We start from the raw sequence: 72,089 nt of genomic DNA, 5'->3' as shown, positions 1-72,089 counted from the left end.
CAGTTTTAATACCAACACCGCATTCTACCAATGCTTCTTTGACTTCACTAGAGTCTACGGCGGACTCTATACCCTTAATTACAACAACTAGGCCCTTAGAACTCTTCAGTTGATAAGAATAATAGTTCTTGTTTTTATTCGAAAAAAATTTAACAACTTCTATAAAAATTTTTTCAGAGTAGGAATGTCAATGTCATCGAATGCAATATTAGCCGTGGCCAACGCGCAAAGGACAATAAATTTCGCAGAACCTTTCTCTCGAAAATTCGTAATGTCGACTCATCAGATGCTGTCATCGTTCATACCTCTGCACCATACAAAAAGTCGCCATGCACGATTTTGAAATCGTGGCGAGGGTAGTGCTCATAGCTCCAAACGCTCATAGAAGGCATCTTTGGTCTCATCGTCCTTCTCAGTACTCGGGGACAGAGTCTCTCTCCCACCACGAATCCCACACCGAATTTGCGGCCACTGTAGTAAATGTCACCAGGACCTTGTCCCGTCCATCCAATTTCTTGGACGGAGGTGAGGTCAGCCTTTATTTTCACGAGGGCATCAGCCAGTTGGGCAGCGGCTCCTTCCCAAAAGGGACCTGACATTACAGGTGAATGCGCTTAATTCGTTTGCCATAGTATCATCAAAAGGGGGGTCTCTCGTCCGAGGCTGTTTTTTACTGTTCATTGGAAGCGTTTTTTACGTGGCAGGTCCCAAACCTAGCGCACAACCCTGTGTAGGGGATATTTCACCCTCTTGCCTAAGCGTGCCTTCAAACTGGATATTCTTTGGCTACCCAGAGGATATTTGGCCAAATACCGGAAATCGTGAGCTGCATGAGCCATATGAAAAATAATCGTTTCTGGCCACTTCCAAGAGAACTTTCCCCACTTGCGTGAACACATGACTCAATCCTTCATATTTAATTCTGCTGGATTTATATTCAATTTATATTAGGATTTAAGATTTTATATTATATTTATGATTTATTCTGTTTCTGTTTTGTATTTTAACTGCATTTCCTAAATCTTCTATTCTTCTTCTTCTTAATTGGCGTAGAAACCGCTTAAGCGATTATAGCCGAGTTAACAACAGCGCGCCAGTCGTTTCTTCTTCTCGCTACGTGGCGCCAATTGGATATTCCAAGCGAAGCCAGGTCCTTCTCCACTTGGTCCTTCCAACGGAGTGGAGGTCTTCCTCTTCCTCTGCTTCCTGCGACTGCGTCGAATATTTTCAGAGCTGGAGTGTTTTCGTCCATCCGGACAACATGACCTAGCCAGCGTAGCCGCTGTCTTTTAATTCGCTGAACTATGTCGATGTCGTCGTATATCTCGTACAGCTCATCGTTCCATCGAATGCGGTATTCGCCGTGGCTAACGCGCAAAGGACCATAAATCTTTCGCAGAACTTTTCTCTCGAAAACTCGCAACGTCGACTCATCCGTTGTTGACATCGTCCAAGACTCTGCACCATACAGCAGGACGGGAATTATGAGTGACTTATAGAGTTTGGTTTTTGTTTGTCGAGAGAGGACTTTGCTTCTCAATTGCCTACTCAGTCCGAAGTAGCACCTGTTGGCAAGAGTTATCCTGCGTTGGATTTCTAGGCTGACATTGTTGGTGGTGTTTATGCTGGTTCCAAGATAGACGAAATTATCTACGACTTCAAAGTTATGACTGTCAACAGTGACGTGAGAGCCAAGTCGCGAATGCGACGACTGTTTGTTTGATGACAGGAGATATTTCGTCTTGCCCTCGTTCACTGCCAGACCCATTTTCTGTGCTTCCTTGTCCAGCCTGGAGAAAGCAGAACTAACGGCGCGGGTGTTGAGGCCGATGATATCAATATCATCGGCATACGCCAACAGCTGTACACTCTTATAGAAGATGGTACCTTCTCTATTTAGTTCTGCGGCTCGAACTATTTTCTCCAAAAGCAGGTTGAAAAAGTCGCACGATAGGGAATCGCCTTGTCTGAAACCTCGTTTGGTATCGAACGGCTCGGAGAGGTCCTTCCCGATCCTGACGGAGCTTTTGGTGTTACTCAACGTCAGTTTACAAAGCCGTATTAGTTTTGCGGGGATACCAAATTCAGACATCGCGGCATAAAGGCAGCTCCTTTTCGTGCTGTCGAAAGCAGCTTTGAAATCGACGAAGAGGTGGTGTGTGTCGATTCTCCTTTCACGGGTCTTTTCCAAGATTTGGCGCATGGTGAATATCTGGTCGGCTGTTGATTTGCCAGGTCTGAAGCCACACTGATAAGGTCCAATCAGTTTGTTGACGGTGGGCTTTAATCTTTCACACAATACGCTCGATAGAACCTTATATGCGATGTTGAGGAGGCTAATCCCACGGTAGTTGGCGCAGATTGTGGGGTCTCCTTTTTTATGGATTGGGCATAGCACACTTAAATTCCAATCGTTGTTCATGCTTTCGTCCGACCATATTTTACAAAGAAGCTGATGCATGCACCTTATCAGTTCTTCGCCGCCGTGTTTGAATAGCTCGGCCGGCAATCCGTCGGCCCCTGCCGCTTTGTTGTTCTTCAGGCGGGCAATTGCTATTCGAACTTCTTCATGGTCGGGTAATGGAACGTCTGCTCCATCGTCATCGATTGGGGAATCGGGTTCTCCTTCTCCTGGTGTTGTGCGTTCACTGCCATTCAGCAGGCTGGAGAAGTGTTCCCTCCATAATTTAAGTTTGCTCTGAGCATCAGTGACTAGATCACCTTTGGGGGTTCTACAGGAATACGCTCCGGTCTTGAAACCTTCCGTAAGCCGCCGCATTTTTTCGTAGAATTTTCGAGCATTACCCCTGTCGGCCAGCTTATCAAGCTCTTCGTACTCACGCATTTCAGCCTCTTTTCTTCTTCTGTCTACAAATGCGTCTCGCTTCCCTCTTCAACTCTCGGTATCTATCCCATCCCGCACGTGTAGTGGTCGATCGTAACGTTGCGAGGTAGGCAGCCTGTTTTCTCTCGCTGCGACACGGCACTCCTCGTCGTACCAGCTGTTCTTTTGCACTTTCCGAAAACCAATGGTTTCGGTTGCAGCTGTACGTAAGGAGTTTGAAATGCCGTCCCACAGTTCCCTTTATACCGAGTTGTTGACGAGTGCTCTCAGAGAGCAGGAGTGCAAGCCGAGTAGAAAATCGTTCGGCTGTCTGTTGTGATTGCAGCTTCTCGACGTCGAACCTTCCTTGTGTTTGGTGGCGCGCGTTTTTTGCTGCACGAGTGCACGTCCGAGTCGATGTTAGGACCTCGGAGCGCACGCACTTCTAAAACACTGGAGACGTGTCTTCCGTCTATCACAACATGATCGATCTGGTTGGTAGTTTTCCGATCCGGAGACAGCCAGGTAGCTTGATGAATCTTCTTATGCTGGAATCTAGTACTACAGATAACCATATTTCGGGCCCCGGCGAAGTCGATCAGTCTCAACCCATTTGGGGATGTTTCGTCGTGGAGGCTGAATTTACCGACCGTAGTGCCAAAGATACCTTCTTTGCCCACCCTGGCGTTAAAGTCGCCAAGCACGATTTTGACATCGTGGTGGGGGCAGCTCTCATAAGCGCGCTCCAAGCGCTCATAGAAGGCATCTTTGGTCACATCGTTCTTCTCTTCCGTCGGGGCGTGGGCGCAAATTAGCTATATGTTGAAGAACCTCGCTTTGATGCGGATTGTGGCCAGACGCTCATTCACCGGAGTGAATTATAGTACTCGGCGACGGAGTCTCTCTCCCACCACGAATCCCACACCAAACTCGTCTCTGTCCTTGTCCCGTCCATCGCATTTCTTGGACGGCGGTGATGTCAGCCTTTATTTTCACGAGGACATCAACCAGCTGGGCAGCGGCACCTTCCCAATTAAGGGACCGGACATTCCAGGTGCATGCCCTAATATCGTTGTCCTTATTTCGTTTGCCATGGTCGTCATCAAAAGGGGGGTTTCTCATCCGAGGCCGTTGGTATTTTTTCATTGGGATATGCTTTTTACGTGGCGGGTGCCAAACCCAGCGCACAACCCTATGTAGGGGATGTTTCGCCTTCGAACGGATGTTCTTAGGCTACCCAGAGGAGGACTCAAGATTTAATTCGTAGATTGTAAGATGAACCTTTCCTCTTAAAGGTTCGTATTCAGCTCTTAAGTCATTGCTCAAGAAAAAAAATAAATTATTTCTTCAAGTAATTTTACGCATTGTGAATGATCCACATTATTATAAGAGCAAGAGAGAATAAACATTGCTATGTGTGTAAAATATATGTATACATGTGTATAGTAACATAAATATTTTCATCGCAATTTAAGGAATGTGGATGAAGATTGGTAGATTTTATACATAATTTCAAAATGAACTATACTTCATAATAATGATTTTAACTAATTTAGGATGAATTTAACGATTACTTTGAATTTTCTTCAAGAAACAATCGTTGATTCAATGTTTCTTCGCAAAACCAGGTTTTTAGGTTTAGGTTTTTTTTCGCATTTTATTGAAAAAATGTATTAAAAATTAGTACTAGATTTCTTTAGAGCAGCATAGCAGCACAAGAAATTTTAGGGCAAGAAATTTTCTTGACCATTTCTTAAGCGTTTTTTATATAAAGTTTTTACATTTCTTGAGAGCTGGATACTAAGCTTAACATAAACGGTTTGTCTTAAGTGAATTGAAGATATACTTCTTAGAATGTAAGATTGATTTTTCTATCTAGGCTTAAGCAAAAATATTGTATATAAGAACACAAAATAAAGAAAACTCAGTGCAGTTGCTCACGAGAATCTGGCGTACACATAGCTGGAAAGAGACAGCGCTCAACGGAGAGTGAACCTAAGGCTGGCTTGGGCTAGAGAGGAGATGAAAAAGGCCGGCCACACTTCGCCACTTGTAATTGGTGTAATGCCTCGGATCTAGCGAATGCCAGTCGCATTAAAAAACACATAGCTGGAAAGAGACAGCGCTCAACGGAGAGTGAACCTAAGGTGCCCTCGAAAAAGAGGAAGTGTAAAGAAGGAGCATTAGCCCGCCGACTCATAAGCTGCAGTAACCCGCTGGGACAATTGTCACAGGAGCGGTAGAAAATAGTGGAAATTAAACTATTGGAAACCCTCTTTTCGAGAACGTACGCCAAACCGAGTGCCACCATGGATGGCTTAGCGGTGTCATTATCTGAAAATGCAACGACGACTCGACGCTAACTTGTGTAAGAGAAGCGGTCACCACGCTTCCAAACCTGTTGGAGGGAGTGAAGCTGGAGGTGGTAGACCGCGGCAGTATTCCATCCCGAAACATGCTCTTCGAGTGCTACAAAGCAGAATCCGGACGTGCCAGCTAGAGACTGGAGGATATTAAACGTGAAGAAATCCATCAACTAAGATGGAGGCCATAGCTACATCCTCCAGAACAATAAGGCGGCCGGGGATCTGCTGTACGTGAGGTTCGGGAAGATGGCGTGGGGCGTGGAAAGCGTGCTCCTTCGCCTTAAAAAGCGCAAGCGGTGTGCTAGAAAGGAGTGTCGGTATAGAAAAGATCATGGCTACTTCACTTGACCTTACGCTGCGTCTCAAGCTCAAAATGAAGTCCCCTTGGTGGAACAAGGAGCTTGCGTCTTGCAGACGCAAAGTATGAGAATGCTTCAACTGGGCCAAGCTAGCAGAAAGCGAGGACTGTTGGAACGAATATAAAGATCTTCTAATGGACTACAAGAAGTTGGAGCGCAGGATAAAGCGACCCATACAAATCTCCCGGTAGAATGCACTCTGTCTACCCGTGCCATAGGTAAAGGCCATTTTTAGGGGATGCTTGAAGTTCAGCTATGTGCCACACTCAAGAAGAGAGGCTAGGATAGTTTTCATACTGAGGGCAGGTACAACTCAACCTACTCAAAAGAGTTTAGTCCTATAAGCTTAACTTCCTTTCGCTGAAAACGCTAGAAATCCTTCGACGGGCAGATTAAGCCGCAGCTCTTAGAAGCTTGTCCAAGGCGCAGCACGCATATATGAAGGGCAGACCAGTAGAGGCTGCATTCTATACACTGGTATTTAATATCGAAAGAGCTCTTGATTATAAGGCATACGCTCTTGGAGCATCCCTGCAGCGTTTAATAGCGTCTCTACCGAAACTATTCTCAACAGTGTGTAACGTGGCTTTTACCACCTTACAATAATTTACGTCAACTTCGCTCCACAGTACATTATGTACCCTCACCATACCACCATACGTACTAAACTTCACCGCATTGACTACGCACACAACTTACCTCACTACGATGATGAAAGCTGCTAGAGCTTTCCACCATACGTACTAACGCACCATACGCATACAACTTACCTCGCTACGGTGACGAAAGCTGCGCGATACTGCTATAAAAGCAAGTACTTTACACCAAATGCGATCATTTGCTCCAGCTCGCCGAACCGGACGGTCGCCCAGCATCGCGCAGGAAAATAGCAGTAAGCAGGGGGTAAGTGCATACCGTAGAAGTAGATATTTCGCAGGCATTGCGCAGAAAAGGCATCACACCGAAGTGCTCGCAATGACTCTGCCGTAGAAGTGTAGTGCATACCGTAGAGGGTTCTTCGCAGGCATTGCGCAGAAAAGGCATCACACTTCGGTGTGATGCCAGTGCTCGCAATAACTGCCATAGAATGGGGTACTTCGCAGGCATTGCGTAGAAAAGGCATCACGCTTTGGTGATGCCAGTGCTCGCAATGACTCTGCCGTAGAATGGGTACTTCGCAGGCATTGCGCAGAAAAGGCATCACGCTTCGGTGGTGCCAGTGCTCGCAATGACTGCCGTATACCATAGAATGAGGCACTTCGCAGGCATTGCGTAGAAAAGGCATCACGCCTTTGTGATGCCAGTGCTCGCAATGACTCTGCCGTTTTGTTAGGTTGGTATCGGTACGCGCAAAGGCTCGACCGTTACTATGAGGAGCACAGCTGCGCTGCTTCGAACAGCGTCAGTACCGCTGCTTACGTACCGTAGGGCACCGTTATTAAAAAAACTAACGTGACTAACAGGCGACACGTAAGTGGAGTACAGTGAGAGTTGATAGCTGGAGGCCAACGAAGACGGTTGGCGATTAATAAAATCTCTCCTACACAGAGGAGCCCGTCGTATACATCACCGTGCCAGTCACAACAAGCGTCAACGCCTGGCTCATAAATTCCGTTCATTTTCATCACCGTGCCAGCCTCAACAAGCGTCAACACCGGACTCATCGATCCCGTTCATTTTCATCACCGTGCCAGTCGCAACAAGCGTCAACGCCTGGCTCATCGATCCCGTTCATTTTCATCACCGTGCCAGTAGCAACAAGCGTCAACGCCTGGCTCATCACCGTGCCAGCCTCAACAAGCGTCAACGCCTGGCTCATCAATCCCGTTCGTTTTCATCTCGCTGGTCTGGCTGTCCGCATAAGGAGTGGGGGTGTGGATATAACTTTACTTAACTTTTTTGCTAAGGGTTCGTGGGTCCCAAGGCTGACCCTGGAGCGGCTGAGCATACCTCAGCTATGGACGAAACCCCATTACAATTGTCCAGTCAATAGTTGTTGATCCTGCTATACAACGATGGTTCAGGTGCCTTTTGACCTCTGGACAGATAAGGGCAGAATCGAACGACGCTAAAATGATCAAGGAAATCTCTTCAGGTACTCCTCAAGGTGAAGTGCTATTTCCACTTCTATGGACATTAGTGGTGAATAAACTGCTAAAGAACATGGAAGGCAAAGCCCCTAAAGTAGTGGCATATGCGGACGACATTGCCATCTTAATAACGGGAATGTGTCTACAGACTATTAGCAATATTATGACCATCACTCTGAATACAGTCCAGAACTGGGCATCACAAGCGGGTCTGGGGTTAAATCCGAAGAAAACGGATCTGCTGGTGTTCACAAAAAGCACAAAATTTCTCTATGGTGGTTCCGGTCTATAAATGGAACACAACTCCCTCTCAAGGACCGCACCAAGTTCCTTGGAGTAGTCTTGGGCAGCAAACTGTTTTGGAAGCACAACGTAGAAGAAAGTGTGAGGAAAGCCAGCAATGCGTAATATGCGTGTCGGCAGATCCTCGGAACAACCTGGAGGTACTCTCCCTGGAGGTACTCTCCCTCTCTAATGCTACAGTTAAACCAATTCTGTTCTACGGTGCAGTAGTATGTTGGACAAGAGCTTAAAGAACAACTCTAACGGCGGCTCTTGAACTGGCGCTAAGCCTGCCACCTATAGACTTCTTCGAAAAATCGACGGTACGACTACTGGCTTTATTGGTGGCTCGAAACCGGACGATGCAGGATTATATTGCCCAGAATTAGGCATAAGCCAAACTTTTAACTTGCCGGACCACTGCAGTATATTTCAAGCTCAGGTCTTTGCAATTGCGAAAGCAGCGGAGCTGGCCTTTAATGCACCTGCAGGCAATTCCAGAATCAACATCTATGTAGACAGCCAAACACCAATCAAGGCAGTGACCTCGTATCGGATATCGGCCAGAAAAATCTTGGGAAGCAGGGCAACAATGGAAAGTTTTTCCAGAAGTAAGCAACTTAACTTCTACTGAGTGCCAATGAAGTAGTGGACGAAATTGCCAAGAACACAACATTGGGAAACGCATGCATTGTCTATACGACGGTCTCGACAGAAGCATGATAAAGAAAATCAAAATACGACGGAACGAGCCACCTCGGTGTAAGACTGCAAAAATTATGCAAAATTCCTATTGGCAGATCGATAGAAGAGACTGTAGGAACATGGTCGGAATATTAACTGGTCACTGTGTAGTGGCGGCACACGCCCGCAAAATGGGGCTAACAGATCGAGAAGACTGGAAGCAATGTTTAGAGCAGGGCACCATTGAAACAATGGAACATCTCTACTTTTCTTGGACTTAGCAAGTGAACTCCATCTGGTATCGCAAAGGACCAAACTGTCTTACTTATGCAAGATTTTTTGCGACAAATCTGGCATTGAACCCAGCTTCATTCAGCACACGCCGAACTGTGAGAGGGTGTACGGTTATGTCCAAATCTTCAGTTATTGTAGCTGCAATTTTGGAAGATGCAGCTTTGTGATTTTTTTCACCATTCTTGTTATTAAGCAATAAAGCTTTCACTTAGCCTACACGGACGGCCAGTGCGAAGGCAATTTTTGTATGTGTTTGTTTCTTCGAAATGTTTTAAAATGATTTGCACGGTTGATCGCGGCCTCGAAACCATAGAGCACATTTCTTTTATGGATTTTTCACTAGTTATTAACTTCACGATGATCTTTCTCTCTTCCTCTGTGGTTTCTTTACCTTTACGACCCATTTTTACTTTTTTTTGCAAAATATAAACTATCGGTAAAATAATTTAACACATTCTCACATACTATCCATATATATTTTTTTTAACATAAACTTGGCGGCTACTTTCCCTCAGTAGATACAATCAGGGGTGTTGTGAAATCCAAGACAGAATTGCTTAGCTGTCAGAATTGCACACCAATTCGGATTTTCAATGGTGTCACAGAATCTGTTTCAATTTCCGTCTTTTCCAACATATGCAAAACCAATATTTGAATCAGCTGTTTACCAATGTGACAAAACTTCCAAATGAATACATTTGGAAGCAATCCTATTCAAGTTTTTAAAGAGTTCCGAATTAAAGAAAGATTTTAAGAGATAACATTTATCGGCACGATTCAGATTACTTTGGCGGTCGGGTCAAAAAAGCGAATTTCGATATACATACATCTATGGGGTATATACGGATAGGGAGCTTCTCCATAGGAGGAATATGCAAAAATAATGTTGCTAACACTTATATTTTTTCTAAATATTCCCGATTAAAAATTCAAAAATATGTATTTCACAATGTTTCACTAAATTTTTTCACATTTTTCACTTTGTACATTTAAATATACACTCTAAACATTGAAATAAGTTGATATATTTTAGCTAAATTTATTAATTAAAAAATCACTTAGCACACTCATCGTTGAAAAGGTTAGATTGTTTACAATTATGAGGAAAACGAGCGTTCCCACATCTTAAACACGAAATATGTAGGATTTACAAAGATTTTCGCATGATTCTTTTTTATATTAACTATAATAAAAAATACTTACCAACATTTTTCAAGCTATAATTGAGTTGTGAACACTTTTTACCTATACATATGAATATGTATACTATGTGATTTATATTTAATAAACACATAGGGGTTTCACATAGTCTCATGAAGTTATAAGTTATAACGATCTGAAAACATAGTTTTCAGGGTTGTATTTGCGTAAACTTTTTTAATTTGCAATCCAACAACTAATTATTAAAACTAGTATAAAAATTTATGATTTTACGATGCTTTATGACACGTTGGGAGTACCCCAACAAATAAGTAAAACTCTATTATAATATTATATTATAAAATTTGTATTATATCGTGGTGACTGAAGTACTTTCGCGTAGTACTCATTTCTGCGTTGGCAGCCTTCGGTCGAGTTTTCAAAAAATAACCCTGTTCGAGCCAACACCCAGGGTGACTGAAGTAGTTATGCGTAGTACTCCTCTCAGCGTTGACGGCCTTCGGTCGAGCTTTAAAAAAATAACCCTGGTCGAGCCAACACCCAGGCTGACTGAATTAGTTTTGCTTAGAACTTCGAAGTTTTGAAATTTTTGAACCTTAAAGTCGACTATCTCGTAAAATAGGCGTTTGCGATAACTATCGAATGAATAAAGACGCATTTGGGTGTTAAATTACGTTTATTACGTTGTGTAAATCTAATACCTTTAAATATCCGGATTTTTTTTCCAAAAACTCAATAATTAAGACATTTCGTGTTTTATACTTATGTTTTCCCATATAAAAATAAAGATAAAATAATTCGAAATAGTAAAATAACTTGATTTCTTAACTTATATTTCAAATCTGTCAGCGACTGTCTTCCTGCTTTGTTTCTGATAGCAAAAACGATAAAATTGGTTTCTGTGACACTTGAAACCGATACATATTCTATTTCGAATATCAAACCAATAATATCTGAATTCATGAAACCTACAATTTTTTTTATCGGTTTCAATTCTGATTCCGACAACTACCTCTGAATAATTCACCTTCGGTTTGTTTATGTTTTCTATCGGTCAAATATAAACAAACATCGCCGTAGGAAATTCATTACTGAAAAATCGAACACCGTGGATACATTATATTCATAAAAACTTACTACTTATAGAATATCTTTTTTAATTTTAGATAATATGTAGGTATATGTTTTGCTGGGCAATAGCGCCAAAACGAACCACAAAAGCTAATATATATATGTATGTACATATATACAATATATGCAGGTGGTTTTTGGACGACAAAAGCTAATACATACATATGTATGTATAAGTTAACACAAACAATATTCAATATACCAAAATGTATCGAAATGCATTACAACAATATGTACTTATATCATAATTAATTCCAACAATGTAGCAATATTCATTGCAACATTATCAAAGTTCAACAACTTGAAAAAATTATATTAAAACAAACATCCGCTCCAATTCTCAGAATCGATCGACACAAAGTATTAATAAATAAACTTCCATTTGAATTCCAGTAATCAATATAAACAAATTAACTGCAAGTGCTGATCAAGCAATATCAGCAAAACTCTGCCGCCAATAACAATTGCGCCGCTGCCATCGACCCACAGCTAGCTTAGAGTATTTGGAAGATATTTAGTTTTTTCACATTTTGGAAGTGAATAAATAAAGTTTGAATAAAATTTAATGTGTTTAAATTTATTCAAAATTAACTGGCGCCCGAGAAAGGACCAAAGTCAAAGAAGTCAAAGGATAAAACATCTTTTCACAACCACCACGGGACCAAACGGGAGAGATCCAGGCTACAAAGAAGGGCAGCCATGCAAAAAATAGCAATGTAAGTTAGATTTAAGTGAAAATAGAAACAAGTGAAAATTAAGTGTGACAATTTAAAATTTATAAAATCTGCTGCTATATTAAATCGCAAATTAAAATTATAAAGTAAATATTATCTGAAAATTTTTAAATTCTATATAAAAAATTAAATTATATAATGAAGTAAAGTGGAAATTATTGAAAAGAAACTTCTAATTGCATTTTGAAGCAATTAAAATCATAAATAATATATTTCTAAAAAGGGCGTAAAGCGTAATAAAATAATAACCACTACTTTTGGAAAAAATTAACTTTACCCAATTCTGCGAATCCTACCCAAATACCCTCCAGGATATTTACCAGCTACTGGTTTTCAAACCAAAAAATTATAATAAAACAAACTTATTCACACATAAATTAAAAAGAAAATTAAATTTAAAAAGAATGGCCAATCAAAACAATTTAATTAGGACACCTATTCTTAACATAGAAGAAAACTCACATCCATCAATTGAACAAAATCAAAGATAATTACGAGTTGTAAGTGAAGAATTTCCAAATTTGTTACAACAATCTCAAAGTCATTCGTTTGACTTTACCAATATAGAGTGTCAAGGAATTGATCCAGATCATTAAGGAGATTTGGGAGAATTAGATAAAGTACCCGAAATGACCACTATAGCACAAAGCTCTAACCAATCTGTAGAAGAATTCCATCAGGTTGTTTATAAGCATTTCTTTGATACTTAACAAAATAGGCTGTATGGAATTAGACAATGACAGTACAGTTAATGACCAAGTTGTACAGAGATAAGGCCCTCGATATCTTTATTCGCGGATTAAGTGGAGATCTTTCACGTCTTCTCGGCATGAAGGAGCCTACAGATTTACCAACTGCACTACACTTATGCTTAAAGTTAGAGAATCAAGTAGTACCAATCATGCATCCAATAGAGGACAACAAAATATATTCAGAAATCAATCCAATAGACCAATGACAGTACCACGCCATATTCAGGTCCCTAAATCAATAGTTAAATTTTTTTTATAATCCACACCCACAACTTTTGACGGAATATTTGGAAATGACAGCTTGAAGGAACTAGATGCAGTAATTGTCACGAAAAAGGAAAATTGTTCTTTAGAAATGGAATAAGTATCCCCATAAAAGAGGAGGTATTTGATTCAGTAAATGTTATAATACCTAGAATGGGTCATCTTACAAATTTTCATAGAAATCTTTAGAGAAATCTGTTTGCAGAACCCAATGACAAACTAACTTATACCACTAACGTTAAAGCCGAAAAACGCACAAATACAGACACACTATTCTAAATACTATCAGTACCCCAATGCTTTCAAAGACGAAGCCAACAAACAAGTTAAAGAACTTTTAGATAACAATATTATACGTCCATCTCGATCTCGGATTTTACAAAAATACTTAGACGCCTCAAACATAAAAAAATATATAATAGTAATCGAAAAATGGAAAATAAATAGTGTTACAATAGCGGACAGGTACCCAATACCAGATATCAACGGAGTACTCGCTCAGTTAGGTAATAATAAATTATTTTCCGTGTTAGACCTTAAGAGTGAATTTCATCAAATTCTTCTAAAAGAAAATGATATTGAGATAACAGCCTTTTCAATTAATAACAAAAAATATGAATTCACCAGACTCCCCTTTGGTCTTAAAAACACCCCTTCTATATTTCCACGTGCTCTTGATGACATTCTTTGAGACCACATAGGGAAAATTTGCTACATTTATATTGATGGCATCATCGCATTTAGTCAAGACGCTAAATCACAGTGTTAAAACCTTGATCTAATTTTCCAAACTTTGAACGCAGCAAACATCAAATACCAACTAGATAAATGCGAGTTCTTTAAAACTAAAATAGAATTTTTAAGATTAGTTATCTCAGACAAGGGTATTGAAACAAACCCAGCAAAGGTGGAAGTCATAGCTAATTACCCATGCCCAAAAACCCTCAAAGAACTCAGATCATTTCTTGGACTATCCGGTTATTATAGAAGGTTTATAATAGGGTATGCTGCAATAGCCAAACCGCTCACGGCACTATTCAGGGGAGAAGATGGAAGAATATAGGAAAAAAATACTTCTAAATATTGAGGCCAAGAAAGCATTTGAACAGCTAAGAAATGCGTTAATATCTGATGACGTAATACTGCAATATCCCAATTTCAATAAAGAATTTATATTAACTACAATCGCGTCTGGCCATGCGAGCTGTACTCTCTCAAGCTGGCAGGCCAATTGCGTTTATATCGAGAACTCTATCAAAAACTGAAGAAAGTTACGAAATCGCAAAAAAGGAAATGTTAGCTATATGTTGGGCAGTAAAGTCTTTCAAAGGCCACCTTTTTAGTGGTTTTAAATTAAAAAATTTATACAGATCACGAACCACACGATTGTAATCTTACCTAGATGAGTACAATAATTACTTCAATAACAGAAATGCAACATAGTGCTCAAAGCTCTTCTCATCTTCTCATTCCCAGCATTGAGGTATCAATAAATGCTTTTAAAAACCAAATTTTTATTTACAAAGAATATCCTCCTGACTATAAGTTTACCATTCCATTCCCTACATTCCATAGACATACCATTTTTCAACTAAAATATTCTGATGATAATTTAAAGGAAATATTGAGAAAGTACTTAAATCCTTCAGTAATAAACGGTATCTACACGACAGAAGATGTAACGGGACAGATTCAAATTTTATATCCAGAAAATTTTAGATCCTTCAAAATAAGATTCACTCAAATCAAAGTAGAAGACATAACAAATGAAACGGACCAAGACGAAATTATTTACGGACTCACAACAGAGCTCATATCAACGCTTAGGAAAATAAAATGTAATTACCGGAGAAATATTGTTTCCCGAAAATGAGACAAAGAATAGCTACACTGATAAAACAATGTCAAGTATACATTACCCAAACCCATACCCAAATCCAGCAATTACAAAAACCCCAATACCCGAGTTTCCTGGACATACACTTCATATAGACATATTCTCAACTAGAAAAAATTGGTTTTAACAGCCATAAATAAATTTTCAAAACTCGAACAAGCAAAAATAATCCAATCAAAGTCAATAGAAGATATAAAAATATCGTTACATAACATATTGTTTTATTATGGAGTACCTAAGTGTGTTATAGTAGATAACAGGAGGTCTCTTAATTCTGCAACTATTACTTTAATGATGAAAGGCCAACTAGGTATAGATACTTGTAAAACCCGCATTACAAAAATTCAGTAAATGGACAGGTTAAAAGATTTCACTCCACCCTTTCAGAAATTATGAGATGCTTAGAAACGAAACTGGTACATCGACTTTTGACTTTTTGTACAGAGCTGTCTACGAATACAACTACTCAATACATTCCGTAACAAAAAAAACGACCACTAGAAATATTTTTTGGCAGAAACGTGACCATAGACCCTGAGCAATACGAAAAAAGCAGATAGAATAACATACAAAAACTGAGACAAAAATAGACAACTGACCTAGAAAACCATAACAACGACCGCAAAATAATTAAAACTTACATACCAGGACAGACAATATTTGTTAAACAAAATGCCAGATTAGGATCTAAACTTTCACCACTATATAAAAAGGAAATTGTAAAAGAAAACAAACGCACAACAATTATCACAGAAAAGAGTAGAGTCGTTCACACAAGTAACATCAAGCATGACTGCATAATAATCTGAAAATGAGCTGAAATGTCAAATAACAAGAAAAAAAAAATATATATATATTAAGTACAAATAAAAAATAAATAAAAAAAATGATATTATTTAAAAAAAAAGTTTTTTTAACTTTTATGATTCACTTTTACAGAATTATCTTACTTTTATTATGGCTGCCAATAGCAATGGCAAATCTAGACGTTACGAACTATACGGACACGCATACCATTATACTCTATAAAGGAATAAGGAAATTACAGACATCATCTATAAAATTAATTCACTTAATAGATGTTCAACAAATAGAAATTGAACTGCTAAAAATCCAAGAGCATACTGTTAAAGATCTTTGGCTAAATGAGTTAAGCTTCCCGCCCTCACGCGCCACTACACCACATAACACACCACTCACAAGCAACACTGGCACCACACAACACCCCACTCACAAGCAACACTGGCACATACACCACACCTGAAGACAGCAGTTTTCCAACACACCACACATCCATTGGAAGCAGCAGAAAACCCCACACACACACCAATACACGCAGCTGCTAATCCATCACCGCCCAACGAGCAAAAAGCTTCGTCCTGGAAGTGAACGGCCCCTTTTCGATCACGATTTTCGATACGCAAGCATCGGCGGACGTTTTATACTTTTTCACATTCGGCACGCAGCAAAAAACCATCTTTTTCATCTGGCGATATTCGACACGCAGCAAAACATCCTTTTATATCTGGCGATCTTCGGCACGCAGCTCCACCAACTTTTTTTACATTTGGCGATCTTCGGTGCAGCAGTTCAATCACCATTTTCGAGTGTCTCATTTTTATAATTGTGTGAACTTAATAATACAGCCTCCACTGGTATCCGACCAGGGAGTCCATCAATTTCATTCCTTTTTTACAAACATACATACATTCTCACGCCTCCCCTGGTATTCGACCAGGGAGATTTTTTATTATAACATCGTTTTATCAAATAAAATTGTGATCCCTTTTTTTTTAAATAAACAATTGCGTTACGAAAGTCTTCTTTCAGTGATAAAGTAAGTGGTAAGATAGATAATCTTAAAACGAACTATCTCTTTCATACACTTACTCATGAAATAGTACAGTCATTAACTGCAATAAACACACTCACTTTCCAAAACCATCAAACTAGATCAATCAATTGTATCGGATAGAAAACAATTTCAATAACCTTATTACAAACAATAACGATCAGGTCATTATAATTCAATAATTACAGGAGGATGGAGTCATGTGAAGAAGTTCACGCAAGTGAGGAAAGTTCTCTGATCGCCATTCACTTGGGAGTGGCCAGAAACGATTCTTTTACGCATGGCTCATGCAGCTCACTACTTCCGGTCTTTGACCAAGTATCCTCTGGTTAGCCTAAGAACATCCGTTTAAAGGCGAGCTAAAGTGAGAAGGCGAAACCTCCCCTGCGTAGGGTTGTGCGCTGGGTTTGGGACCCGCCACGTAAAAAAACACCCCCAATGAAAGGAAGCAACAAACCTAGGATGAGAGACCCCACTTTTGATGACGACCATGGCAAACGAAATAAGGACTACGATTTGAGGGCATGCAGCTGGAATGTCCAGACCCTTAATTGGGAAGGTGCCGCTGCCCAGCTGGTTGATGTCCTCGCGAAAATAAAGGCTGACATCACCTCCGCCCACGAAACGCGATGGACTAGACAAGGACAGAGACGAGTAGGTCCTTGTGACATTTACTACAGTGGCCATATAAAGGAGCGCAAGTTTGGTGTTGGATTCGTGGTGTGAGAGAGACTCCGTCGCCGAGTACTATCATTCACTCCGGTGAATGAACGTCTAGCCACAATCCGCATTAAAGCGAGGTTCTTCAACATATCGCTGATTTGCGCCCACGCCCCGACGGAAGAGAAGGACGATGTGACCAAAGATGCCTTCTATGAGCGCTTGTATCGCGCTTATGAGAGCTGCCCCCGCTACGATGTCAAAATCGTGCTTGGCGACTTTAACGCAAAGGTGGGCAAAGAAGGTATCTTTGGCACTACGGTCGGTAAATTCAGCCTCCACGACGAAACATCCCCAAATGGGTTGAGGCTGATTGACTTCACCGGGGCCTGAAATATAGTTATCTGTAGTACTAGATTCCAGCATAAAAAGATTCATCAATCTACCTGGCTGTCTCCGGATAGAAAAACTACCAACCAGATCGATCATGTTGTGATAGATGGAAGCCACGTCTCCAGTGTTTTAGATGTGCGCACGCTCCGAGGTCCTAACATCGACTCCGACCACTATCTTGTTGCAACCAAGATTCGCACCCGCCTCTGTGCAGCAAAAAACGCACGCCAACAAACACAAGGAAGGTTCGACGTCGAGATGCTGCAATCACAACAGACAGCCGAGCGATTTTCTACTCGGCTTGCACTCCTGCTCTCTGAGAGCACTCGTCAACTACTCGGTGTAAGGGAACTGTGGGACGGCATTTTAAATTCCTTACGTACAGCTGCAACCGAAGCCATTGGTTTTCGGAAAGTGCAAAAGAACACTGGTACTACGAGGAGTGCCGTGTCGCAGCGGAGAGAAAACAGGCTGCCTACCTCGCAACGTTACGATCGACTCCCTTGAAAAGGGAAGCGAGACGCATTTGTAGACAGAAAAAGAAAGAGGCTGAAATGCTCACGCATTCGAAGAGCTTGATAAGCTGGCCGACAGGGGTAATGCCCGAAAATTCTACGAAAAAATGCGGCGGCTCACAGAAGGTTTCAAGACCGGAGCATACTCTTGTAGAACCCCCAAAGGTGATCTAGTGACGGATGCCCAGAGCATACTTAAATTATGGAGGGAACACTTCTCCAGCCTGCTGAATGGCAGTGAACGCACAACACCAGGAGAAGGAGAACCCGATTCCCCAATCGATGACGATGGAGCAGACGTTCTATTACCCGACCATGAAGAAGTTCGAATAGCAATTGTACGCCTGAAAAACAACAAAGCGGCGGGGGCCTATGGATTGCCGGCCGAGCTATTCAAACACGGCGACGAAGAACTGATAAGGAGCATGCATCAGCTTCTTTGTAAAATGTGGTCGGACGAAAGCATGCCCAACGATTGGAATTTAAGTGTGCAATGCCCAATCCATAAAAAAGGAGACCCCACAATCTGCGCCAACTACCGTGGGATTAGCCTCCTCAACATCGCATATAAGTTTCTATCGAGCGTATTGTGTGAAAGATTAAAGCCCACCGTCAACAAACTGATTGGACCTTATCAGTGTGGCTTCAGACCTGGAAAATCAACAACCGACCAGATATTCACCATGCGCCAAATCTTGGAAAAGACCCGTGAAAGAAGAATCGACACACATCACCTCTTCGTCGATTTCAAAGCTGCTTTCGACAGCACGAAAAGGAGCTACCTCTATGCTGCGATTTCTGAATTTGGTATCCCCGCAAAACTAATACGACTGTGTAAACTGACGTTGAGGATAGGGAAGGACCTCTCCGAGCCGTTCGATACCAAACAAGGTTTCAGACAAGGCGACTCCCTATCGTGCGACTTCTTCAGCCTGCTTCTGGAGAAAATAGTTCGAGCTGCAGAACTAAATAGAGAAGGTACCATCTTCTATAAGAGTGTACAGCTGCTGGCGTATGCCGATGATATTGATATCATTGTTATTGTCATAACTTTGAAGTTGTAGATAATTTCGTCTATTTAGGAACCAGCATTAACACCACCAACAATATCAGCCTGGAAATCCAACGCAGGATTGCTCGTGCCAACAGGTGCTACTTCGGACTGAGTAGGCAATTGAAAAGTAAAGTCCTCTCTCGACGAACAAAAGCTAAACTCTTTAAGTCGCTCATAATTCCCGTCCTGCTATATGGTGCAGAGGCTTGGGCGATGACAACAACCGATGAGTCGACGTTACGAGTTTTCGAGAGAAAAATTCTGCGAAAGATTTATGGTCCTTTGCGCATTGGCCACGGCGAATATCGCATTCGATGGAACGATGAGCTGTACGAGATATACGACGACATTGACATAGTTCAGCTGGCTAGGTCATGTTGTCCGGATGGACGAAAACACTCCAGCTCTGAAAGTATTCGACGAAGTACCCGCCGGGGGAAGCAGAGGAAGAGGAAGACCTCCACTCCGTTGGAAGGACCAAGTGAAGAAGGACCTGGCTTCGCTTGGAATATCCAATTGGCGCCACGTAGCGAAAAGAAGATACGACTGGCGCGCTGTTGTTAACTCGGCTATAATCGGGTAAGCGGTGTCTACGCCAATTAAGAAGAAGAAGAATTACAGAACAGAATTAACGACTTAACTACAATCTCAAATATGTTAAAAAATACAATCAGAAAAGATAATTTGTTTAATAATGAAATAGCAATAAGTCTGCAAAATCAAGTCAGACTGATAAAATAAATAATAAACGTTAAATATGCAATTCAATTGGAAAAACTTAACTGAAACAAATACGTTTCTTCTAAATGAAATAGAACTACATAAAGTCCATAAGATTTTTCTAAAAAATAATATAACAAATCTATCAGTAGAAGAAATGTTAGCACTCGCAGAAGTATCTGTATTACATAATAAAACGGCAATAGTTTATATTGAAAAAATTTCAGAATTAGAACCAACCACCTTTCAAAATTTTTTAATAAAACCAGTTGTAAAAAATAAATTAATAGTTCACTTAAAAACAAATGAAATATTCTTGTCCAATGATACCATTCTAAAAGTACCAAACAATTACAAAATATATAATAATATAAATATTTGTGAAAAACATAAAACTATTAACTTAAGAGAAGCAAATTGTATTTCTAAGTTAGTTGAGGGCAAGGAATCGCTGTGTAACTTCAGTAATGCAAACCATATCCAAGAAGTTGAAGAAATTGACAACAGCTTAATACTACTTAACAACTTTAACGGCAGCTTAATACAGAACAATACAACCCGTCACCTGAAAGGAACATTCCTCTTACAATATTGGAATGAAACGATTAATATAAAAAACAAAGAATTCAGCAATAGAGAGAAAACTATAATGAAACCTGGAACTCCACTCATCCAATTGACACCAATAGAATTGGAAAGCTTACAAATACTATCATTGGATTCCCTACAGACACTAAATATAAAAAATAGAAAACAAATAAATACAGATTCCTCTTTGAATCGCATCGCTGTAATTTCAATATCAGATGTTGTTATAGTAATAATTACAATACAAAAATTCTGCATAAAACCCAAGAAAAAAAATCCTACAAATAGAAAATGGGCAAACACAAAGCCAGAATAAAACAAATAATGCTTCTAGATCCATACAGCCTCAATTTAATAACACACCATATTTTTTAATGAGGACAAGGAGGAATTTGCGGAGGGAGAATTAACACAAACAATATTCAACATACCAAAATGTATCGAAATGCATGACAACAATAGGGGTATTCGCTTGCTCTTGCAAGATTGCAGATTGCAAAAATACTATACCGAAATATACAAGGGCGCGAGAGCACCCATTGCAGAATCTAGTGATATATGAACGGCTGATTCGGTCAATTTATTGTGAGTGACTATTTTGCATGGCTTTTGTGAATTTGTGCACCTTCTGCATAAATTTTTAGCAAAAAAAACTGTAACAAATCTTTATAATTTAAATAGAAATTACAAAATCTATTTAAAACTTACCTTCCTCAACAATTTAACGATATGTCTTTATGTAAAATGACAGCTAAAACAGGGTTGCAATTATATTTTTGCGTGACATTGCACGCAAATATACATGGATTTTGGTCTGACATATTTTACAGCCATTGCAAATAATTTTCTGCGGGTGTTTGTTGTTGTACCGGTGCCCCAAGAGGAAATATATGCAATTCTTGCACCGTGCAAGGGTTTTGCAAGAGCAAGCGAATACCCTTAATGTTTCAATTAATTCATTGCAACATTATCAAAGTTCAACAACTTGAAGAAATTATATTAAAACAAACATCCGCTCTAATTCTCAGAATCGATCGACACAAAGTATTAATAAATAAACTTCCATTTGAATTCCAACAATCGATCGATATAAACAAAATAAACTACAAGTGCTGATCAAGCAATATCAGCAAAACTCTGCCGCCAATAACTACTGCGCCGCTGCCATCGACCCACAGCTAGCTTAGAGTATTTGTAAGATATTTACCGTGCGATTCTGTACTGTGATAGAGTCTCAAGTCTCTAAATTTGAGATTTTAAGTTAGAGACAATTTTTGAGACTTGAGACGATTTTGCTATTCTGTAAGTGACAGTCACAAAATCTATTACATTTCATTATTGAGATATTGAGATATGTCGATAACAAATATTAAATTTTCTATAACGTAGTCAAAAAACATAATTACCAATAAAAATAAAAATATATGTTGACTTTGTTTCATAATATTTACAAAATTTATGTAAAATTGATTTATTTTTAACCTTTTCGTGTTTGAGTTGCTTACAAAATATAAAATAACGACAATCGATTAATATCTATGATGATCTCTATCCAGTATATTCAAAATGGCAGACAAGAGTGCTTTTTAGTTTTGTGACCTGCTAACTATCAGGTCTCAAATTTGAGGCAATATTTGGAAACTAACTAGAGACTGTTTAGTGAATAGTAACTAGTCACAAATTGAGACTTTACCTCAAAATGTCTCAAATAGAGACTAGAGACTGGTTACAGAACCCCACTATTAGTTTAGTCACATTTTGGAAGTGAATAAATAAAGTTTGAATAAAATTTAATTTGTTTGAATTTATTAAAAATTAACTTATATCAAGGTGCTTTTTGTTTGGAGGATTCTTGTGTATTTGGTTATGTTTTAGTGGGGAAATTGCAACAAAATGGAAGTTAAAGACAAAATTGTCATCTCCATGCATTAAAAAAAAAGCTTTTACATCTTAATAATTGTTAAAATGTCTCAAATGAAAAAGTTTCACGTTCGCGAGTATATTTTGACGTCTAACAAATTTTGCTTTCCGAAGGATGAGAAGCAATTTAAAGAGTGGGTGGAAAACCTAAGGATCCCACCACCAGAGGATTTACCCGCCCACAATGCATTCGTTTGCATGAAGCACTTCGAGCCAAGTGCAGTGGTGTGAGGAAATTGAAGATCACCATCAACATTGGTGAGTACTGTTTATTAATAATATAGTATATCAATAAAGAGAGAACCCCGTTAACCATGCTTTGCTGTGGCTAAGGTATACATTAATTATTAACTATTCAATACAGTAAAATTGTATTTGTGAATAAAAACGGAAACGTTATCCCCGGTGTAAGAAATAACCCGTGGATAAGTAATCCAATTTGGAAAAAATTTATACAATTTTTTTTCGATATGTTATTGGGCACAAATAAAACATAAAATATATTACCACATATTAATTTTTTTTGTTAGTTTTAGATTCATTTATTTTCAAAGTTGTTAGTTGATAATACTTTTGATATTGAAATGATCATTCTTAATTTTTAACAATAATATTTATAGTTTTTTAATAATAAACATTTTCAAATTCAATTTAAATCTGCAAGAGGACCATTTCTCCATCAAAATTTCCAGTCAAAATTGTTGCTACAATAATACTTCCTGCAATCGTTTTGATTATTAAAAGTTAGAGGTGAATTGAAATTGCACTGAATAATAATAGTTGAATAATTCTCAACGGATGATTATATGATATCATTCTTGGGTATACCTCGGTAATTTTCGTTTTCATTTTCATCAACAACAGTATAGAATGATTTAAAATACATCCACTTGCCTGAGGACAACCGTTAATTGTTAATTAATTTCGTCAACTTCTACAGTTTAGCCATCATACTCTCACAAGTTTTCAATCAAGTTTTTTTTGTGATGCCGAAACCGTCTTGTTCAGTAGCAACACATGTACATATATGCAAATTGTTAAAGTAAAAAAAAATATTTAAATGATTTTTACAAATAAGAATTTTGACCAATGCTTATGATTTGAAATATAATTCTTGTATAGAATAACATAAAAAGATAAAAATAATCGTATGTCCGTCCACTGGTTCTAAGCTACCTCCCCACCAATCTTCAGCCGTTCTTAAAGTTAAGTAGTGTAACTAACAGGACTTTCTTTTATATACATACATATATATAAACTTTTAATAAGTTTTTGTAAAAAAAAAAATATTTTTTGGGGGCTATGATCTTTTATTGGATTATGCTTAAGAACTAAACTTCACAATTAATTACACTTAACTCTAACCCTACGTTTGCCGCTGCGCTTCCCACAGGTTACCACTATACGTGTCACACTTTCAGCGATTTAGTTGGTGCCGTATTCTATTGCTTTGTATCATATGATATTAACCCTGCCAACCACGGGTAGCCGCTTGTGACACCAACGCATATTTTCGGGTTATTTTTTGTTTACCTAAATGCGATGAAAAAAAGTTTGTTTCATTTCTTGATTTATTTGAATGAGTGCGAAGGAGAAAACATAATTGTCAATAGTGACAATAAAAAATCCCAAAAAGGGTAATAAAAAAACGATTGCAAGACGCATGTCGTTCGTGATCGTACCATCGTAAAGGAGGCTCGTACAACAAGAAGGTAAGTAAATGAATTTTATGTGATTTTTTAACAATATTTTGAAAATAAATACTTCATTTATTTTTATAGCATTTGAAAACAGAACTGAATTGGAAGTAGCAGCAGCAGCTAAATCATCAGAAGCAGCAAATATCAATTGTTAAGTAAGTATATGAAAAAAGTGTGTGTACTTTGAAATTGGACTGCGCAGTCCAATAAAATACGCAAAAATAAATATGTACATATGTATTTTATGCGTTTAAGGCGGCCTGCACAATCCAATATAATATGTGAAAACAAATGTTTGTTTTATATTTTAAATGATCAAATAATATTTATTTTTTCTTTCAGATGTTATTATTATTTTTATTTAATTATTCTTTCTTTTCAGATTTTATCACTACTTTTATTTAATTAATCTTTGCTTTCAGAGTAAATTCTCTTTGTATTTAATATATTTTATTCTTTCAGATAATATTAATTTTTTTTTCAGATATTATTATCATTTTATACAACTAATATTTCTTTTTCTTTTAGATATTACAAATTCAATGTAATTATTATTTATTTTCAGGTATTAATAACCTTTATTTTATTTCAAGTATTTGTCTTGTATTGTCTTTTTTCGGATATTAATTATTTTTTTGAATTAAATATATTTTTATTTATAAATAAAGTATAATAAATTTTATGTAAAAATGTAAAAAATAAAATAAAATAAAAATTTTTAAAATTAAAAAGTTTTGTTTGAAATTTTAAGAAATTTTTAAAGTAGGAATCAAAAAATGCAACCCTGCATCAGCTGTTTAAAATGCAACCCTCCATCAGCCGTCGATTGGGGATATTAGAGCAGGACAGATATACTTTTTTATATGACACTGCTGAATGAGCGCAACAAAGATGTATGTATGATCACATGTATACGTACGTGTGTGGGTAGAATATTCGCTCGGCCTATGGTAAACTACACATGTTTACCCGCATGTTTACCCACAGGCTTACCCACTGATTATCTGGGTTTTTACCCGCTCATGGTTGGCAGGAAATGCATCGTATGATACTTTTTAAATGTGTGGGGTGCTAAGTAGTCCCCCCTTAAAATTCAAACGTCCTCGTTTGAATCTTTAAGTGTATTGAAAATTTGGTGGAGTCCTTCTATTACCGGTTGTGATAGTTTATTGGGTTCATCTTCTTTTTGTTTTATCAAAAGAATTTTCCCGAAAACTAGGAGATGACTATTAAAATGACGATTAGAGTGATGTTGGTTCCATGTTTGACTTTATTTGCTGCCTCTAACAGACTTACTTCTTTTGTATTGTTGAAGTTGAGCTGTTTCAGCAACTCCAGCGAGAGGAATTTCTCTATGTTGAGTGGTGCGGATGGCGGTTGTAGGATGGCTGGTAATGGTTTACTTTTTGTTCTTTCTGCGTTATAGAATTTTTTTCCGTTGATAACAATAGTTACGTTGGTATACAAAATGATGAATGTCTCATTTAAAAATGTAGATTCGTTGTTTATTGAAATTTCTCCATTGTATTTGTTTAGTAGTAGTACTATTCCAGGACCCATTTCCTCTATAGTTGGAATATGCTGGTTGTTGATCTCCGTGCAGTTTGGTAAACGACTTTTTAAAAGATTATTTATACATGAATCATTACTTAAATCTACTACATTATTACTTAAACATATTTGCAGAGAACTATATTTTTTACAAAATTTTTTTTTCCATAAATTCTCTTTTCACAACTTAGAATTGTATTGAAATTTATATTATTAATTCTCCCATTACTTTTTACTGCTTTAGTATCTAAAGTTTTACAAATTTGGTTATCTACGGTTGGGAGGCTCACAATATAAATCATAATTTTGCCATTAGTTGAAATTTTTATTTCGCAAAATTCGAGTGCTTAGTCTAGATTTACGTATAAGATATCATTGTGATAAGATAAACGAATTTATTATGTTGCCTTTTGCCCAAAGTAAAAAACTTCTTCTTTAATTATTTATAATTTGTATTTAACTGTAAAAATTATTCTATTTCTAAACTCTTTTCATTTTGTATAGTTTTAATTCTATTATTTGTAATATTTGTTATCTCGCTAATTTTGACTATTTTATTTATTTTATTTGAAATTATTTCGTAGTCTTTATGATCTGGACTTCCTGCAATTCATTTCCATGCTCTACTCAGGAAATTTATTGATCTTTTTATTTTTTCTCTACTTTTAGATTGTTCAGTTTGGCTCTTATCTGTGTTATTATGTGGAATATGAAGGGGTAGTTAGGGTTTTTGCGGATAATTTCGGTTCCAATATTTTTCTATGTCAATTTCGTGTATTATCCTAAATGTTCCTGTTTGTAATCTAGCCGTTCCCTTTTCTATTGTTATGAGTTGGGAGTTTGAGTAATCGAGGATCTTTACTTCCGCCAGGCATAGCGGTAGTAATACTCTGGAAAAGAATGTCAGTACATATGTACATATTTAGGTACGTATTCTACCTTTGTGAATTATTTGCCCTTTTTCAGTTAACACGGTACTATTTCTATCTTCCTTAACTATTTCCTTACTATAGGGTTTGCTTAGCTTAGTTCCTAATCTCCTATTTTTTTTAACAAATATTATTTGTCCTGGTAGATATGATTTTATTTCCTTCTTATTTTTATTATGGTATTCGATATACTTTCTTTGTTTATGAGCTATTTTTATACCCTGAACAGGAAGGAATCGCCGGAGACCCTATAAAGTATATACATATATAAATGATCAGTATGTCGAGCTGAGTCGATTTAGCCATGTCTGTCTGACTGTCTGTCTGTATATATACGAACTAGTCCCTCAGTTTTTAAGATATCGTTTTGAAATTTTGCAAACGTCATTTTCTCTTCAAGAAGCTGCTCATTTGTCGGAACGGCCGATATCGGACCTCTATAACAAATAGCTGCCATACAAACTTAACGATCGGAATCAAATGCTTGTACACAACTTTCACATTTGACAAGATATATTCACGAAATTTGGTACATAATATTTTCTAAAGCAACAATCTAATCTCCGAAGAAAGATCGGGTAATTATAGCATATAGCTGCCATACAAACTGAACGATCGGAATCAAGTTCTTGTATGGACAACTTTCACATTTGACAAGATATATTCACGAAATTTGGTATATATTATTTTCTAAAGCAACAATGTAATCTCCGAAGAAATTGTTCAGATGGGTTGACTAGAGCATACAGCTGCCATACAAACTGAACACCTAGTTACTAACAGAAATGCACCTGTGAAGGGTATTTAGCTTCGGGGCAACCGAAGTTTACGTTTTTTCTTGTTTCTAAGTCGCTTTGTCTAGTTCTTTCTATGTCCTCGAGGGTAAGTGTAACATTTCTATGAAAAAACATAAGTGTTGTGGAATGAACTGAATGATTATACTCAGATACTGCTATTTCTAAAAGTTCTTCAAAATTTTTGTGTCCACCGTTTTCTTTTATGCAGCGAATTATTTCGATTAATGTAGAGTGGAACCTTTCCACTTGTCCGTTAGCTTGGCTTTTGTATGGAGGAGTAGTGTAAACTTCTATTCTTAACTATTCTTTCATCTTAAATTTCAAAGAGGCTGAGTTTAAAGATGGCCCATTGTCAATAACTATTAATTTTGCTACTCCGAAGAAAAATATAATGTCTCTTAGAGGTCATATAAAATATTAAAAAGTGTTTTGCCGGTTACTGAGTGTATTGTATTATTATATTGTTGGCCCGCTTTAATAACGGCTTCAAAGTTACTAATTAAACTATATTCCTGTTTTAAACATCTTGAAATTTCTATTAATGTCGAATGCACCCTTTCTATTTGCCCATTACTAGTGCTATGACGTAGTGTATATTAATAAATTTGTATATTGAGTCGTTCCATTAAGGATTTGAATTGAATTGTGCTTAAACCTGGTTCATTATCTATAACTATACTTTTTGTATCTAAGAATGGTTGTAAAAGTTCTAGAATTTTTTCTTCTAAATTCGATTTGTCTTCAATATATTTTATTATCAAAAATTTGGAATAAGAATCAATGCACGTAAGACATTTTAATTTCTGTGCGAAAAAAATGTCGATGTGAAATTGTTCTCCCTCTTTTTGTGGTATAGCAGCTTTCCCTATTGGAATGTGTTTTGGATGTCTTTCATATTTATTTGTGTTGCATATGCTGCAGTTTTTTGCATATTGTTTAAATTGCTTTATCATTAAAGGCCAATAATATTGTTGTTTTTTTTTTGTGCCAAATTTTCTCTATAATTTCTATGCGCTTTATTAAGGGCTTGTTCAATTATTACCTCTTTCATCATCTTTATTAGAAATATCATTTGGGAATTGTGATATTTTCCCATTTTCTCTTTTAAAATGTTTGGTTAATGGTTTAGCAATTGTTGCGTAGTTTTCAATAAATTTCCTGTAATATCTGATTATTCCTAGAAATCCTCTAAGTTGCCGTAGCGTGTTGGGATTTGAATAATCCTTTATTGTTTCTATCTGTTTGGGATCTGTGTTTATTACTTTGTGGGGAACAATGTATCCTAAAAATTCAACCTCCGCTGCTAAAAACGTTGACTTTTCCATGGAAATTTTCATATGAGCTTTTTCAAGTATTTGTACTACTATATATTTTAAATGAAATAATGGGTTGTCAAAAAGGTCTTGCGGTATTTTTATTGAATTTTCTTTTTTTTATTGAAATTGAAATGAATTTTTGATGACTCATGCCCAGCTCTTGACCGATGCTACGGCTGCTACTATGCCGGTCTCTTTCGACCAATTCAGCGATTTTATCGCAATTTTCGACGACAGGCCTTCCGGAGCGTGGCGCATCTTCGACCACCTCTACACCAGAAAGAAAACGTTGAAACCATCGTTGTGCGGTGGAAATGGAAACTGTATCGGGTCCATAAACTGCACAAATTTTATTGGCGGCTTGAGATGCATTTTCGCCCTTATCGTAGTAGTACTGTAAAATATGCCGTATTTTCTCTTTATGTTTGCGACGCTATAACTCACGAACGACTTAAAAGAAACGACAATCAATCAAACACGTGTTAGCGCGTGAAATGAGCTTTCCAAAAAGGTATAGCATAACCCGATGTGACGAATAAAACTAGAACTACGCGCTTTCAGTGCCAACTAGCGAAAATACCGCAAGACTTTTTTGACAACCTGTTCTTTTAATGTTTTTGAGTATACTATGTATATATCGTCAATATAGACGTGACAAATTTTTCCGATACACTCGTGTAGAATATTCTTCATTGCTCTTTGAAATATGTATACTTGGAGCATTTTTTAGCCCAAATGGGCTTAAATATTCATATTTTCTATTATTCACGGAAAAAGCAGTTTTTTCAATATCATTTTCATCCATTATTATTTGATGAAATCCAGGCTTAATGTCTATTGTAGAGAAATATTTAGATTCTCCCAAATTAAAGAGTATTACCTCTGGATTAGGTATTAAATATCTATCCGTTACCTATTGTTTTTTCGATAATTTTTTTAAAATCGATGACCATTCTTAGTTTTGGACTACCGTCCTCATTTATACCTTTTTTCGAAACAACCCAAACAGGAGAATTATATGGGCTTTTGCTATGCCTTATAATTACTTTTCCCAATAAACTTTGGATTTCCTGATTGACAAAATTATTTACGGATAATAAATATGGATATTGTTTTGACCATATAGATTTTTCATCTTCTGTTCTTATTTCTGCTTTGATATCTGTTTTGAATGGTAAATCCATGTTTATGTTTTGATGGGTTTTTGTTATAATTTTGATAACATCCCCTCTAAGAAGTGGGATGTTAATATTTTTAACTTCATTACCTTTGTTTTTATTACCTTCAATACCTTTTTTCTGCAAATTCTTCGAAATTATTTTCACCGGTAATATTGAAATTATTTATTTTTAAAATATTAGTGCCTCCTTTTTTTGGAGTATATTTTTTATTTTATGGTCGGTATTATCTTCGACTGGCGTCTTAGGATTTTCTTATACCAAGTAGTTTAAATTTTTTATTTTTATATTTTTATTTGGTTTTTCACCATTCTTTTTTTGTTTTATTTTGTCGGTAAGAACTTCGGCCAGCGTTTTAGGTTCTTTTTGTTCTAAAATACATTTTTTTAATAGAATATTGTCGGTAAAATTTTGCCTGGCGTGTTAGAACTTGTTTGTTTCACAATTTTATTATTTTGTTTATTTTTAATATTGCCAGTATTTTCTTCGGCTTAGGACTTTTTGGTCCCAAGTAATTTAAATTTTGTATTTCAGAGTTCACCCCAAAAAATGGTGTTCCACAATGTTATTAATTCATTGCATTTTAGATTGAGGCTATGTGCTTACTTGTGCACTTTCATTTTGCCTTTTTTGTAGATTTCTTTGTTGATAATTGGTTTCCCAATTATATTTGTTATCTAGCCTGTACTTGGTTTGTTTGTATAGGCATAGGTTTATATATTATTTGATTGAATGATCCACGCCATTGGTTCTGGACGATTGGGATATGTTTGGTTTGTATAAGTTATTCTTTGGGGATACCACAAATTATTTTGAAAGTTGTTATTAAATTGTTGTTTTCGATAATAAATTTCTTGATTCTTTTTGGAGAAATGTAACGCGAATTGTGACCTCATTTAGTTTGACTGAAGTTCTTGCTCTTGGCAGGAGCATTAGGCAAATCAGTGCGCGTTAAAGTAAAAAGTATTTGGTTTAAAGGGTATTTTAAACCAGTTATGAAAATTCTAAGTGCGGTTTCTCAATTTTTAATATTTAATTGCTTGGTTATTTCAGAATTTGTTCCGTGCGTCATTATTGTTTTATTTATTAACAATGTCAATTTCTTATTGACATCATTGTATTAGTCTATTAAGGATTGTGATCCTATCAGCATACGCAAAATCTAATCTCGAAAATATGGCCTGTAAATTTAAAACTGTGCTATGGTTTGTCAAAATGGCGTTAGCATTGCCAACAATCTTGTTTCTCAGTATTGTTAGGGCTCCAAAATATCTCCTACTCCCTTCTATATAGAGACTCATTGAATTTTTGCAGCTTCCCTCCAGCTGACGTATGACCTTCCCGGAAATTCCGGTCAAGGTTTCACAATTTCTAAATTTTCATTGCACATAATTGAGTCCTTAATTGTCTGTGTTTCATATTCCGGCAACTGCGTAGCAGTTGTTATGTGTTTTATTTGGTTATTTAGCTGAGCTATTTCAGCTCTTAAGTTCTTTGTTTACGTCGCTATCTGTCGAGCTATGTCTTTTGCAGTAAAATTACTAACCGCCATTTTCGAAAACTTTAGAATTATCTTGTTCACTTTACAAAAAATGTTTATTTCTCTTTTTTATATATATTTAATACAATAATAATATAATTTAAATCCTTTGCTTTTTTATTTATATATATTTAATATACATATGTATAAAAGTTTATCTTGTTTTCTTTTTTCTTAAATAAGGGCACTTGTGAGTGTATGATTTTTGGTTTTGCAATACTCACTGTGAAACAATTTTTAGTAGTGGGATCATTTCCGATTTTTTTTTAAATATATATTTATTTGCAATCTGACAATCAGCTAATTTTTTTAAATACATTAATAATGACAGGATTGATTGTTCTCCATTGAGACTAATCAATATATTCTTAAATTATTTTATTTGCTTAAACTTCTTAAAACTACTTAAAATCTGTGTATATGGAAGATCCAAAATGTGAGTTCGTTTTAAGCGTCTAACATCCATACTGTTGTCTAGTAAATTTATTGCCAGTAATAATTTATTTCCGATTTAATTAATAAATATAGGATTTACTTACAACTTCCGGTCTTTTACCAAGTATCCTCTGGGTATCCTAAGAACATCCGTTTAAAGGCGAGCTAAAGTGAGAAGGCGAAACCTCCCCTGCGTAGGGTTGTGCGCTGGGTTTGGGACCCGCCACGTAAAAAAAAACACTCCAATGAAAAAGCAACAACAGCCTCGGATGAGAGACCCCACTTTTGATGACGACCATGGCAAACGAAATAAGGACTACGAATTGAGGGCATGCACATAGAATGTCCGGTCCCTTAATGGGGAAGGTGCCGCTGCCCAGCTGGTTGATGTCCTCGTGAAAATAAAGGCTGACATCACCGCCGCCCACGAAATGCGATGGACGGGCCAAAGACAGAGACGAGGAGGTCCTTGTGACATTTACTACAGTGGCCATATAAAGGAGCGCAAGTTTGGTGTCGGATTCGTGGTGGGAGAGAGACTCCGTCGCCGAGTACTATCATTCACTCCGGTGAATGAACGTCTAGCCACAATCCGCATCAAAGCGAGGTTCTTCAACATATCGCTGATTTGCGCCCACGCCCCGACGGAAGAGAAGGACGATGTGACCAAAGATGCCTTCTATGAGCGCTTGGAGCGAACTTATGAGGGCTGCCCCCGCCACGATGTCAAAATCGTGCTTGGCGACTTTAACGCCAGGATGGGCAAAGAAGGTATCTTTGGAACTACGGTCGGTAAATTCAGCCTACACAACGAAACATCCCCAAATGGGTTGAGACTGATCGACTTCGCCGGGGTCCGAAATATGGTTATCTGTAGTACTAGATTCCAGCATAAGAAGATTCATCAAGCTACCTGGCTGTCTCCGGATCGAAAAACTACCAACCAGATCGATGATGTTGTGATAGACGGAAGCCACGTCTCCAGTGTTTTAGATGTGCGTGCGCTCCGAGGTCCTAACATCGACTCCGACCACTATCTTGTTGCAGCTAAGATTCGCACCCGCCTCTGTGCAGCAAAAAACGCGCGCCACCAAACACAAGGAAGGTTCGATGACGAGATGCTGCAATCACAACAGACAGCCGAACGATTTTCTACTCGGCTTGCACTCCTGCTCTCTGAGAGCACTCGTCAACAACTCGGTATAAGGGAACTGTGGGACGGCATTTCAAATTCCTTACGTACAGCTGCAACCGAAGCCATTGGTTTTCGGAAAGTGCAAAAGAACAGCTGTTACGACGAAGAGTGCCGTGTTGCAGCGGAGAGAAAACAGGCTGCCTACCTCGCAACGTTACGATCGAACACAACACGTGCGGGATGGGATAGATACCGAGAGTTGAAGAGGGAAGCGAGACGCATTTGCAGACAGAAAAAGAAAGAGTACGAAGAGCTTGATAAGCTGCCGACAGGGGTAATGCTCGAAAATTCTACGAAAAAATGCGGCGGCTTACAGAAGGTTTCGAGACCGGAGCATACTCTTGTAGAACCCCCAGAGGTGATCTAGTGACCGGGAACGACCTCTCCGAGCCGTTCAATACCAAACGAGGTTTCAGACAAGGCGACTCCCTAACGTGCGACTTCTTCAACCTGCTTCTGGAGAAAATAGTTCGAGCTGCAGAACTAAATAGAGAAGGTACCATCTTCTATAAGAGTGTACAGCTGCTGGCGTATGCCGATGATATTGATATCATCGGCCTCAACACCCGCGCCGTTAGTTCTGCTTTCTCCAGGCTGGACAAGGAAGCACAGAAAATGGGTCTGGCAGTGAACGAGGGCAAAACGAAATATCTCCTGTCATCAAACAAACAGTCGTCGCACTCGCGACTTGGCTCTCACGTCACTGTTGACAGTCATAACTTTGAAGTTGTAGATAATTTCGTCTATTTAGGAACCAGTATTAACACCACCAACAATGTCAGCCTGGAAATCCAACGCAGGATTGCTCTTGCCAACAGGTGCTACTTCGTACTGAGTAGGCAATTGAAAAGTAAAGTCCTCTCTCGACGAACAAAAGCTAAACTCTATAAGTCGCTCATAATTCCCGTCCTGCTATATGGTGCAGAGGCTTGGGCGATGACAGCAACTGATGAGTCGACGTTACGAGTTTTCGAGAGAAAAATTCTGCGAAAGATTTATGGTCCTTTGCGCATTGGCCACGGCGAATATCGCATTCGATGGAACGATGAGCTGTACGAGATATACGACGACATTGACATAGTTCAGCGAATTAAAAGACAGCGGCTACGCAGGTCATGTTGTCCGGATGGATGAAAACACTCCAGCTCTGAAAGTATTCGACGAAGTACCCGCCGGGGGAAGCAGAGGAAGAGGAAGACCTCCACTCCGTTGGAAGGACCAAGTGGAGAAGGACCTGGCTTCGCTTGGAATATCCAATTGGCGCCACGTAGCGAAAAGAAGAAACGACTGGCGCGCTGTTGTTAACTCGGCTATAATCGCATAAGTGGTGTCTACGCCAATTAAGTAGAAGAAGAATAGCACTTTTGAGGCTTATATGAAAATCCCGCTTTATGTACCTTTTAAGGCTTATATAAAAGTGCACATATGAAACAACTACTTTTTTAAGCTACGAGTATGCAAATATTTATTAGATACTTTTTAAAAGTACTTTAGTATATGTATTCATCACTACATAGTGAACAGAAAAAAACAAAAGTAAAATTCATTTAAAAAACAAAACATAAAAATGTAAGGAACAAATGAGGTCTTTGTCGTCCTTGCTTGAAAAAATTTTGCACAGAACGAAGTCTGAAAAAATTGCATTTAAATTAAAAGTGTTTTTAGCACTTCCTCAGTCTCCTCTTCATCTTCAGACCCGTCGTTATCAATTTGCAGTGGATTGCAATGATTTTTTCTTCTTCAGCACTTGTATCTTCAAATTGCTGATAAGTGGGTGTAGTTATAAATTTTGCCTGTCAAAAAAATAAAAAAAAAAACTGTTTCCGAATAATACTTTGCCTATAGTCTTAAAACAGTGGATAATTCCTTGATCCAGAGGCTGAGTTATTGAAGTTGTATTTGGCGGCAAAAACTGAAGATTAATGTTTGTCAAAGTGTCAGAAATCTTATGACAAGCCGCATTGTCAACCAGCAGAGCGATTTTTCGATTCTGTTCTCTCATTTGTGTATCCAACTTATTTAAAACTTTACCCCAAACCTCCTGTGTTATCCACGCTTTCTTGTTAGAGTAATACTTTAAGGGCAAAACTTTATTTTTAACGCATCGCGGACTCTTTAACTTTCCAATGACAATTACTTCCTTAAAATCTCCTGTGGCATTGCAAATAAAAATAGGAGCGTTAGCCGGTCCTTAGAGGTCTTGAACCCTTGCACTGTTTGTCCCTTGTCTGTAAGCGTTTTTTGCGCAATACTTTAAAGAGCAAGGCACTTTCGTCTGCATTGAAAATATTCGCCTGATCATAGTTTGCTAAAATATGTATATGGAAGAGTTGTGCTCAGAAATATTTCTGCATTTTTCTTATCAGTGATGCGTTCTTCACCGTGAATATTTCTTAGCTGAATGCCATTGCGCTTCTATAATCGCCAGAGCCATCCTTGCGGTGGCGTAAAATCTTTTTTTAGCTTCACTGCAAGCTGCTTGGCTTTTTCCAGCATTAAGTTTGAAGAGATTACTGCTCCAGAGGATCTCAGTTGAATAAACCATATCATTAACGCCTGCTCTACCTGGGCTTCTTTACCTTGCCTTTTGTTTAGTGTACTTGAAGAGCACCTATATTTGGAACACAATTGAGGTTTTGATATGGTTTTACTTTCAGCGATAACTTTAAGTTTCTCCTTTATGGAAAGCGTCTTTCTTTTGTTACCAACCATCCTGTAAAAAAAGAAACGCTAATAAATTTTCCAAACATAAAAATTATTTCACTTACACTTTTGCCAAAGTTTCACATTTCCCGCCATTAATCAACAAACATATGTTTTTACAGATTGCCATACCGAAAAAAAATATCAAATAAGTGTTGCCGGATTTTTCATTCTTATATCCGGGGATTTTTGTATGGATTTCTTTAAATGGCTCGCACATTTTCAATATTATAAGCGGGGAGACCTTTTAAATGGGGAGCACATTAACCGGGGATTTTTCTGTACTACATTGCTTATGTGGATTTTTTTGTGACCTGATTTTATTTCTTTATAAACGGGGAAATCTTTTAACTGGGGGGCTTATATCCGAATAGTACTGTATTTATTTCTCTTCATATTCTCTGGTTAAGTATGTGAGAGAACTGCACCATTGTTTACATTTCCCAGCGTGAATTCTGTGGATGTGAGGTGAATTCCGTACTTCAATGTTTACAAATGTTCGATAACAAACCTGCACCTTCTCTATGTCTTTATGTTCTCTGATTCAATTTGCACCTTCTCTACGTCTTTACGTTCCCTGCCTTCTCTATGTCTTTACAATCTCTGGTTTAATCAAGTGCCTTTACATAAAAAGTTGTGATCCGATTAAAATTCTACTTATTTCGAAGAAATTAATAACAAAAAGTTCGTATGGCTGGAAGCAAACATTCAATTCAATTAAAGCAATCAATTATTAAAGACGACAAGAACGTTTTGTTACAAAAAGACATTTGTAACAAGTTTTATATCAATAAATTAACAGCGATCTTTATTATAAAGAAATTAAGGGATAGTGGATCTGTGAAATCCATTATGGAGGACGATGCAAAGCTGCAACACGACATCAAGGTTCAAAAATACATAGAGAACTAAAATAGGTTCTAGATAAGTCGGCAGCAAGCGTAGTTAAAACCTTAAATTTGAAAGTTAGCAACCGTAATGTCCTAAGAAGAGCGTGTGCAGGTGGGCTAACAAGTTATAGGGTAGCTAAGAAGCCTTTTATATCAAGAAAAAAACGACAGATTGATATAATATATACTGCTAGATACTATTAAGGCGATGCGATCCCTATTTAGAAACATGGATCCAAGGGCCTTAATCCTACGCCTACAGACTGCTGTGCAGTCCATTATCAGGTGTTCTGGTGTTTCAGACTTCAAGTCGCAGAACTGGCAATTTGCACAAGAAGCTAGGCGCGTGTTAAATAAGTGCTTCTTGAGCTTGCAATGGCCAGTGTAGAAGGCGACCCTTGGGAGATTGATTACATATTTAAACCTTTTGAGGTTAATACCATTCATTAACAACTTTGCATGACGCATTCCCGGAAGTTGTTGCCAATGCCTCTCCCTAAAGACTGCTTCATCATTACGCAGCAGCTCATTTAAGGTATGTGGATCAACCGCTATCAAAGGTTCCGATCCTACCATATTGGTGGATGCTGCAGAGCGGGCAAGCTCATCAGCGAGTTCATTCCCGGCTATACCTTTGTGACCTGGTACCCAAATAAGGTGCACTTGGTTACATTCTGATAGACTATTCCGTCGTTTTATACACTCCTACATCAATAGTGATTTTATCTCGTAAGAGATAAATTCCGTCGTTTCGAGCCGTCGGTGTACCACCCGATTGTGCTGTCCCTAAGCAGTCGCTCGAGAGCGCAGTCGCTCCATTCGGCCTTACTGCTGAGGATTATCTTAAACTTCCTAGTGAACTTCACCTTTCTGGTAATGCTATTCCTAGGGAGAAGAGCCAGTAGTATGACGCCACCTAACTCTTTTATACCTATAAGATCTATTACCTTACCTTTTCCAGAACCCTCTGCTGTCATTTCGAGCAGAGTGTGTTTGGCGACTTGACCAATTACTAGATGTAGCGGGGTAAGTTCCAACAAGACTTCACGTACCGCCGTCGAACATGTGCGGATAGTTTCCGACATGTAGACGTAGCCTTTGCAGCTTCGATAGTTGAAGTCCTACCGACATCTGCGATGCCCAAGCCACCGCTCCATAAGTGATAATTAGTCGCACTACCATGGTGTGCAACCATCTGATAATCCTTGGTTAACACCCCCAGGACTTACCAGCAAGCCGATTACACACCATCAGTGCCTATGTGGTTTTGACCATGGTCAGGTCAACATGCTGCTTCCACCGCAACGTGGAATCCAGCGTGGAACCCAGGTATTTGATATTGGTCATCTCTACCTCTCTGCCCCCAAGTGTTAAGTTCCTGAGGCCAAGCAAGTAGTCCAATGCTACTGCACCAACCCTTGGCCAGGCCTAGTCCCCTTTGTACGATATCGCAGAGAGTATCCTCAAATTTTCTTCTGGTTATGATAACAAAGTCGACCGCATATTCTTGACAGCGGATTCCATTGTAAGTTAGCAACGCAAGTAGTTCATCCACGACGAGGTTCCATAGCAGAGGGGATAGTACTTCTCTTTGTGGGCAGCCCCTTGTAGTGCCGAGTCGAATACTGGTATCTTCTGCTGTGGACTCAGCTATTCTGGTGCGCCGTTCGGCCTCTATCCATCTGCGCACCGGTGCCACCACATTCTTTTTTGCCACGCTCTTGTGAAACGTGTTGTCATATGCACCTTCGATGTCTAGGAAGGCGCACAACATCACCTCCCCAGTTTTCAGCGAACTCTGTATCTCGGAGGTTAGCTGGTACAGAGAAGTGTTGGTCGATCTGACTACTCTGTAAGTATGCAGATTCGCATGCACGGGTGACGTTATCAGCGCCTTCTACCTTATATCGTGGTCCAAGATCTTTTCCATACTCTTTAGTAGGAATGAAGTTAGACTAATCGGCCAGTGAGTAGTCCTTCCTTCCCACTTTCGGTATAATTATCACTTTTGCTGTCCTCCATGGTTCAGGGATGTTTGCCAGGCTATCTCTCATCAGCTGAACAAGGTAGGGCAGTAGAACCTGCTTTCCTTGTGGCAGAAGTGCTGGAAAGATGCCGTCCGCCCCCGGCGACTTGAATTTAGCGAACAAAGCTGTAGCCCACCTGACTGAGTCCGCAGTAAACAGTTCCCTTGCGACTACCCAATCTAGGCGAGACGGCTTATGTTCTGCAACAGGTAGAAACTGGTCTTCCCCAACTGTCTCCGGAAAATGCGCTCGCAAGAGTGTCGTAGCTCTCTCCCCCGCACTGTTCGTATAAGTACTGTCACATTTTTTATTTGCTAGATATGTGTTCTTCTTCCCTTAACCAGAGCTTTGTGCAGTCTTGCTGCCTCTGGTGTTGAAGAGCCGATTTCACAGAAATTCCTAAAATTCTCCTGCTTGACCTAATCTCTTTATTATAGGCCTAACTAGGCTGTTTCCGTACTCCTCCCAGTGCCCAGTACGCTTGCTTGTTGAAGAGCTTTCGTACCTTTGATCTGAGTACCAAGAGTTTTCTTACCCACCAGGGAAGTTTCGTCCTTTGATGATCGTCTTAGGAGGCAGCTGCAGTGATACACCCTTGTGACGACCTGATACAGTGCAGATAGCCTGCTCTCCAGTCCCCTCCCCTTTAAGATCTATTTTTAACGTTTCACTGTGGCGCGCGTTCGCATCACACCCCAGGACCAGGGTCAAATTGCTCCTCCTGCAGTAATTCACCAGGCTCTGCACAGCCTCGGGGGGCGCAGTAAGCGTGCCTATTGGAGAATAGGCCTCTGCCAGGACGAAGTCTGCACAGCGACCAGGTCCTGTGTAAGGAATTCTTAAATACAAAAGTAATCAATATTTCTTCCAATTACTATACAAGCTCGGTCCTGAAATCCCTCTAGGAGCTCTTGCGTAGAGGGTAGCAATCCCTCTTCCACAGTCGGCTCCACCGCTAGGACTTCCACTGTGGCCTCTGCAGTTGCAGAGGTGGTTCTGGTACGAGTGGCCTCCTCGTCTACCGGCATCTTCTAGTCTGTACCTTTCTTTTCGGTAGCCTTCGGCTTGTAGGGCCTCATGACTACCGTGCTGAACCGATTGCTCAGACAGAAACCCTTCTTCCAAATGAATTTGTAGGACTCGTCGTCCCCACACAAGTTCAACCTCCATCCGGAATCCTCCACTTTACTATCTCCCACTCGCCAGGCCGAGGTATTAATCCCTCTGTTTTGGTTCCTGACGAGCCCCAAAGCAAGGTCGGACGGTTTCCCCGCCCATTCATATCCAAGGATATCCTTGAGAACATAAAAACGACCCCAATTGGGTCGTAGATCTAAATATTTATATCCTAAAGTGGCCAGCTCAATCGCCGGATCTCAATTCTATTGTTAATATTTGGGCCAAAATAAATTGAAGGGTAGACAGAGAAGTAATGAGTGGAGATAAAAACAAATTGTTCAAAGCTACAAAATAAGCCTGGTTAAGCTTTCCACAAAAAGTTATTAACAAACTTATAATTTCAATGCAAATATATGCAATAAAGTAATTAAAAATAAAGGTTATGTTATAAAATATTAATTAACAATCATTATTCCGATATGTTTTGTCGCACTACTTTTCTTTCGTATAAAATGTCATTGAGTCAAATAATTTCTAACGTTTTGTAAGTTTTCATAAAATAAATAGTTATTCTTCAAATCTCAGTGATTTGTTTATATTCAAAATAAAAATTGTGAGAATACGAGATGATAATGTAGTCCGTAGGTATGAGTTCAATTTCTTTATTTTGTTTTGTTTGTTCACAAATCAGTTGTGAGATTTTCTAAGAATAGGGCTGTTAGTCACAGGTTTAGACATGCCGTCCTTCGTAGTGATAACGTAATTGTTGGTCTCATTGAGCAATTTGGCTGTTCCAAAGCAAATGAAAACTCACCACCGATCTACCGTCCGTATCATGCATGTTTGCCCAAATTGGATTGTTTCCGTAGAAACGAGTATAGGACTGGACACAGTTATGTAGTTGTGCAGCTGCCTCAACAACTGTGTCGGCTGGGATTTAGAATAGCATCCCCGGATTTCGGGAATAAAATGGGTATCACTGGAAAGGTGACGTTCTCCAGATCACGAAAATATATACACTCATTCATTTTTTTACGCGACCTCTTTTACGCTATTTCACTTTAACGCGGTTATTTTTGCAGCGCAAATTCCTTTTTTACGCGAATTTCTCACTTTAACGCGATTGCTTTTTTTCGTTTTTTGCTTGGTCTTAAACTTGCAGCAGAATTGGAAAATTATTTTGTAGCAAATGATACTGATGCCGAATGTGCACGAATTTTTCAAAAAGAATTGAGTCTTTGCTGCAAACTCAGTCGGAGATGCTAAGTCAATCAGAACATCAATCCATAGTTCTTACTATTGATTCTGATACAAATTCTAGTGATATCAGTGCCGGCCATCAAAATAAGCGGCTAAGAATAATTTAAACTACGGATAATGACAGTGATTAAACAGCATTCAACGGTTTTTTCAATAAATCTACCTATTTTCTATTTTCTTCTATGCCATTTTTTTTGAAGCGCGGCGCGGAAAAAAAAATAACCATAGCAACCCTTTTCTTATTGTGCAAATGCAGAGAATTGTATCTAAAATAAAATAATTAAAATAAAGCTTTATTTACAACAAATATTATTAATATATAGACACGTTAAAGTGAAGTGTTAGTAAGTGAAAAGAGCATAATATAAGTGAAAAAGTTACTCAATTATTATAATTATAATTAATTATCAATGTAAAAGTTGTCAATTTTTCAACTTTAAATGCAAATATCTTTAAAACTATAAGTCAGCGGCAACTATATATATATATTTTCGTGATCTGGAGAACGTCACCTTTCCAGCCATACCCATTTTATCCCCGAAATCCGGGGATGCTATTCTAAATTTTACCCACTGTGTCCTTTAAGGTGCCCATACACGAGCACACAAGTGCGTTCGATCGGTATGAATTCATGTGCGACAGGCAAGCGGAACATTTCTTTGGATTTATTTCTAATTTCGTTAATAAGTTATTACAACTTTTATTTTTCTCAGTTTTATTTTTATATTTATCACTTTTCGTTTGCCAAATTGCCAATTCGTTTTTTTTAAGATCAATAAATTCTGATACGAAATCTTTATTAAGGGGGGAGCCTGCTTTAGAAGCTTCAAACAATCGATTTTTTTTTGCTTAAATCTCTTTAAAAATTATCTAAGAATATGTCCAAAAGTTATAGATGGGAGCTTCTAGCAGATATACTATGTATGAGTGCTTAGGCAAAAAGTGAAAACTTTGAATTTCTCGGTTTTTCATTTTTACGATTATTCTTAAAAAAATATTAAGAAAAGTCAAGTTTTAACATATTTTTAAACAGCATAAAGTAAAATTTTTTTGGTCAAAAGCCACTATTTATTAAATTTAAAAAAAAATTTAAATTTTACACTTTTTTTTAGAATTTTCTTAGTTTAACTAGAAGATAAATTCATAAAAAAATATGAATCTCTTTGAATTTTTTGTTTCCGAAGAAATTGCGACCTACATCCTGCCCGCCGTCCGAAAAATGTACATGTGAGATGCATCGGGCAATTGCTTCCCAAAAGCAGAATATCAGAGATTTCGTATCCAAGTTTGTAAAAGATGTTCAAATATATAACTATAAAGACTAGAAATTTCGCTTGAATCAATTATTTCTTCCCCTCCCATAAAAATCCTCAAAAAAATCGATTTTTTGAAGTCTCGAAGCAGGCTCTCCCCTTAACACTTGCCATTGTCCGCGATCTTCACTGTTCGGCGACACGAGAGAAATGAGATTTTGTGCGCAGACAACGCCATACACGATACACATGTTCGCGCACCGATCGTAAAAAATCAAACATTTTCGCGAACATGGATCGGTATGCGTACAAGCCCATACACGATAAACCGCAAGCGCACACATACCGATCGAACGCACTTGTGTGCTCGTGTATGGGCTCTATTAGGGACACACTGTGTCCATAAGAACGTGTGTATTTTAATATTTGACAGATGTCGCTTGCAGTGTGTCGCGCTCTATGTGTTCAGCACTTATGCTCTCTTAAACGCAGGGTTGCTAGTATCGGCATTTTTTGTTAATTAGAAAATAAACTTTAATATGTATGAAATATTCTTAAACTTACTCAAAATTGCAGTCGAATACAATTATGGTAAAGGTTCAGGAGAGCGGCTTTTCTGAAAACGTGCACTAATTTTCACGGGAAATGTCTTAAAATACTCGTTTTTAGTTCTACTTTACGAATATGTTAGGCGCGTGCTTTTAAAAACAATATTTTCTTTGTTTTAATAGAAAAACATCGTATTTCCCAAAATCAAAAATTCACGTTTGCACTTTACACGCCTTTAGATGTTAACAATATATTTTCTATCAATTATATACACGTATTTTTTTTTATTTTTTATTTTATTTTATAAAAGCTTACATAATAATACAATTATTATACAAACTTAAGAAAATACGCAGCACTAGCATCATGGGCTATCGGCCGACTGGTTATGTTATATGCGTCGAAGAAGGTCGCTGTCTTTCAAAAAGTTGTAGATTTTCGAAATGTTGTTGCTTGAGGGATCCATCAATAAAATTATTGGATCAGTATTATTGAAGTTTGACAGTCTATGAGTTTGAAGTGCTGGACAATGTTGCAGAAGATGCAATAGATTTAAATCTGAATCACAAAATGGGCATTGGTTGATCTGAGTGCCATTTAGTATGTGAGCGTGTGTGATAATGGAGTGGCCAATGCGAAGTCTGATATATGGAATGATATAATTAGATGAAAGCGATGACGGAAAGGATGGTTTGATACGATTTGAATTTATTTTAGAGTAGTGGTGTCTGTAATTCATCCAATCAAGCGCCAATTTAGTGGATCTTTGTTGAATAATAAGCCGTTTTATATCACTCTTAACAAACAAGGCAGATGTAGTTGTTGGAGTGATGCACACCTCCTTAGCCACCGAGTCCGCAAAAGTATTTCCAATGATTCCAGAGTGACCGGGTATCCACATTTTTTTAGTCTATGTGCTAACGAAAACAACAGCGATCTAATGCCAATAATGACGTCATTGTAGTTACTGCGGTTTTTAAAGCTTGAAAACACGATAGACTATCTGTACAGATGATGAATTTACCAAGGTTTTGTTGGGCATACTGGACAGCTTTGAGAATACCCGTAGCTTCAGCGGTAAAAATTGAACAAAATGGAAATAATAAACCATACGATATTCTTTGTTGGTTATCATCAACTACAGCAAAAGATGTATGCGACGATTTGGAGCCATCAGTATATATAAACTGCCAACCAAAAGATTTGAAGTGCGCAGATAATTCCAAAAATCGAGATTTATACACAGTGCTTGGAGTGATGGATTTGCGAAGAAAAGTAAGATCACTAATGAAAGAAGATTCATTTACTTTCCACGGTGGAATATATTTACTGCAAGGCAGCAATATTTTAAGCGGCAACTCATTGGTTTTAGCAAACAAAGCACTTTTAAAAATAGAAGACGGTATTTTAGGAGACCTCTTTCTGCAAAGTGATGATTGAAAGTCCTTTTTTATAGTAAAGTTCGTGCTGAGTATGAGTTTTGAATAAAGCTTATTTAAGCTATCTTCCACTGCATCTTTTAGAGAAGGTAGGCCAGCTTCCGTCAGTATGTTTTTAATTGGCGATGTTGGAAACACTCGAAGAGAACAACGAACTGAAGAATGATAGGGCGCAGCAAGCATCTTTAGATGATTCTTAGAATGATGTCCATAAATTTCCAAGCCATAATTAATTACAGATGAGATGAGGGCTTTAGTGACGTTGACCAGTAAAGCCGAGCCGATGAGTGAGCGCTTACATGAGAGGTATTTAATAATATTTAAATTAACAAAAAGTCTTTTTCTTATATACTGACAATGTTTCTTAAATGTATACTTAGAGTCTAATACAATACCAAGGAACTTAATACTATCTGTACACAAAATGTTTGTATTATCAAATGTGAGCGTTGGGATAGTACATTGATGTTTTTTACAAATATGAAAAAGTTTCGATTTAGGAAAAGATATTGATGTGCCTGAAGTAGAGGACCAACGAGAAAGACGCAATAAAATTTCAGAGAAAGTAATTGTTACTGAAGTCAAATTTGAAGTTTTTGAGAATAAAATTAAATCATCAGCATAAATCTGATGCCGGATAGTAACAAAATCTGATAGAATGGTACTGATTTCATCAAATGCAATAGTAAATAGGATCACCGAGAGCGGTGACCCTTGTGGGGTACCATTATCTAATGGTAGAACAGAGGATGAAACATTGGATATGATAACACTTAATTTACGGTTGGATAGGAAAGATTTGACAAAGTTAAAAATACGAGAACCCACTCTCCACCTACTAAGCTGTCTTAACACTACATGAATCCCAATCCTGTCAAATGCTTTTAGGAAATCTAAAGAAAGAATAGAAACATGATTTTTGTGGGACAGAGTATCAGAGATAAAGTGATCAAGGTGCAGGAGAGCATCCAACGTACCCTGCCCCTCTTCTTGAACGCAACTTGGTTGTGCGAAATGAGATTATTAGATTGAGCATACCAGGCGAGTCTAGTAGCAATAATCTTTTCAATCAATTTACCAAGGCAAGGAAGAAGGGAAATGGGACGATAACTGCTGACCACACCAGGAGGTTTACCAGGTTTTAAAATAGGAATAATCGCGCTAGTCTTCCAGAGGACAGGGTAGTTGCCACTGAGAAAAATACTATTGTAAAGTTTGACTAGACGGGATATAAGGAATGGAGGAAGGTGCTTGATGATAAGGTAAGAGATTTTATCAATGCCAGGAGTTTTGCCCTTGACTGACGAGAGGGCTAAATTAAAATCAAGTTCAGATATATCGGCATCTAAATATTCAGCTGATTGAGATAAGGTGGAAGGAGGAAGGTAAGGAGAGCAAAGAGAAGAAAGTTTACTAGAGGAAAAATCAGAAGAGAAATTGGAGTCCAAAGAAATATTGGAAAAGTGGGTGGCAAACTCTAAGGCTATATCTTTGGGATATAGTAGAGTGCCCCGAGGAGTATTTAAATAAGTGATAGGAGAAGAAGGTGATAAACCAGCCAGTCTTTTCATATCAGTCCAGATTTTTCTAGAATCCGAAGAAGAAGTGATATTATTCGTAAATTCTTGGAAACAATGAACCTTAGCAGCCTTAGCTTTATGGCGAAAAAGTGCATTGGATTTTTTGTAAGCTATTAAGTTTGCACTAGAACGTAAACGTTTAAATTGATGCCATGCGATCTGTTTCAGATTTCTTAGTGCAGAAAGCTCATTATTCCACCAAAGAGGAGCAAGCTTGACTGGTTTAGAAGAAGAAAGGGGAAAAGAATAGTTAGAAGCAGAACGTATAATTTTTGGATTCTAGAAGCCTCTTGATTTATATTGGAAGAAAAGGGAAATAACGTGAATGCGAAAAACAGGCTTCTTCAAACCTATCCCAATCAGCCGAATCAGTTTTAAACCGAATCCTGGGCTTAAAAAATGAATGAGGGCGAGAAGTAGATATTTTGGAAAGGATGGGAAAATGATCACTGCCATGGAGATCATCAATACAACACCAGGAAATTTTTGAGGAGAGGGAGGCAGAACATATGGAAAGATCAATATTAGTGAAGGTAGAGTGAGTGGAAAAATGGGTGGGGGAACCATCATTTAAAACAATGCAGTTGGATCTTAGTAAGGCATCCTCAATGCTACGTCCCTTGGAGTTAGCCGAAGCAGAGCCCCAAAGGGGACTCCAAGCATTGAAGTCACCACACAAGATAAAAGGATTTGAACCGGAAGGAATAAGATTTAAAAATTCAGTAGTAGAAAATGATTGATCAGGAGGGGAATAAGCACAGATGATTGAAATTTTATAGGGGGCGAGGATCTCAATAGCTACAGAAGAAAAAATTGAAAGGGGTATGGGAAGTAATACGTGAGGTAGATTTCTTTTAACTAGGATGGCAACTCCCTGCTTGTTGGTGGTGTTATGTGGGAGATTAATAAAATATCCCACATAAGCCCTAGGGGTAAAAGCTGAGGCATTATAAGATAGGTGAGTTTCATTCAACAGGATAATAGATGGATTGTACGATCTCATAAGTAACTCTAAGTTAATATAATTATTAACATAACCGTTAATGTTCCATTGAAGAAGTGTAATCATATCATATGTAAACTTATAAAAGAAAAAAGTTAAGCTACGAATATTTTATTTAAACTAAATGTCTTCATTGTAAGAAGGAAAATTGGGTAATGCAAGAGGATCTTGCGAGCAGGAGAGGGTGGGGGAGGGTGTGATAGGACAGGAGGAAAGGATATTGAGAGGAGGAGTCAGAGATGGATAAAGGGGAAAAGAGAGGGGAAGGAGAAGTGACAGAAGAGGAGGTAGGATGGGTTGGAAGGGATTGTTTAGATGAATTGATGTCTGTAGTTGTTGTTAGATTAGTTTTGGTAGGATTGTTGGATTTGTTATTAGGTGTTGTTTCATTATTGATTTGATTAGTATTGTTAGAAATTTTAGCTATAGAGGCAAAAGAGTTTGCATTAGAAGTTGTATGAGAAAATTGAATTTTATACTTGGTAACAGCTTCACGCATACTACATTTATAAATAGTTTTAATTTTTAATATTTCTTTGGATTGTTGATATTTAGGGCAAGTATTAGATGATGCCGGGTGGTCGCCCGAGCAATTTGCACACATTATTCTCTTACATTCAGTAGGTGGGGTATGATCGGAAGGGAGGTTGCATGAGACACAAGAAGGTGAATTACGGCAGTATTTTGCTGTGTGGCCAATTAATTGACATTGCTTACAACGCATAGGATTAGGGTAATACGGACGGACAGTGAGGTTCCTCCAGGCAACATCAATTCTTTCAGGAATTTTGTATTTATCAAAAGTTAATAAAACTACACCCGTAGGATTACGGGAGCCGTCAGCAATTCGTGAAAACTTATGTACAGCAGAAACACCCTGCTCCTTAAGACCATCAACAATATCTTCTTCTGATAAGTTATTCAGGAATGGGGCGTATATGGTGCCTTTAACCGTATTCAAAGTATTATGAAGCTTGACATTGATATGACCTCCGCCAGGTAAAATTTTTGCAGAAAGAAATTTGCTAGCTGTTTTGTTGTTATTTACAAAGAGCAGTAGGCTACCATCACGTAGCTCAGTAACTTTACTTACTTCCTTACTGATTGCTTGAATACCTTTATACGTAGCGAAGCATGATGACGAATTAAGTGGCTTGTTGTCGTCCAGCGATGACATGACCAAAAATTTTGGATCATCCGTGTTTGAGACTGGTAATTCTGGAAATTGGTCTAACGGGATCGGATTTGGTTTTTTTCTTTTCTTTTTCATTATTGGAGATAATAGGGAAAACCTATTATCCCCTAATTTGGTGGCCCCAGGGGCCATAGTAAACGCGAATTTTTGTTTAACAAATTAAGAAATTAAGTGATTGAAAAGATATAAAACGATAAAAAATTAATTCACAAACAAAGCACGAGCGTAATATAAACGCAGAACAAACCGTTATACCGTTTTAACAAACTCAATAAGCACAGAGCGAAAAGCAACCGGTTACGATGACAGTTCGACGGTGAATGAATATACACGTAATTATTGATGTTCTTTAATAATTTAATTAGAGAAATGGTTTTTATTGTTATTTTTATAAAAATATGTAAAACTTCACAATCACTTCACTTCAACGAAAATGGCAAGGTTATGTTCGAAATTATGGCATCGCTGTTGTAAATTCGAATCTATTGATTTATGCACTGATCGTTTTCGAATTATCGATACTCTCGATATTAGAGACTAAACATGAATTGATAAAAATGAGAGAAACATAATAGAAAAATAATAATAGTTGGAAAAATAGAAAGAAATTAAAATATCGATATTCTCAATATTCGAGTCTGAACGAGAATTGGTAAAAATGAGAAATACGTAATAGGAAAATAATAATAATTGGAAAAATAAAAAGAAATTAAAATATCGATATTCTCAATATTCGGGTCTGAACGCTCGAAAAAAATAACCCTGGTCGGTCCAACAGCCCGGCGTTCATAATTCTTCTGAGTCCAACTTCTTCTTCTTTCTGCAATAATAATGAATTATAAATTTTTCTATTATGTATATCTCCTTTTAACCAATTCTCTTTCAGACTCAAATATCGAGAGTATCGATATTTTAATTTCTTTTTATTTTTCCAATTATTATTATTTTCCTATTACGTATTTCTCATTTTTACCAATTCTCGTTCAGACTCGAATATTGAGAATATCGATATTTTAATTAATTTTTCCAACTATTATTATTTTTCTATTATGTTTCTCACATTTTTATCAATTCTTGTTTAATCTCTAATATCGAGAGTATCGATATTTCGAAACCGATCGCTGGTTGTATCACTAGTATCCAATTGAATTTCGAACAGCGATGCCATTTATAGCGTAAATATCGTGCAAAATCATAATTTTTCTTTTTGTTTTTACTACAAAAAAACATAAAAATAGATAACGAGCCGTATATATTCGTAAATTGGAATTAAAAACGCGAATTTTAAGACATTTCCCGTGAAAATTGGTGCACGTTTTCGGAAAAGCCGCTCTCCTGAACCTTTACCAATTGGAATTAAAAACGAATTTTAAGACATTTCCCGTGAAAATTGGTGCACGTGTTCGGAAAAGCCGCTCTCCTGAACCTTTACCACAATTATTTATAATTAGGTAGAAAATTTTTTATAATTAGATGTTTATGCTTTACATTATGAGAAATTATAAGTGAAAAGCCAGATGTGTGCAAAACCATATATACAAAAAGAAGCAATGTGGTCTACTGTGAATATACCCCGTCATATAATACAGAAATACCATTTCAGAATGATTAATAAGATTACAAGCTTTTCTTTAAGTTCTGCTTAATTTCTTTACAAATTTAGACGTTCGGTAACTTAAATAAAAGAAATTGTCCGTTATGGGAGTAACAGGTCTTTGGAAGTTGGTTGAGCCTTGTGGTAGCCCTGTTCCTATTGAAACTCTGGATGGAAAAATACTTGCTATTGGTACATGAAGTCATTTTTATCAAAAATAATATTAACATTTAATATTATTTTAGATATATCCATTTGGCTTCATCAGGTTGTTAAAGGATTTCAAGATAATAAAGGTTCCTTGTTACCACATGCTCATTTATTGGGTCTTTTCCATCGTTTGTGTAAACTATTGTACTATCGTATACGTCCGGTTTTTGTATTTGATGGATTGGTGCCACAATTGAAACGTGATACAATTGTGAGTTCATATGCGCATAGGTACAAATGAAAATATTTAAACATATACGTTAATTGTAGGCTCGAAGGCATCACCAACGTAGTAAGATAAACAATGAAGCGAATAGAATACAATCTCTATTGCTTGAATCACTTGCTAAAGAAAAATTAGTGCAACAAGCATTAGGTGTTAATGCTCAATTCTTAACGAAATCGCCTAACAAAAGAAAAAATAATCATAATAATAAGAATGAAAATGAAAAAGATGATATATTCATATTACCTGAACTTCCTGCCCAAAAAGAATCTAAGAAGAATCAGGAATACATGGATTCATGCCTTAGTTCTTTTTTAGAAGTATCAGAAGCTGACAGCTTCTTTGATGACTCTAATCCTTGGGGGGAATATACTGCAAACATTCAAGCAATAGATGTGCGCAGTGAACATTTTAAAAGCCTGCCACCTGAAGTTCGGCATGAAATATTGGTAGATATAAAGGATACGCGCAAGCAGTCTTCATGGGGTCGTCTACATGAATTACCTTCGAGCAGTAACGAATTCAGTTCTTTTCAAATGAAGAGGCTTCTTAAGCGACGCGCTGTTCAAGAAAGTATTGAAGAAACTGAGAAAGAAATGGGTGAACGAGCATTAACATTTACAGATTTACAAAACTTCTTTACTGAAGAGGGGATTCTAGATCCCGAAAATATACATGAAAGTATATATTGAAGATGTGGGTATTGTTTAATACAATTTTTAAAATGTAATAATTTCAGAGGCAAAACCAGTATGTTCCGATGAAGCCGTCCGCTTTATGTTAGTGCGTGATTTACGCAAAACACTATTGAAAGATAATAAAAATAATGTATCCTCTTCGATAAAAAATGATAGCGCTGTGAAAATAAGTGTCCCTGAGGATAAAGTTGCACACAATTTGGAAGAACCTAAAAAAAGCAATGAATGCTTTGGAAATCAATTAGATGAAATAAATAAAGAACACAATGATGATTTAGCATTGGCTATTGCTCTATCAGTGGAAGATGAAGCGGAACCAGTGTATAGTAATGAAGACTATAATTACAACACTAATGTCGACATAAAACTCAACCGGCAACAACGTAATCAATTAAAAAATGCCGCGATTGGCCCGGCTCGTGCTTATATGATTGAATATGGTGGATTGAATGACGAAGAAGTTGGAGAAATAATGGAGAAGACGCAAGTTGATTATGATACTGAGAATGAGGATTTTAATGTTGCCAAGGGAATCGTGGCACCTTTAAGTTATATGTAAGTAAAGTTTCGCAAATATCATCTAACTAGTTTTTGCTATATTAATATTAGCAATATTTTAATTATAATTATTTGCAATAATTTTTTGATGAAATATCCGTCCATTAAATATTTATACCCTAAACAGGGTTTTTTAAGCCACGACGTTTGTAACATCACCAAGGAAACGACGAAGACCCTATAAAAATGTATACGTACATACATATATAAATGATTCAGAGTGCCTATTTGAGTCAATTTATCTATAGCTGTCTGGTCTATGGAAAACTTTTTTATTTGATTTTATATTTTTTCAAAATTACATGTACATATGTAGTATGTGGTACAATTATAGAAAGTTGTGTCAATAGCCCGAAAACAATTTGTCAAAAGTAACTAAAGTAAAAGAAACAAAAATAAATTTTTCTAAAATTTCAATCATGATTAAATTATTAATGTTTTGTCGATAGCCCAAAACAACAATTTGTCAAAACTAATGGGATCCATAATGTCGAAATTAGCTGTTTTGTAGTGTTTTGGTTTTATAAAAATAATGTTAAATTTAATAAAATTTTCAAAGATTTCAACCAATTGAAATGCGATGGTAAATAACACAAAGCCATCAAAATACAAACAGAAAATTTATGAGAAAAACAACTAATTTTGACATTATAGATACAAACACTTTTTTTCTTAAGAGGAAGAAAGATTCGTATCGACACAACCTTCTATAATTGAATCATGGGCATAAAGCTGTCATACAAACTGAATGATCCAAATCAAGTTCTTGTATTGAATAAAGTGTATTCATCAAAGTGAAATAAGTATTTGACTTACGTTTATTTGACAATAAAATAGTAAATATGTATTTATTCACGTGTTAGGACAAAAACGTAAATTTCTATCCATCAGAAAATGATGGGCTCTTTCCTATCTTTTTTAAGAATGGGAAGTAATTTAAATTAATGTTTTTCTTTTAAGGGGAGCTTCTCTTATTTTCTTCACCTTAAAATGTAGCCCACATATTCTCGATGACTAATTGAGTTGCTCTCCACATACTTTTATTTATTTATTTATTTTATGTTTTTCCTTTAAATTTTTTTTTACTTTTTTCAAAAATTGAATTTTTCGATAAACGAAAGGTTTTAATCTATTGTCATTGAGATAACAAATAAACGTAAAGAAAGATTAAACGACATATACTTATTTTACTTTGTTGAATACACTTTGCTATTGAGAACTTTTTTGATTTGACAAGACATCTTCATGAAATTTGGTCATTCCTGATACATTGGTACACAGTTCAACAAATTTCTCAGATCGGACCTCTATAGCTGCCATTCCAAATTGACCGATCAAAATCAAGTTGATCCAGTTGAATAATTATGCAGTCTTTTTAACGCCTAACTCTGTCCGTATTCGTCTGGATAACGCCACTTAACGGATATGATTTCAAATTTAAAAATTATTACAATTTGTCAGCTGAAATGCAAAATAACGTATCATCAAAAAGTTCAAAATTATCATAATACATATAACATATGTATGTGTGACAAATTTTAAGCTTCTGCGATCAGAAATCCCCGAGCTATATTAAAAATTATAAAAAGAACGTATCATCAAGTGCTTGATTTCGTTAAGCAAAATAACATGTCGCTCATGTATGCAAATATAAGTTTTTTTTTTTTTTTTTTTTTTTTTTTTTTAGCGAAGTTAGCCTTGATTTCTTGTTTATGTTTATTTTTAATTATTATGTTGAATGTTCTTTGGTTAGGTTAGGTTACATGGCTGATCAAAGATCGAACGTGGACTACTACATATACATATGTAGTCCTTTGTGAGGCCATAGAAAAAAAGAACTCATGTGTTCGAACTTATAAATTAGCAAAACAAATTTTCGCAGGCGTTTAATTTCCATTCGGTGGGATGTCTGAATGTAAGTCTTGACCTCCCTAACGCAAGACAGCGAAGCATTTTGAACCATTGATTATGATTTGAAATATTTTATTTTTGTATTTATAAGTTGTATTTATTTTTAACATAAAGAGATAAAAAGTATACTATGTCCTTACTCTGCTTCTAAGCTACCTTCCCACCAATTTTCAACCAAATCGGTTCAGCCGTTCTTGAGTTATAAATGTTATAACTAATACGACTTTCTTTTATATATGTACATAGATGACAGAAAATAGCAAAAAAGAAGAAAAAGCAAACACATGAGGAGCAGTAGCAAATAAAAATTATCATTAGCTCTGCTCTACTACCGCTCCCAATTTTTTGATACCGCTACGCCAGAGCACAGCACTTCATTTTTTGCTCTCGCTTCAGCAATAGTTTTTTACCTAACAAAACTCGGAGCAGAGCAGAGCACATACTTTTACATGTTATACTATGGCTCTGCTGTGGCTCCCGACAAAGTGAGAGCGGTAGCGATATCATTGCAATAATTCTAGAAATTTTGCTGGTACGGAGTAGTAAATGAAAACGCTTAAATTTGCTTTATTTTTTCTTGATAATTTATCTAAGATATATTTATAGTTTCATTTTAATTCAGATTTGAAAATTTTGTTTCAAAATCTCAAGTGGTTTTCTTTTTATACTGTTTTTTGCTTCTCCTGTAAACCTGTGTAAAGTGATGTTACGTTATTTTGCATTTTAGGTGAGGATATCTACATATATAAAATGTTTATGTCACTTATTAATTTAAATAATCCAATATTTGTAAAAAAATATACATCAAATAATTATATATGTATGTTGTATTTTGAAGTTCTACCCAATGTACATACAAACAGTCAAACGAGATAAATCCTGGCGATGCGGAAATTTCTAAACAATCATTCGAAGTATCCAGTCAAGAGATAAGTCTACGAATGAGTGATAGCTCAGAAACAGATTCGGATTTAGAAGAAGTTGTCGATAATATACCAATGACTTGTAAAAACGTGTCTAATTTGGAAGTGGTTATAGATACTCAAGACAGAATATTTCCTGAAGACGATTTATTTACAGATATTTTTGGATCAAAAGAGGAGAAACCATCTGAAATTGTTGCAGAAACTTTTGTCACTAAATGTTCTATTTCTAATGAAAGTTCTGAAATTATCATAGTGGACAGTAATCAATCTATTGATAGGTGTAGTAATGTAAATTGGGGATCAAAAGACAAGAAATTTGTCCAAACTAATGGGCCAAAAGCTCCGATAACAATGGAAAATGTAGCTACAACTACTCAAATGTCTTCTATATTCAATGATCTCAAAAAACAAGCAAATGAGGTCAAAAACATAAATTTAGATAACGTTAATATTAATGAAATTATAGAAATATATGACAGTGATGACCAAAGGTTGGAACATGTAACGCCGAATAAATCACCTAAATTTGAAACGCCTACAAAAAACAAAAGTATTAACGAGTATTTTGAAACAAAGTATGTAGTAAAACGAACTCCAGAAAGTAATAAAAAGAAGGACGATAAACGAGAAAGATGTAATGTAAAGTCCCCTTTTTTTGTGAAGAAATCAAACTCATCCCACCGAAAAGAATGCGTTATGAAATTGAATGAGTCTTCACTTCGTGGGCGAAAGCTCTCGAAAGCATCCAAAACACTATTTGGAAATACGAGTAAATCACCTGAAAATAAAGAGGAAGTGAATGCCAATTTATGTGGTGAGGTTTGTATGCAGAAAAATATTGATAGATAACACTTTTAAATGTGTAATATTTAGGATTTACTAAAAACTGCGACCAGTATTGTCAATGAACAAAATTCCGAGCAACTAGAAGTACTAGCTTCAGAATTAGCCAAAGAACGACGAGATTTAGAAATTGAACGTAACCGACAAGATCGCATGGGCACAGCAATAAATCAAACTATGCATTCTGAATGCCAGGAGTTATTAAGATTATTTGGCATTCCTTATGTTATTGCACCTATGGAGGCAGAAGCACAATGCGCTTTTCTTGATTCAGCAAATTTAACTCAAGGTACTATTACTGATGACAGTGATATTTGGTTATTTGGCGGCAGAACCGTATATAAGAATTTTTTTGAACAAAATAAACACGTTTTAAAATTTGAAGCCGATAAAATTAGCCATGCTTTTAACTGTGACCGTGCAAAGTTAATACAGTTAGCTTGCTTAGTAGGTAGTGATTACACAACAGGTAATAATATACTTAAGTGCTTTACATATTCAATTCAATATAGTTTCTATTCTAATAGGTATACATGGCATTGGTACTGTTACAGCTTTGGAAATCTTGGCAACGTTTTCGTTGGCAACAAAGCCTACCAAAGAAGATTGTAGCGAACAAAGTATAACAACTAGCTCCGTACTGTCAACCTTATACCGTTTTCGAGACTGGTTCAAAATACACAAAGATTTAACACAGCCTACTGGTAGTTCTACACGTCTTAACTTGCGAAAAAAATTAAAAAACATTGAATTAAATGACGGATTTCCCAATCCAGCAGTAAGAAAAATATTGATTGTGTAGACATTGAAAATTAATTAATTATATTATATATATATATGTTAATAATAGGTTATTGAAGAATATTTGTTCCCAACAATTGATGATAGTAAGGCAACATTTAGCTGGGGATATCCCGACGTTGAATCTATACATGCTTTCGCGAAAAAAGTATTCGGTTGGACAACAGTAAAAACAGATGAAGTGCTTAAGCCTGTGCTGAAACGAATCAACGATAAACAAACTCAATCCAGTATACGCAACTATTTTACTATAAAAAGTGCTTTAAAGCCACGAGACTTAAAAGTAAGCAAGAGAGTACAGAAAGCGATCGATACAATGGCTGGAAAATTGAATGAAAGCGAAGTAGAAATGCCTGTTATTAAAAAAAGAGGCAATAACAGATGTAGAAACATTCAAAATGAAGCCACCAAAACCCATAATGAGATGAATAATTCTGTTCAGAGTAATTCTGTATCAGATGTTGCAAGCACAAGTTCAGTATTGAAGAAAGAAATATGTAGACGTTCATCTTTCCTACCGGAGAGTAAACCAGTGGTCCGACAACGAGAAAACGATAAGGATATAATACGCCGGTATAGAGAAAACACAGCTGCATTGTTGAATAAGTCTACCTCTGTAATGTCAGTTAGAAAATATGCCAAAAAGAGACGAACAGAATGAAAACGAAGTTTATATACACCCAACTCTTTTTTTTACACGGATTTGAAGTTACACGGTTGAAAAAACAAATGTTTGTAAAAAATTTTTAATCTAGTCTTGTAATTATGTTTGTTTTTACCACACTTAGCACCATTGCTGAAATGAACATACATAGTAGTGACCGGGAAATCCCTTTATTCGATAACTCTTACCTGCACATTTTGTTCGCATGATATTTCCATTGCTGAAATGGTTATCTCCAGTGATGATACCGACTTTAGTCCAGTTAGTCGCAAACAATTGCGCTTGTTATCAAGTAGCGACGAATAATTATGTAACAATTTTTCACCTGCATGAATTATGTATTTTATGTTTTAATGCTCAATAAAATGCCATATAAATATACAATTTGTATGCATATCTGAAATTTTATAGTTTTCAACATTTTTACACGGTTTTTCGAAGTAAATATACATAGTTCTTTATTTTTTCAGATGACATGGAACGTATCCCCCATTTTACTATAGGAAACGCCTCTTTTTTACACGGTTTTTTTTACACAGTTTTCTGAGGAACGTATCTACCGTGTAAAAAAAAGTTGGGTGTACATACATATTTACTGTTTGCCTGAAACTTTAAAATAACTTGAGTAATATTCTGCGATTTCTACGATTTATTATAATTTATATAAATAACTAACAATTTTAATATTATTTTAATAACTATTGGACTTCCCGTCCGGCACGGTCGGCTTCAAATATATATCTAATATCAAATGTCATATTTACAGACGCGTTACATCACAGCCTTTCTTTTTGCTAAATCATGAGAGCGTATTGTCACTTTCTTTAACAGGCACAGATCTCCACATTCCTTCCTTTTTCTCCAGACGTAGTTTGAGGTTCTCGCTAAGCTTCTGCTGATCCTCAGATGTTGAGGTAGTTCGGGAAAAAGACTCGGCATCGAGGAAAACTGGCGCTGCAGAACTTAATGGGTTTGTGGTTACAATCTTTTCCAAATTACCAACATTCCTAGTGTATGTTTTACCACCAGCGGACATCTACGCAACATTTCCTTCTCGCTTTACTACCTTATACGTGGCAGTATCAAATGTGGATGTCAACTTCTGCGGAAATATTACATTCTTTAAGAGTACTGTATCTCCAACTTAGATGTCAACATCTCCCGCACTCCTGGCCTTGTCAGTCAACTGTTTCCCTTTATCTTTTCCCCAAATATCCTTATCTTTCTCTTCTGGGTCTGCCATTTCCCCCACAAGATCCTGAAAGCAGGGAATTTTGTCTCTTATTACTCTATTAAACATTAGTTCTGTCGGTGGAGCGTCCGTGGTACCATGCAGAGTAACATTGTACATCAAAACGAACTTCTGAATTTCTTTCTTTAGTTGTCCTTGTTTGCATGAGCTATCTTTAAACGTTTCACTAGGGACCTGTTCATATTTTTTTACTTCGCCGTTAGCCTGAGGCCAGTATGGGGGCGTAGTCATTAGCCGAATGCCGTTGGTACTGCAAAAACTTTTAAACTCAACGCTTACGAATTGCCTTCCATTGTCAGACGTTAGTGTCTCTGGAAATCCCAATCTTGAAAATATCTCTTCCATTTCATCAATACTGATTTTAGATGTTATCGACTTTAATCACTTTGAACTCTATATATCTAGAGTAGTAATCAATTAGTACCAATATATTATCCCCGTTGGGTAAAGGACCCAAATTATCGGTTGCTTTTTTTTCCAGGGTCCATTTGTGAAAGGGTGCTCTCCATCGGAGCTGGTTTTGGTGGCATTGAAACTATAAGGCAATCATGACAAGTCTTGAAGTATTTTTCAACATCTTTGTCCACACAGGGCCACCAAACTTTGGAGCGTAACCTCCGTTTCATTGCACTTATTCCTGGATGTCCCTCATGTGCGAGGTCCAGAATTATTTCTCGCAACTTTCATGGGATTACTAATTTAGTTGCCCGTAATAGGATATCAGCAACTATAAACAGCTCCAAACGAAATGGATAATATGGGCTTGACATATTCGCTTTCCAGGAGTCCTGACTTAGACACGTCATTACATCTTGTATCTCTTCGTCTAATATAATCTCGGTAATCTGTGATATGGAGAGCGACTTCGGACACTATTCGAAAAATATGCTGCTCTCCGACCCAATCATATGGATCAGCGTTGTTTTCCTGGGAAAGCCTTTATAGCGAATCCGCAATATTTTCTTTCCCTGGTTTATATATCACTCGGAAACGATATGACTGTAACCTTAGCAACCATCTTTCGATCCTCGCTGGGGGTCGTGAGGTTGGCTTAAATATGGTTTCTAGTGGCTTGTGTTCGGTTATTAGATCAAAGTGTAGCCCTGCCAAATAATAATAAAATTTTTCCACAGCCCACACCAAGGCCAGACTTTCTTTTTCGTTTTGGGAATATCTCTTTTTAGAGAGAGACTCTTACTGGCAAATGAAATGATCCGCGAAGTATTTGCCATCATCTTTAAAGGCAATCACCACCGGCGATATCTAGGAAACTTTAAAGCCTCTTCCAGTTCCTCAGTTATTTTGCCCTCCAACGCCGTCGGCACACGTCTCATGGGTTGTTGCACGGGAACCACAGATTCGTTAATAGACAGCTTGACAGAAACATTCCGCCATTTGGCAAACGGTTCCGCTTCCTCAACTCTACGCACGTCCAAACCTACTCTTAAAACGTTGAGTTTGATAGCTGTGTCCCGTCCTAATAGAGATTGTTCACCATTTTCGATTACATAAAATGTAGTAATCAGTTCCGGATCGTTTTGTACCGAAATTGGAGCCTCAAAAACTTGTAATACCTTGAGTAGACGATCTGAAGCATATGCCCGAAAATAATTCGCTAATTCAGCACGTGAGTTAAACATAACAGCCTTTTCCTCGCATAATCGTTGCCAATCTGAATGGCTGATCAGGTTCAATTTAGAGCGCGAATCGATGATCATAGAAATTATGTAACCTCATATTTTACACGGGATCTCCCCCTCCAAATGTCCAATTCTATCGCATTTCATATTTCTGGCAGGACACTCCATACTATTTTCGCGATGTCTCCTTTTACCACATCTTCCACACTCGCTTTCTATACTTTGCTGTATAATTTTGTGGATGCCGCTTGGATTACCTTGGGGTGTCATAGACTGTGTTTGTTTGTTGACTTGGTCATCAATACTACATATTTTGATGACCTCATCCAAAGTTAGTTCGTTTTCAAGTAACTTTGTTTTTAAACCTAACGGTGCCCAGCCATCGATGATTTTATCTTTTAAACATATTTCTTTAATCTGTTCTTTGGTCTCGCCAAACGAACATTTTGCTATCTGGCGGCGTAATCTCATCAAAAACTCCGTAAAACATTCTCCTTCCAGTGGTGTTATAGAACGAAACAAGTGCCTCTCAAAAGCGGAATTCCGAGTTTATTTCTTTTCTTATATATAGAGGTTATCTCCTCTGCGTCAATATATATGTATATATAAAACGACCGCAACCACGCCTCCCACTCTGTACGCCATAACGCCTTGTCCATTCCCTGACCTAGAAATGGTTTCAGTTCCGTCATGTTTATTTCTCGCTGATAAAATCATGTAAATTAATTTCGATTACATTTGGAAAACTGTGTTTTCTTATCTTTCATTCATTGAGAAAAAACTCATTAGCTAAAATTTTACTCATGGCCTAGTTGTTACACATAAAGAAAAACAAATGAATCACTTTACCCTTGTTTCCAACGTTATTAAATTTGGAATATAGTCTCTTAATGCAATACCTAATTACATTTCGTTCCTTTCTGTATTTCATTTGAAATATACAAATATACACATATTCTCAATCATTCATTTCGCTCTAACATTTGTCTCATTCCATTTGGAATAGACTCTTTACTTATTTTTCTTTTAGTTTTTTTTCTATATTTCTCGAATCATCAATTCATTTGCATTTGTCTCATTCCACTTGGAATAGACTCTTTCCTTATTTTTTCTTTTCGTTTTTTTTTAACTATTTTTCAATTCTTTAAATTTCTCGATTCATTATCAAATTTTCCATTCTATTTTTTGTTTTTTTTTTTTGGAATATCCAAATCCATTTGCAAATTTGAAATTCTTTATTCAATTTCTCAATTCATTTTAAACATTTTTATTTCCACCTTGAAATTTCCAATTTATTTCAATCTCATTCCATTTGGAATAAATTCCGTTATTCAGGTAACGCTGAATAAAATTTTCTTCTTACATTCCCCTAAACGCATATTCAAACAAAATACCTGTATGAATCTGTGCGTGTGTGTGTGTACTTAGCGCCGCTATTCCCGTTTGAATTCAAAATCGTATACGGTCTTTCTGATTTAATGTAAAATACTTCCCAATTATCCTCGTCGCCAATGTAATATTCTGCGATTTCCACGATTTATTATAATTTATATAAATAACTAACAATTATAATATTATATTAATAACTAACAATTATAATATTATATTAATAACTGTCGAACTTCCCGTCCGGCACGGTCGGCGTCAAATATACTATATATCTAATATCAAATGTCATATTTACAGACACGTTACATCAAAGCCTTCCTTGTTGCTAAATTATGAGGGCGTATTGTCACTTTCTTTAACAGGTACAGATCTCCATAACTTGTAAATAATTAAATTAATTGAATTTGGCATCTTCTTGTTTAAAATTCAAAAGCCCACGATTTAGTAAATTATTTTTTTTTTGTATCGGCGGTTTCAAAATACTTTTATGAATCATAATTAAATCAGCAATAAAATATAAAATTAAAGGATCGTCTCAGTGTGACCCTTATCTATTCGGTCAGGTTTTTATTTATAAATAAATACATTCATGACGAATACAAATTTTTTTTATATTTATTTAATGAGTGTATAATAGCTAAATAAATTGTTGAAATGACTTGTAAAAAATGTTCTGTACGACGTAAAAATGTAAGATTAACGAAAAAAGTATTATAGAATGGAACTAGAATAGTACATATCAAAACTACAGATTAATTATTTTTTTTTTTAATAAATCTAAATATTTATTTTTTCAATTAGTGTATGCTAAATGAGTACAAAAAGTTATCCCTACAACCTATAAAAATTTGATTGTCCAAATTGCAAGGAGTTGAAAATATCTCACCACTCAATTTATATTTTGTAATCATCTCACCAGTTTCAACTTGCAAAACTGCAATTAATCCACTGGTGGAGCAACACAACACGTGCTCGTCGTCTTGTAAAGAAACTGCTAAAGGCGATGCAAATATATTGCTTTCAAGTTGATTCTTCCAAAGCAAATCTAGTTTGCACACATTCCGCTGCTCTTTCTCAACTGAGTTTTGATACCGTAAACAGTAAACATATTTATCGTAGGAACCGAACAAGACTTTTCCCTTACTTCGAATATCCTCTAGAATAGTCAAAGCAGAAAATATAAGAGATCCAGCACGAAATGTTTTCATCTAAAATATTATGTGCAACTATAATTCAGTAAGTAATTAGTAATAATGGTACAAACCAATTCGCCGTTTTCTGCGTTGCAAATGTGTACATTTCCAGAAACTTCTGCTAAAATAATTCTATGGTCTTCGCCAATTATAACCGGTGTCGAAAATATCGGTGATTCGCACTTTCTTAGCCACACTAATTCTCCAGAATTTGAAATAATCTTGCAGTAACTCCCATCGAGGGTACAAATAATCATTGTGTATGAGTTAATTGCGATAGGGTTGGCATAGATTCCTTTCGTTCCGATTTTTTTGCGCCAAATATAATTAGTTGTCTTAAAAAAAAACCTTTCAATGTAGAATTTACTTCAATCCATAAATGACTTACCTTCAAAGAAATACAAACAACATTAAACTCTTCGCCGTATGTCGCTATAACCAGTCCAGCTGCGCAGGTCAAAGGTTTAGCTTTAATCAATCCACCTAAGCCGATACTCCAGTAAATGTGGCCATTTGTGAAATTAAACGCGTATAATTTGTGATCATAACAACCCACTACTGCTAAATAGGAGGTATTAACATTTGAAACAATCTCCACTTTGCATTCGATTCTGTCTGGCAATTCCAGTACAGCAATAGGACTTCCAAGATTTATGTCAAGTATTGTTAAAATATGTGAGTGTGAACCAACGCATACCCACTTATTACCAATAATAGAGGGTGCTGAATCAACACATTTATTCAGACTAGTGCGCCAAATAAATTTAAGCCGTTTTTTTGCATAAATGTTTGAATTTACTGACAAAGTTTTAGATAAATTTTGTGCTTTCGATAATTGACACGAAATAAGAAAGTTTTTAATCGATTTTAATGAATGCTGAGAGCTTACTAGCATTCCTAATAGTTCATTTTGATCGCATTGCTCCAATATCGCGCCAATACGACTAACCAACGTAATAGCATGAAAAGATGTACCACCTGCCGCTATAAACGACATGTCTAAATCCTGTATATTTTCTATAGATGCGTCAGTGGTTTTTGCGTTCTGTTTCATCAAATTGACTCCCAAAACTTCAGTAATAAATCGATGAAAAATTTCTTCACAACTCGCCGAAATCGTATATGTTTTGTTGGTAATTTTTTGCAATAAACAATGTCTATCTATTTTCCCATGTTCGTTTAGAGGGAATGACGAAATAAATTCTATATCGTCCGGTCGTTCTATTTCCATCAAATTTTCTATTAAAAGGCGTCGAATGTGCATTAATTCTGTTTCATCAACATTTGAATTGGCTTGTATAAAACAAACTACTTTATGTGATTTTTCATGCCAGAGACATTTAACATTTTTGCAGTTGTTATTTAAGATGTTTTGAATTCTTTGTTGTAGAGATTCTAAAATTTAAAATAAAATAAATATCAATTTATTAATTCCTCTTAATACCACAAACTTTAAATTATTTTATAAATAAATATTTACATATTTGTATTTTTTAAATCATTTATAATTGAAAACGGAGTTATGTTATAAAAATTTTGGCGTCTCTGGAAACGCCTAAAGTAAGTTGAATCGGAACCAAAATTAAGGTTCATGCAGAGAACATAAAAGTAAAAGAAAAAAAACCTGCACCTTCTCTATGTTTTTATGTTCTCTGGTTCAGCGAATTAAGAGACAGCGACTACGCCGGCTCGTTCATGTCGTCGGGTGAAAACTATGTAGCTCTAATAGTGTTCGCCCGGGGAAACAGAAGAAGAAGACCTCCACTCCGTTGGAAAGACAAAGTGTAGAAGGACCTGGCTTCACTTGGAACCTCCAAGTGACACCAAACAGTGAAAAGGAAGAACGACCGCCACGCTGTTGTAAGCTCGGCTATAACCACGTAAACGGTATCTACTCCAAAAAAGATCATTTTGCGTATTGTTCTTAAAAAACTGTCGCACAACTCCGCAAATTAATAAGAATTAAAAAGGGAGTTACAAATTGTACACAATTTTCTTTTCACATTTTGCGAAATCTTCTCCGTTTATCAGAGATAATTTGAACAAAATATTACAATAGTGTCCGTGTCCGGAACGTATTCATGTCCCACTATAGGAATAGGTTTTGTATATAAATATTAATTTTACTGTTATTACTTTTAATATTTTTTGTGATGCCTTTTGACATTAGTAACAGCTTAGAGTCTTATATTCATGGAGTTTTTTTTAAATTTTTGGTTACTTTCCCAGAAATATCAGTCGTTTCTGTTATTAATAGGCCTTTAATCCGGTTTTCACGTAGGTTTCCAAAATTATAAAGTACCCAGTAATAAAAGTTTATTACGCATCATTTTCGCTGCGGTTCCGGGTATGTGCTTTAAATGTCAAAATACCTTTATTTGGTTGGTGTTTTGTCTACCATACGATAACGGGCCTAACCGGGTCGATACTTTTAATTTTTTTAAAATAAAAACATTGCCTTACAATAGTTTTGTAATTTTTCTTATAAAAACATTTTTTCATAATAATATCTTTTAATAGCAGTTTATATTATAGTAGAATTTTGCATCGAATTCACTTTACGCTAATTCCTGATTACTGAATACAATCATGAATAATTTCCATTTAACATAATTTTTAATCTAAATGAGATATTTTGGGCCTAATCATGTAACTTTGGTTTGTCAGTCAAGTGAGAAATATTTGTCTAATTTTGTTTGTTTTAAAAAATGAGTTAAATTTTTAATTGGCATGTTTTTCATAATAAAAATTAATATCTACAACTGAACTGTTTCTGAGAAATCTATTAAATTCACCCATTCTTTTGCTTTATCAATCCCATTTTTGGTTGCAAAGATATATCAATATGCAAACGTATCACCGTGTGTCTGTTTCTATTTTTTAATTTTTTTAAATTTGGAATGTGTAACAATATTGTAGGAGGATGAAGTCATGTATAGAAGTTCACGTAAGTGAGGAAAGTTCTCTGATCGCCATTCACTTGGGAGTGGCCAGAAACGATTATTTTACACATGGCTCAAGCAGCTCACAACTTCCGATCTTTGACCAAGTATCCTCTGGGTAGCCTAAGAACATCCGTTCGAAGGAGAGCTAAAGTGAGGAGGCGAAACATCCCCTACATAGGGTTGTGCGCTGGGTTTGGGACCCGCCACGTAAAAAGCAATAATATAAAAGTTTGGTGTTGGATTCGTGGTGGAGAGAGACTCCGTCGCCGAGTTCTATCATTCACTCCGGTGAATGAAGGTCTAGCCACAATCCGCATCAAAGCGAGGTTCTTCAACATATCGCTGATTTGCGCCCACGCCCCGACGGAAAAGAAGTACGATGTGACCAAAGATGCCTTCTATGAGCGCTTGGAGCGCGGAGCATACTCTTCTAGAACCCCCAAAGGTGATCTAGCCACCTCAGCCTGCTGAATGGTAGTGAACGCACAACGCCAGACGTTCCATTGCCCGACCATGAAGAAGTTCGAATAGCAATTACTCGCCTGAAGAACAACAAAGCGGCGGGGGCCGATGGATTACCGGCCGAGCTATTCAAACACGGCAGCGAAGAACTGATAAGGAGCATGCATCAGCTTCTTTGTAAAATATGGTCGGACGAAAGCATGCCCAACGATTGGAATTTAAGTGTGCTCTGCCCCACAATCTGCGCCAACTACCGTGGGATAAGCCTCCTCAACATCGCATATAAGGTTCTATCGAGCGTATATCTTTCACCGTCAACAAACTGATTGGACCTTATCAGTGTGGCTTTAGACCTGGCAAATCAACAACCGACCAGATATTCACCATACGCCAAATCTTGGAAAAGACCGATGAAAGGAGAATCGACACACACCACCTTTTCGTCGATTTCAAAGCTGCTTTCGACAGCACGAAAAGGAGCTGCCTTTATGTCGCGATGTCTGAATTTGATATCCCCGCAAAACTAATACGGCTGTGTAAACTGACGTTGAGCAACACGAAAAGCTCCGTCAGGATCGGGAAGGACCTCTCCGAGCCGTTCGATACCAAACGAGGTTCAGACAAGGCGACTCCCTATCGTGCGACTTCTTCAACCTGCTGCTGGAGAAAATTAATCGAGCTGCAGAACTTAATCGAGCTGGTGCAATCTTTTATAAGAGTGTACAGCTGCTGGCGTATGCCGATGATATTGATATCATTGGCCTCAACACCCGCGCCGTTAGTTCTGCTTTCTCCAGGCTGGACAAGGAAGCACAGAAAATGGGTCTGGCAGTGAACGAGGGCAAACCGAAATATCTCCTGTCATCAAACAAACAGTCGTCGCACTCGCGACTTGGCTCTCACGTCACTGTTGACAGTCATAACTTTGAAGTTGTAGATAATTTCGTCTATTTAGGAACCAGTATTAACACCACCAACAATGTCAGCCTGAAAATCCAACGCAGGATAGCTCTTGCCAACAGGTGCTACTTTGGACTCAGTAAGCAATTGAAAAGTAAAGTCCTCTCTCGACGAACAAAAGCTAAACTCTATAAGTCGCTCATAATTCCCGTCCTGCTATATGGTGCAGAGGCTTGGGCGTTGACAGCAACCGATGAGTCGACGTTACGAGTTTTCGAGAGAAAGGTTCTGCGAAAGATTTATGGTCCTTTGCGAATTGGCCACGAATATCGCATTCGATGGAACGATCAGCTGTACGAGATATACGACGACATTGACACAGTTCAGCGAATTAAAAGACAGCGGCTACGCTGGCTAGGTCATGTTGTCCGGATGGACGAAAACATTCCAGCTCTGAAAGTATTCGACGAAGTACCCACCGGGAGAAGTACAGAAAGAGGAAGACCTCCACTCCGTTGGAAGGACCAAGTGGAGAAGGACCTGGCTTCGCTTGGAATATCCAATTGGCGCCACGTAGCGAAAAGAAGAAACGACTGGCGCGCTGTTGTTAACTCGGCTATAATCGCGTAAGCGGTGTCTACGCCAATTAAGAAGAAGAAGAACAATATTGTATAATATTATTATTTTCTGTAAAAGTTAAAACATTTCTATTAGTTATTATTTAATGACACTCATTATTTGTTCAGTAGTGTGCTTTAGTTAGCTCTAAGTAGATTAATCTGTCCTAGTTTTTAGTAGCAGAAATAAATGTTGTCAGTTATCTTTTTCATTATACTATATGTATGTGAATGTATCTTAAATCTATTTAAGAGGCACATCTAATGTGAATTTTTTAGAACATCTTTTGAAGAAAACTAATACATGAAATGTTTTACAATTTTGAGGACATAAGTATGTACACAAAATTATTGTATATGCGCCAACAGCGAGTTATTAGCCATTTCCTCATCTAAAAAAAACGCTCCACGTTTAAAGTGATTACGGCTTCTCATTGGTTAATAAAAAAAAAATTCGAGTATTATTAACTATACGACTGTTAAAAATTTAAATTTAACAAAATTGCAGAAATGGGAATTTTAATAAAAAAAATTTAGTTAGTTTTTGGCACGCCAAATTACATTTTTGACAATATCAAAAAAACTGAAAATTCATATCCAAATACTTGAAAAGACAGACACCTTATAACTTCGCATTTGAACAATGAAAGTTGAGTCCTCTCGCAAAATTTTTAAAATAAAGTTTTGCCAACACCAGATAGTACTTCCCAGTCTTTAAATCTGGCAAGTTGCTAAAGAATTAAATGTTCGGTTACACCCGAACTTAGCGCTTCCTTACTTGTTTTTCTCATGAATATCTTGTTAACTATTTGATGATTTTGCGAGATTTACAATCTCGTCGTATTCATTTATTACATGAATATTGATTTATAAGCGGTATCTTTTGATTAATTTTTATTTATGTATGTTTATATATTATATTGAACTTCTTACCGAGATTTAGTTGAACTCCCATTCGTTTAATAATGTTATCGGTCCTGCCTAAATAAAATATTCTCCCATATTGGTCACGGGACACCAAATCGCCAGTGTCGCGGAAAAACATCTTATTATTTTTAGGTCGTAACATACCATCCGTGGAAGGAATGTAACACAATCGAGTTGCACTACCAATTTTTAACTCTCCCTCGCATGATCCAAATAATTCCTTTTCATTTGTATCGGTTATGCGTAAAGTAGTCTGACCGTCTAAGACGGTACCAATAGGAGCCCTTTCCCATTGTTCATTAAAATCGCACTCATGTATTGTGCACCAGCAAGAAATTTCGGTTGTACCGTAAATGTTAAAAATGCGCTTTTTTAAAGGTATCGTCGGCAACCAATAATCCCATTCCTTTCTGCTAGGAAAGTCTTCTCCACCTAAAATTAAACATCGCAATGAATTGTCTTCATGTAATATGACTTCTTTTATGATATCTTTTCCGAATAAACGAAAAAAGGAAGGAGTTGCCTGCAAAATAGTTGTTCCTTTAAATTCCTGTGTGCCCCGATGTTTAGGCCATAGTATATTTATATTTTTTTTTGGACTTAATCTTAAGTCAGCTGGACATATTAATAAAGACGCTCCTGAAATTAGTGCCAAAAATAAATCTACAACAAAGGGATCAAAAGTGGGTGGCGCACACAAGTATATTACATCATTTTCCGATAATTTCAACCGTGTACTAAAGAAGATTGTATTAGAAAAATATAAAATTCATAATATGTGAACATACCATAAAGGTAATATATTTGGTTCCACACAAGAATACGGAACTTGTACGATTTTCGGAAGTCCTGTAGTCCCTGATGTTGAAATACTATAGCAAAGATCATTAACCTCACCATATATTTTTCTATCCATAGATATGTTTTGAAACAAGTATATCTTATTATCCATAATATTCAAAATCCCAATTTGTTTGCAATTTTGATTATCACATTTAATGTCCATCATTACATATTTTGCTCCATGTGCATTTAAAACATTTTCGAAATTGTAACTTATATTTGTAAAATGCAAAGGAATAAAGTAACAATTGTAGTTGAGGATGCTGCATTAAATAATTTTAAAATGTTAAGCATCATTTTTCAATACTTCCAAAAATTATTTCACCTGAGGATAAGAGCAATACTATGGGGTGAATGACCTTGTAATCGCAATGCAATGCCTGTGTTAGGAGTTATGTTATAATAGTCAAATTGTTGCAGAACACGGGTTACTTCCTTTAATACTACGTCAAAAGTGTATGAATGTTCCTCATATTCTGTTCGATAAATAATTAACACTTTGCTACGAAATTTCTCCAATATTGTATGTTCATATAATTTGCTCATTTTACAAAATATCTGCAGGTTTATTTCTTCACCGCTAACTCACACCCTCATTTATATGCAAAAAATACTCTTGGGTTTGTTTACATAAATATGTGCACTCAACTTCAGAAAACCTGTGGGTTTTGTGCAACACTTTTTTTATAACTTTCATGGAAATTAGGGTGTCGTGTTGGCAATAAATTTTATATCGAGAAAATACGTATTAAAAAAGTGGTAATTATCAACTTTAAACGCGAATATCTCGAAAACTAACGCTTCCTGCGGCTATAGGAGAATCTCCTCTATCCGACCATACCCATTTCATTTCCGAAAGCCTGGGACGGTATTCTAAAGTATTTAGTATACCGTCCCAGGATTTCGGGAAAAAATGAGTATGGTTCCTCAGATCAAGAATATATATAGTTATAGCCGCAGGAAACCAATAGTTTTCGAGATATTTACGTTTAAAGTTCATTAAGACTTCATTAAATCGTTTGTACACATTTGTTTTACATAATATAGTGCAAAAATAGTTTTATATAACTTACCGTGCGATTCTGTACTGTGATACAGTCTCAAGTCTCTAAATTTGAGATTTTAAGTTAGAGACAATTTTTGAGACTTGAGACGATTTTGCTATTCTGTAAGTGACAGTCACAAAATCTATTACATTCCATTATTCAGAGATGTTTTTACACTTGAATGAAAATAAATATGTCGATAACAAATATTAAATTTTCTATAACATAGTCAAAAAACATAATTATCAATAAAAATAAAAATATATGTTGATTTTGTTTCATAATATTTACTAACCGTGCGATTCTGTAACTTGAGACAGTCTCAAGTCTCTAAATTTGAGATTTTGAGTTAGAGACAATTTTTGAGACTTGAGACGATTTTGCTATTCTGTAAGTGACAGTCACAAAATCTATTACATTTCATTATTCAGAGATGTTTTTAAACTTGAATGAAAATAAATATGTCGATAACAAATATTAAATTTTCTATAACATAGTCAAAAAACGTAATTATCAATGAAAATAAAAATATATGTTGACTTTGTTTCATAATATTTACGAAATGTATGTAAAATTGATTTATTTTTAACCTTTTCGTGTTTGAAATGCTTACAAAATGTAAAGAAACGACAATCGATTAATATCTATGATGATCTCCATTCAGTATATTCAAAATGGCAGACAAGAGTTCTTTTTAGTTTTGTGACCTGCTAACTACCAGGTCTCAATATTTTGAGACTAACGCTAGAGACTGTTTAGTGAATAGTAACTAGTCTCAAATTGAGACTTTGCCTCAAAATGTCTCACATAGAGACTAGAGACTGGTTACAGAATCCCGCTATAAATTTATGTAAAATTGATTTATTTCTAACCTTTTCGTGTTTGAGTTGCTTACAGAATATAAAAATACGACAATCGATTGATATCTATGATGATCTCTATTCAGTATATTCAAAATGGCAGACAAGAGCTCTTTTTAGATTTGAGACCTGCTAACTATCAGGTCTCAAATTTGAGGCAATATTTTGAGACTAACGCTAGAGACTGTTTAGTGAATAGTAACTAGTCACAAATTGATACTTTACCTCAAAATGTCTCAAATAGAGACTAGAGACTGGTTACAGAATCCCGCTATTAATATTAAACTTACTGTTCAAATCTATTTATTTGGCAACAACTTAAAGGTTGAAGTCGTCAAATAATCAGTGTTACCTTATCCACATCTTTTGTAAATGAGCTAAAAGAAATAAAGAGAATGGATTATACCCAAAAAAGGATTTTTGCAGTTGTCTGTCGTAAAAAATCTGTTTATTACCCGCCAATGGGGTGTGCCAAGCTTTTTGCGTAAAACTCCTGTTTGTTTTCGGCAGCGCTTGCAGCTCTTTCGTTATTGTTAATAGCCCTGGCAGACGAGCAAAATTAATGTGCCTTAAGCAACGCTAATGCGCATTGAAATTTTATGGTGACAGACGGCAGACTTGTGCATTTAGACAGCTGATAGTGAAATTTGTTTATTTATTAAAAAAAAAAGAGAAATAAAAATGAATAAAACAAATTATTAATAGACATTTTGGTATTTTTGGAAAATCAATATAAAAAGTTCGTTTATTATTAACTACGTTAAAAGATAATATAATGAAATTAAACCAATAATTGATTGTAATGCGGAAAAAGTGTGCGAAAAAGTTAAGAATATTGGATACTGTGCGTTGTTTATTTTCTGCCATCTAAAAATATTTAAATTTGTTTATGTTAATATACTGCACATAATTTAATAAGCAGTTTTACTTACTTCTGATGCTGTAAACGCAGAGGAGGCAGCAGACTTCAAGCGACATCTGTCAAAAAATAGCAAAAATCGGACATTTTTGAGCAGTGCAGCCTACACTAATTTGGTAAACTCAGCTAAATGCACGAAATTCTTGTGTATTATAGCCCTGACAGACGACAGCGCTAATATGCATTAGCGGGCTTAAGTTACATTTATTTGCGCATTTGACCCATGTGAATGCAAGTTTGTTAAAAATTACAGATTTTTGCTATTGTTTGACAGATGTCACTTGACGTCTGCCGCCTCCTTTGCGTTTACAGCATCAGAGGTTAGCAGTTTTTATATTGCTAATTAAATTATGTGCAAGTATATTAACAAAAACGAGTTTTAATATTTTTAGATGACGGAAAATAAACAACGCATAGTTTGCTATCCATTTTTCCAATATTTTTCACTTTTTCACACACTTTCATT

The 72,089-nt window shown here is 36.7% G+C and overlaps 3 protein-coding genes across 7 annotated transcripts; 2 read left to right on the top strand and 1 right to left on the bottom strand.

Moving 5' to 3' along the window:
* The first annotated feature begins 11,752 nt into the window (after positions 1-11,752).
* Positions 11,753-16,102, top strand: LOC120781506. Its single transcript, XM_040113729.1, has 2 exons — positions 11,753-11,907; positions 15,778-16,102. The coding sequence occupies exons 1-2, from the start codon at positions 11,891-11,893 to the stop codon at positions 16,100-16,102; spliced, it is 342 nt and encodes a 113-aa protein (XP_039969663.1). The 5' UTR covers positions 11,753-11,890.
* Positions 16,103-49,606: 33,504 nt separating this feature from the next.
* LOC120781459 (DNA repair protein complementing XP-G cells) lies at positions 49,607-56,664 on the top strand. Of its 2 annotated transcripts, XM_040113675.1 has the most exons (9): positions 49,607-49,650; positions 49,863-49,985; positions 50,039-50,214; positions 50,274-50,910; positions 50,969-51,482; positions 54,235-55,141; positions 55,196-55,634; positions 55,678-55,943; positions 56,016-56,664. In XM_040113675.1, exons 2-9 carry the CDS (start codon positions 49,898-49,900, stop codon positions 56,625-56,627), a joined length of 3,639 nt encoding a protein of 1,212 aa, XP_039969609.1. In that variant the 5' UTR covers positions 49,607-49,650; positions 49,863-49,897; the 3' UTR covers positions 56,628-56,664. The 2 variants fall into 2 exon arrangements, with proteins under 2 accessions (XP_039969609.1, XP_039969610.1); XM_040113676.1 differs by lacking the exon at positions 49,607-49,650 and having other exon boundaries at positions 49,669-49,985; positions 55,693-55,943.
* Positions 56,665-61,667: 5,003 nt separating this feature from the next.
* Positions 61,668-69,455, bottom strand: LOC120781484 (beta-alanine-activating enzyme). 4 transcript variants are annotated; one of them, XM_040113702.1, is made up of 6 exons: positions 69,124-69,444; positions 68,744-69,061; positions 67,962-68,692; positions 62,493-63,499; positions 62,176-62,439; positions 61,668-62,119 (listed from the first exon to the last, which is right to left on the bottom strand). In XM_040113702.1, exons 1-6 carry the CDS (start codon positions 69,342-69,344, stop codon positions 61,709-61,711), a joined length of 2,952 nt encoding a protein of 983 aa, XP_039969636.1. In that variant the 5' UTR covers positions 69,345-69,444; the 3' UTR covers positions 61,668-61,708. The 4 variants fall into 4 exon arrangements, with proteins under 4 accessions (XP_039969636.1, XP_039969637.1, XP_039969638.1 ...); XM_040113703.1 differs by having other exon boundaries at positions 61,880-62,067; XM_040113704.1 differs by lacking the exons at positions 61,668-62,119; positions 62,176-62,439; positions 62,493-63,499 and having other exon boundaries at positions 68,527-68,618; positions 68,665-68,692; positions 69,124-69,455.
* Positions 69,456-72,089: the final 2,634 nt, after the last annotated feature.

This window comes from Bactrocera tryoni, unplaced genomic scaffold, assembly GCF_016617805.1.
Source record: "Bactrocera tryoni isolate S06 unplaced genomic scaffold, CSIRO_BtryS06_freeze2 scaffold_7, whole genome shotgun sequence".
Taxonomy (NCBI): Eukaryota; Metazoa; Arthropoda; class Insecta; order Diptera; family Tephritidae; genus Bactrocera; species Bactrocera tryoni.
The sequence above is the reverse complement of the archived record's forward strand: the minus strand, read 5'-3'. Positions and strand labels throughout refer to the sequence as shown.

What these genes read in the sequence shown, in the direction of transcription:
- LOC120781459 (XM_040113675.1), top strand. Translation starts at nt 49,898, where the DNA reads ATGGGAGTAACAGGTCTTTGGAAGTTGGTTGAGCCTTGTGGTAGCCCT. An exon ending in AGGTAGTGATTACACAACAG is followed by an intron (nt 55,635 to 55,677) that starts GTAATAATATAC and finishes AATTCAATATAG; the next exon opens with TTTCTATTCTAATAGGTATA. An exon ending in ACGGATTTCCCAATCCAGCA is followed by an intron (nt 55,944 to 56,015) that starts GTAAGAAAAATA and finishes TGTTAATAATAG; the next exon opens with GTTATTGAAGAATATTTGTT.
- LOC120781484 (XM_040113702.1), bottom strand. Translation starts at nt 69,344, where the DNA reads ATGAGCAAATTATATGAACATACAATATTGGAGAAATTTCGTAGCAAA. An exon ending in CCAAATATATTACCTTTATG is followed by an intron (nt 68,693 to 68,743) that starts GTATGTTCACAT and finishes AATCTTCTTTAG; the next exon opens with TACACGGTTGAAATTATCGG. An exon ending in ACGCAGAAAACGGCGAATTG is followed by an intron (nt 62,120 to 62,175) that starts GTTTGTACCATT and finishes ATAATATTTTAG; the next exon opens with ATGAAAACATTTCGTGCTGG.